At 50.0% G+C, this 63,861-nt stretch overlaps 1 protein-coding gene across 1 annotated transcript; it reads right to left on the bottom strand.

The window, feature by feature from the left end:
• Nucleotides 1-11,981: 11,981 nt before the first annotated feature.
• On the bottom strand, nt 11,982-51,497 carry PGBD5 (piggyBac transposable element derived 5). The gene is made up of 6 exons (XM_008058807.2): nt 51,072-51,497; nt 44,496-44,630; nt 27,431-27,611; nt 22,077-22,274; nt 15,829-15,934; nt 11,982-14,176 (listed from the first exon to the last, which is right to left on the bottom strand). Exons 1-6 carry the CDS (start codon nt 51,483-51,485, stop codon nt 13,981-13,983), a joined length of 1,230 nt encoding a protein of 409 aa, XP_008056998.1. The 5' UTR covers nt 51,486-51,497; the 3' UTR covers nt 11,982-13,980.
• Between the last annotated feature and the right edge of the window lie 12,364 nt (nt 51,498-63,861).

Below are 63,861 nucleotides of genomic sequence, written 5' to 3'. Positions count from 1 at the left end.
TGGGCAACAGAGTGAGACCCCAACTCAAAAAAAAAAAAAAGACGAAATAAGCACTTGAAGATGAGACATGACTTATCATGACTGGTAAGTTTGCGGGAAATGCACTCCAGTGTCAATAAATACATTTGTGAGCCAGGCTCCGTGGCTCAGCCTGTAATCCCGCGCCTTGGGAGGGCGAGGTGAGTGGATGGCCTGAGCCCGCCGGTTGGAGACCCGCCTGGGCAACTTGGCGAGACCTTATCTCTACTAAAAAAATGCAAAAATCAGCCAGGCATGGTGGTGCTCACCTGTAGTCCCAGCTACTCCTGAACCCAGGAGGTTGAAGCTGCGGTGAGCTGTGAATATTGCCACTGCACTCCAGCCTGGGCAACAGAGTGAGACCCCAACTCAAAAAAAAAAAAAAGACGAAATAAGCACTTGAAGATGAGACATGACTTATCATGACTGGTAAGTTTGCGGGAAATGCACTCCAGTGTCAATAAATACATTTGTGAGCCAGGCTCCGTGGCTCAGCCTGTAATCCCGCGCCTTGGGAGGGCGAGGTGAGTGGATGGCCTGAGCCCGCCGGTTGGAGACCCGCCTGGGCAACTTGGCGAGACCTCATCGCTACAACAAATCAAAAAATTAGCTGGGCGTGGTAGCACACGCCTGTAGTTCCAGCTACTTGGAAGGCGGAGGCGGAAGGATCGCCGGAGCCCAGCAGGTCGAGGCTGCGGTGGCCAGAAGTGGCCCTTGCACTCCAGTGTGCGCGACCGAGTGAGACTCCAGCTCAAAAAAATTAAATAAATAAATTTGTGGCAAGGTGTATTTTGCTGAGCTCTGCCAGCAGCAGCGCAGACATCTCACTCTGGAGGTCATGCCTCTTTCTGAGACTTCACCCTGAGCTCCCTGGCATCTTCATGTTGGACGTAACAGGGTCCAGGGTGGGGGCGCAGCCCGTCCGGGGAGACCACCGCCCGGCTGCAGACGCAAAGGCATGGGCTGGGCGAGCGCACCGGAGGCTCATCAGGCGTGCTCTGCTGCCCTCTGCTGGGCACACGTGGGAAAGGCTTCATCTCACAGGAGGCGAACAGATTCTCAACAAAGTGGCGGGGTGAAGACCGGGTTCGCGACATGCTCCTTTTTTGATCAATACTGTTAAAATCAGACAGAAGGCAGTATGTCTAATTTCTCTTTTTTTTGAGTCGGAGTCTCACTCCGTCACCCAGACTGGAGTGCAGCAGCCTCGACCTGCTGGCCTCCGGCGATCCTTCCGCCTCAGCCTTCCGAGTAGCTGGAACTACAGGCGCGCTACCACGCCCGGCTGATTTTTTGAATTATTGTAGAGATGAGGTTTTGCCAAGTTGCCCAGGCGGGTCTCCAACCCGTGGGCTCAGGCCATCCACTCACCTCAGCCTCCCAAGGTGCGGGATTACAGGCTGAGCCACCGAGCCCCGCTAGTATGTCTAATTTCTTACTGCTGAAATTTTATTTTAAAAATATCTATCTTGGGTGCCTGAATGAAACGTAATTGTACACCTAACCCTTAACTGTACCCCACAAAGCTATAATAAAAAATATTTTTAAAATAATAATAATAATAATACTAACGTGTCTATTTCTGCAGCAGTCCCAGGCTGTTTTGGTGACTGTAGCCTTATAATAAAGTTAAAAACCTGAAAAAGAAAAAAAGAAAAAATTGCATGTGGATTTGCTAATAAATTTAAAATGTGATGATATGAATATATTCCAATAAATGATTTAATGATGATAAAACAAATATCTATTTTATCCCCTACACTTATCTCTACTTTCATGCTCCAGTGGAAGACTGTGGTAAAATTAGTTATCATTGTGGGTCCATCTGTAATATTTTTTACTCACTTTCTTATTGCCAGCAACCAGGAATTTTTTTAAGACGCAGACTTAAGTTTTCTAAATATAAACACTTTCTCAGCTACCAAACCTTGGCCAGCTCTGATCCAGTTCACCAGTAGGCTGGACAACAGTCATTCTGTCCTTTGTAGATTATGATGTTCTGTATGTCATCCCTTTAAGGAATGGGACCATTGGCTGTTTCCTAATGAAAAATATAGATAAATGATTATTATTTAGGGTTTGTAACCCTGTTGCTAGTACTTTGTGTTACGTCCTGCTAAGGATCGCAAGACTCAACCTGGATCCCTGGAGGACTGGATTGCTTTAGGCTGATTCTGTTTCATAGCTTGCAAAAAGTGACTTACAGTCAAAAGACGTTAAAACATTGAGCACCCCCCAAAAAAAAAATCAGACCGAGCGACCCAAACTTTTCTACTCTCCTGGGTCCTTCTTCATCCCTACCAGGACAACAATCTTGGATTTTAATTTTTATTAAAATTTTTAAAACTAAAATGACTTTAAACCGTTGTGTAATGTACGTACACAGTCTCAGGGACTCCTGGATGTTACAATATTCCATCCCGTGAACTCCACGAATTCACTTATTCGTGCAGGTCACGAGTCTTAGTTTTGGAGTTGGGTCCCTCCTCCTGGTTCTGCTTTGCTGGATGGTGGACATGAATGAAAAGCCGCTGACCTCAGGCTACTCCAAGGTGGACGCTGCTAAGGGCTGGGGTAAGTGGGGGAGGAGTTGCTCAGAGGACAGCTCTCACCCCATCTTGTTCTAGTTCTTGGGAGGCCGGAAAAATGCAGTCTCGCTGGGAAGTGCTTGGCATAGAAAAGCCTGTGTCTGGCTACCTCTGGTTTCTCCAGGGTCCAGAGTCCCCTCCCTCCAGATGGGTCACTATTCCTTTAAGCAGAATTTACTTATTTTTAGAGTTGAGGTCCTGCTCTGTGGCCCATTGCCCACTGCAGCCTTGAACTTCTGGGCTCGAGCCATCCTCCTGCCTCAGCCTCCTGAGTAGCTGGAAGCAGAAATGTGTAATGTGTGTAGACTTCATATTCCTTTGGTCTGTACCATCAGCGTGGATAACTGGGGCAGAATGACCAGGCTCCAAATTAGCCAGTGTCACACGGGCTTGCTCCGAGAAGAGTCTACCCATTTTGTGGGACAACATTCACACCCGACCTCTCTGTGCCACGGAGGTCTCCTGTAGCAATTTCTTTTAAAGTATTCTGTCCCAGGGACAGGATGGGATTCATCCCCAGTAGCCCTATTTGTGGTTGAGAAAACAGATCATCATCCCTGGATAAGTTTTCACTTACTGTTACTGCTCTGGCCACATGAGGTATTTGTGTTTGCGTCTCGCTCACTCCTCGACCGTCCTTGATGGCAAAGACTGCCCTGCTGACACCCCGGCACTCAGCACAGCGCCTGGAGACCGAGAAGCACTCCACACGAGTTTTTCAAATGAGTGCCTTTTAGTGCCGCTGCCCTCTGTGGGGTTTACTCACAGGCCAGAACTCGGCTGCTGGTTGTCTGTGTGTTCCTGTGAGTGTCCGGAAGGCCAACACACCACGAGGAGGTGTGAGCCCAGTTCGGTAAGTGTGGCACCAAAGTCTGGTCCCTAAAATCAGTAAGCTCAACCCCATCACCCCATTTACCGAGAAACGGTCTCCTGTCGCCGCCTTGTTGAAGGGTCTTCTCTTTCTGGGTGCCTCTGCTTTGGATGTCTTGGCCATAAAAGGCTACATCCTTACCCTACTGCTGTTGCCAGGGAGGGTCCTTGAGGCCCGTGCGAACCCGAGGCTCTGGGACCTGCATGCCAGGAACAGGCTGGGGGGCAGGGACGCACGGCAGCCCCTCTGCGTCCAGAGGGAACATGCATTCTCCCACGCTCACCAAAGCAACGTGGGGGCATCTCTGCAGAGAGGAGGCAGGGGTCTAGAGATATGGAAAGGAAAACGGAGGGAAGCGACTTTATAAAACAAATGGTCACGTCAGGGAGAAACAAAAGTAAAGGTAAATGTGGTGCTTACTAAAAAGTTTGGTAAGAAAAGATTGGACATCACTGAATTTTTTTTTTTTTGAGTTGGAGTCTCACTCAGTTGCCCAGACTGGAGGGCAGTGGCCGCTCCCGGCCACCGCAGCCTCGACCTGCTGGGCTCTGGCGATCCTTCCGCCTCAGCCTTCAAGGAGCCGGAACTACAGGCACGTGCTACCATGCCCGGCTGATTTTTTGATTTTTTGTAGAGATGAGGGCTCACCAAGTTGCCCAGGCGGGTCTCGAACCTGTGGGCTCAGGCCATCCACTCACCTCAGCCTCCCAAAGTGCTGGGATGACAGACTGAGCCACCGAGCCCGGCCCAGAAAAACTTAAAGCCTTCTTATAAAGTGCTGCAAAGATATTTCAATTCCTCCTTTTGGTTAAAAAGCACAGCCGTCCCCCCAAACTTTCTGTCATCTTATAACAGTGTATTTTTAACAAAAAAAGCCGGCAGGTGGGATCCGTCGTCTCATTTTATATAGTGTCAGTGAAAACAAATGCCATTACATGGCGACTCCTTAGGATACGGCCCCCCAACCAAGGTCACGTCCTTTCCATTTGCTTTTTGAATCGCAATCATGATAGCCCCTCAGTGGGCTGACACGTGCTGAGGAAGCCACATCTGCTAGAGCCACCCCTCATGCCAGAACCTCTGAGGGGGAGGACGGCTGAGGCCTGCGGAGCAGGGGAACGCCAGCAGCCACGAAAGGCACTGACAGTGGGGGTGAGACGAGACGGGAAGGGGGTTGGAGAAGGACCCCCCGGGGCCCCTTGGACCGCCCCAGCCACGGTGGCACGCTTGAGGAAGCTGCAGGGTCAGCACGTACCTGAGCCCCCAGGGGGCTCTCATCTGTCCTCCTCCGTGTAGTTGCAGAGAGCCCTGGGGTGGATGTCCCAGGCTTAGCCCCACCTCCGCCATATTCCCTTCGGGGAGGCGACGCCAGGATGCTTCCACGAGCTTCCTTTCCCATTCCCTCCTCCCGCATCAGCCTCCTCCCAAAGAAAAACCACCAGAGAGAAGCCAACGGAACATACTTGACTGTCTTTCAAAGTTGCTGGCCGTAAACAAACTTGTTGAAGAAATAAAGACCACATGGCAAGATAGCCGAATCTTTGGGAGTTTTCTGGTGGTTGCTTTTTGGCCATGCTTCACATCTGATAACATTTGAATTTGATAGAATTCAGCTCGCGGCGTACAAAATTTATAAAAACTTATTGCAAATGTGCCTTGGTGTAAAAATCAAAGTCTTCTCAAAACGGTATGCTTCCTGTCACCAAGGAGGGGTGTCGTTGTGTGACCCTTGCGCCGTTCTTAATAAAGACCAAAATATTCTTACCTGGAAACTGGAAGGGAAAATGAGGAAAAACAAGGCGATGGAATGGTGGAAATGACGTTTCCAAACCTAAGAGCAACCTTTCCAGGTTCTAGGACGCAGATTTGTCGCGGATGACTGCTTCCGGAAGCAGGAGCAAGTGGACACCTCCGTCGGAGGAAGAGCTCGGAGGGTGAGCCCCATCCCCTCCCCAGAGTGTGATTCCTTTCTCATCTCAGCTGGCATCTTCTTCCCTTCCTTGGTCAAGATCAACACCGCCAACAGACTGGGGACAGGGTCACCCCTGCACACGGTGAGCCAGCAACCCCTGGGAGCTCCCTGCAGGGTGAGCTGCTCTGCGGGACACACGCAGTAAAGGCAGAGGCCCCCTGCTGAGGTGACCATGCCAGGGCTGAGCAGCTCTCTGAAGGCAGGAAACTGCTCTCCAGCGCTGCCCGTCGGGCCCTGGAAGCCACTCAGATTAGTCTGACCACATCCAGAAAGGGGACAGGAAAACCAGAGGCATGTCCCGCCCGTGTTCATTAAGCGAGCCACCCCGTGCTTTGGACTGCTCCTCCTTCACCTGCTTTCTGTGTGAACCCACCATCCCAGCCCTCCTGGGCCCTAACTGGTCAACGTCTCTTGTTGTCGGTGAGAGCCAGGACCGGATGTGGTATGATTGCTAAGGACCTCGCAGAGCCTGGTTGCACTTTGGACTCTGTCTTTTCCACATGTATATTTTAACTCAGTGGACACGGCACTCCTATTGATGCAGCTAAGGTGAGGAGCTCACAAAGTCACGTGATGCTGAGAGGGCGCAAAGTAGCCAAAAAATGCCTCAGCAATCCTGCAACGCCAGACCTTCAGTTCACACCCAAAAAGTGTATATCAGTGTTCTAGGTACATCTTCCTTTTCTATCGAGTAGAGACCCCCATCCCTTCTTCCCTTCCTGTCTTGCTCTCTACTCACTGGGAGGAAACTCTGAAGGGGGAAGCTAGATGGATTTTTGAAAAGAGGAACGCTTAACATACACTGTTAGTGGGAGTAGGAATTAGTACAATCGCTAAGGAAATCAGTATGGAGGTTTCCCAAAGCACTAAAAGTAGATCTGCAATTTGACTCAGCAATCCCATTAGCAGGTATCTATCCAAAAGAACAGAGGCCATTGTATGAAAAGACACCAGCACTTGCATGTGTATCGCTGCACAACGCACAATCGCAAAGATTGGGATCAACCTAAATGTCCATCAACCAATCGGTGGATATCAAAAGTATGGTATACGAGGACAATTAAGTTCACGAACTCATCCTAGAAAAAGTGCGACATACCTCATTGCTGAATATCACGACAGTCACCTTCGAAAGCTATGCACTGACACCAGTGCCTAGTCCACTTGTCAAAGCAACTCTGGGACTCTCTTTCTGGAATAACCATCAGAGTCGTGGTCGTATTACCCTCGATGTCCTGAATGTCATAAAAATGTCTTCCTCTTGATATTTCCTTTATCTTCAGGTAAAGAAAAAAGCACTGGGGGCCAGATCAGGTGAGCAGGGAGGGTGTTCCAATACAGTTATTTGTTTACTGGCTAAAAACTCCCTCACAGTGCAGTGTGAGCTGGCGCATTGTCGTGATGCAAAAGCTCCTTTGGGACCATTTTTGCACACACCTTTCTCATGCTAAGATTTTCAGTTAGGATTTTCCTGTTTCTCTATCGATGTTTATTTGGTCCGCTATGCTTCTCACAGTCAACAATTTTGATGCACAATTTGATGAATTTTTGCAATGTTTTCATCAGTTCCGCTCATTACTGGCCACCTGACCTCTCTTCACCGGTGACACTACCCCTCAGAAAAAACAGCTAATCCATCTGCACACTGTGGTTTTCATCACGGCATTATCCCCATAAACATGGACCAACATGTCCCTGATCTCACTTCCGCTCTTGCCAAGTTTAACAAGAAATGTAATGTTCGTCTGTTGCCTTCATTCAAGCACCGGCATTCTTGCAACAGCACACAAACACATGCAACAACAATAATGAACGCCACTCAGCAAGACACCGCCCCACGTCGACACAAACACAGCTGTGAGACACTGATATACCAAGGTTTTGAAACCTTACTGAGCTGTCTGTACAGCGCTGCCAATGTAAGCACACGGTGGTGAGTTCACAGACTTAATTATCAGACCAGATGTACATACCATGGGATACTCTGCAGCCATAAAAAAGAATGAACTCATGTCTTTTGCAGCGACTTGGATGGAACTGGAGAATTCTCCTAAGTGACCTTATGTGGGAACAGAAAGCCAAGCACCGCCTGTTCTCACTGCAAAGTGGGAGCTAGACTGAGGATCTGCAAAGACAGAGAGAAGGGTGTCACGGACACTGGAGACTCAGAAGGGGAGGAGGGTAAGGGCTGGAGGGACAAAGAAGTCACCTGCGGGGTTCAGTGTGCACAGGTGGGGATGGTGGACGCACTTGAAGCCCCGACTTCCTCACAATTATACAGTGTATCTATGTAACCCCAAACTATCTGCAGCTCCTAAAGCTATTGAAATCAAATAATTAACAAATAACACAAATGTGAAAAAAATTTTTTTTCTAAAAGACAGCAAAGTCTAGAGAAAGAACCAATCAAAAAGCTAAAACTCTCATCTACTTACTTGATTTTTCTTTCTACTACGAAGTGTGCCAAGTCTGTGGCTCTTTCTCTCTGAGGAAGGTGGAACCCTAGAGAAGTCACAGGACACAAGGAAACCCTCACATCGACTGTCGGGCGAGAGAAGGAGGCTGGTACCGTATTTTCTTGGAAAAAAGTATAGGCCACTGAAGACATGAAAGAAATGAAAATTCCGTGACCTCACATGAGCATTTGTGAGCAAAGTCTTTCAGCTTCGGTACAGCCGCTTTGATCGCTGGGACCACATCTTTCTTGTCACACTGGGGCGTGCTTCTCAAATACACACACGTCTAACGGCCCTCTGGGCCAGCTGTTGCAAGTCCTGGTCAGAGTCCTGGCTGTGGCCCCCTGGGAAGGTGTCAAGGCTCTTTTTCCCAAGGACACCGAGCCAAGTGCATCTGACGCTACCAGGGGCGGGGCTCCCACCGCAACGGGCGGTGCTGCCGGCCCCGGCTCCCCTACCCTGGCCTCGGCCCGTCCCAAAGGGTTTCCTTCAGGTGGATTCTCAGCCCTGCCCTGTGCCCACGACCAACCTGAACCACAGTATCCTTGAAGGAACACACCACACTTTTTTGCCCAAGTGGTGGCTTAGCACCCACAGGCCCTGGCATGGAGGGAGTGAGTCACAACCCACGCCTTCTTCTAAGTTGCCCACAGCTCTCGGAGTGTCACTTCTCCATGCACAGAGGGGGGGGGCGGACAAGTGCCAGGTCCCAGGGCAAGCCCGAGGCGTCAATGAAGCAACCGTGTAGACGGATGGTAAGCAACACAACACCAGAACACAAATACTCTCTGCACAGCTGACTGTCACCCTACAGTCAGGCATCGATAAAGACTGGCCAAAAGAGTGCACAAGAGAACAGAAAGACATGTGCCAGAAGGAAGATGCACGGCCCGGGTGCTGGCCCTTGGTGGCGGGGAGAGGAGCTCGGCTTCTCTGGGGGGCTCAGCCTCGCCCTCGGCCCCTGCCGGCTGCCTAAGGTGGCAAAATGGCCTTCTCACCTCAGGGAGCTGGGATTTCACACCCGGACACCCACCACAAACACTCCTCCGCCAACTTCCCAGAGATCTTCCATGGAAGGAGAGGTCCTCCCACTCTGTTTTCATCTCCAAATACGTTTTAGAAAGTCCAACCACACATCTGATGGGAGTCTCCTCTTCCAGAAGACCCAGACACGGTCATGTGCTTCCCCCATGGGACACAAAGAAACACAAGTGATTCACCCCGTGCAGCCAACGTCAGTGCTGCCAGGTCACCCCTAGACAGAAAGCAGAGCTGGGAAAGTGTACCTTGACTGTAGATAAATGGGGTTTGGACCAGGCACCAAGTGCGAGGGACAGACAGATGGGTGGAGGGTGGGCATCAGCGGGCAGGCACCCGGCCAAAGGGTAGCGCCCGGCCAAAGGGTAGCTGAGACATCCTTACTTTCTGCTATTTTATGGCAATAGCTCTAAGGGTTGCTTTGGTTTCTGATATTCTTTTATTTCTTACTGGGAGAGAATGACACACATAGAAAGAAGGTTTAGAAGTACTTTAAAAGATGAGACACACAGAGGAGCCACACCGGAAAAAAGACTAAATAGTGGAGTCAAAAGTAAGATGTCCCAGCAATACTCCTCTAGCTATCAGGAAGACAGCCAAGGCTACACTGATTGTCAGCAGAGAGGTCTTTACAGACAGGACTCTTTCTGAAGCAGGCTGCAGAGGCTCCTGGTAGGGAAGGCATACTGGGGGGTCCTTTCTTTGGTCACTACATTGCAATTTTGGGGGGAGTTCTTGGGTCCTCAAACTACATAAGGCCAAGGCTTTCTACACCCAAGACTTTTGACAAGCCCTTGCCTAAGGAAGCAGGACAGAGCCAGAGACAAAAAGCAGTGTGTGGGTGAAGTCTTGAGGAAGTCAAACTGTGGCATTCTGGAGAATGGTCACTCTGGCCCAGATCCCCGGACATTCTGTGGTGAGACCCCATGACTGAACCCTCCCTGGCCCTCCCTACTGCTACAGACTGGGCCATGGGTGAGGAGAAGTTGCAGCTCCAGCTCAGGGCCTGCTGTGGCCTAGGACCTCAAGATCCCGGCTCACTACCAGGTAAACTTTGGCTTCATTTGTTGTCAATCCCCCCAAAACACCCACCTCAATCTAGGAAAAGAACAGAGCTTAGAGGAAGGGTGGCACCGCAGAGCTCCCAGTGATCTTTTGCAATACTTGGATCCGAAGAGAGGCTTGGCTGTGGAAAGAGGAAGGTGCCCTTGGAAGGCATGGCACCCAGGAATACAGTTCCCCATCCCCTTGATGAACCTGCGGAGCCAGCGCCTGTGGTGGCCTCCTGCAGCGGGCAGCCTGGGAGGTGAGAAACCCTCTCTCCTCACTCCGGCTTCCCGGGAAGCCCCTGTGGCTCTCCCATGGCCAGTCCTCCAGTTACTGGGGGGCGACGACTGTCTGTGCCCACCTCGCAGGCGCGAGGAGTAACAAGGGGGCAGAGGGGCCACTCTGAGTCACCCGGGCATGGGCCCACTGGCCACCATTGCCGGACCTCTCAAATATGGTGACCATGACCAGCACAGCGAGCCGTGCGGTGGAGGCCATGAGTCGGGAGGTGAGCACGGCACCCAGGGCCGCCTCTCTCCCTCATGCACATACGGCGGCCGTGCTCTCGCTCCATCTCTGGGTCCTGTGGGAGACGTCTTCTGCCGTGAGTGTAGCCTGGAGAATGACCAGGGCCCGAGGAGCTGCGGTCCTCACGGCCATCACAGCCTGCCCAGCCTCCTCCCTGCTTGATGCTTGGCGAGTCCTCGCCGTCAGCTGCGGAGGCCGGGTCCCTGGGGAGGAGGACAGGGAGGCCATACCCAAGGGATTCAGAACCCTCCAGGCCCTGTCTGGGGCCTGCGATCTATTGCCTCCTGCATGCTGTAGCGTTAATTTAATGTTGGTGGCCAGACCTTGCCTGCTTTGGTCAGTTAACTAGATGTCTCTGTCCAGAATGCCCAGACACTGCGAATGCCCCACGTGACTCGCTGGGCTTTGGAAGATGTCCCTGGCATAATGTTCCATGGACACAGGAAGACAGTGTTCAGAGCTGAGGCTCTCTGGGGGCAGAGTGTGGGGAAAGAGACAATGCAAGTCGGACACGGAGCCCGAAGGAGGAGGCAGCAAACACAGAAGCTCCCTCAGTTAAGCTCCTTTCAGCTCAGAAGGACCTCGCCTGATTCTCAACACAACTGCTGTCATAGAACGGCCTCGTCCATCGTGTAGCACTCTTTGCTGGTTGCATTCCCACTGGTGTGGTCTAATGGGGGCTTTCCTTGGAGAACTCAGGATGCTTTTGCTGGTGTTTTGTTTGGCCTAGGGGTTGGGAAGCTCATTGTTCTGTCTTTCTTTTCCAGATGCCACAGCAAAGACTCTTAAAGGGGATTCGTTTGGAAGAGGCAGGACCTGAGCAGAAAGGGGTCTCACTGGCCACAAGATGTGGACGTGCCCGCCAGCCCCGTATGCTCAGCCAGGGTCATGCTGGTCCTTCTCTCATGAGAACCACCCACCGGGCCTATTCCTGGTCCCCCGGGGGTGGCCAGCTACTGAGCCAATAAAGTGCCAACCTGAGGGCTGAGGAACCCAGGGAGATACTGAAGCCAGATGGATTTCAGGGTCACTGTAAAAAAAAAAAAAATCACTCCAGACCACGTCCTTAAGACAAGGCCCAGGTCCCCAGAGTTCTCTCCATCAGTGCCCCAGGCATTCTGTCGTTACAGAAGAAGAAAAACTCTTCCCAACGACATACCTGAGTGGTCCTTGAAGCCTCCTTTAGACCCCGCTGAATGGCCATCTTTTTCCATCATTTATCAGAAAACAGGGGGCTACCATTTTAGAGGCGGAGAACCACTATTGTGTAATTACTCTCTTACTTGAAACTGCATGGCACCCACCACCCTGTGGGAATAGCATCTCTTCCTGCTAATTTGGAATGACACCTGACACAAACTATTAGACATTAGAACCACCAGGCTGGAAAGCAGGCCGCACAGTTCCTTCAGTGACCCAGGACCCACAAATACAATTATACTCATTGAAACGCAGCATCGATATGTATTTCTATTAGTCAAAACTGAACAGAATTTATTTTATAAACTGCTCGGTGGTTTGAGATACCAAGAACAGTTCAGATCATATATACCAGATTATATAACAAGAAATCAAATCTTAAAAAGAATAGCCTGTATTTTTGTTCCCTGACCTTTCAGACAAATTTACGTATTAACAAAGAATCAACATCTAAATAGACTTTTATTTTTATTTTACTTGTTTGGACAGAAAAGAAAATTCATCAGCTCTCATTAGCATCTCCCTAAGAGTTGGAAATAGTAAACTCAGAAATAGTGGACCTTGTAGAAAAGCATCACAAATTAAAAATATATTTCTCCATGTGGTAAAAGTGCTTTAAATCCAATCAAAGGGCACGGCGAAGGTGTTTGGAAACACAATCTAAGATGTGACCTACAATCCGTGGCATTGAGTCAAGACCACAGGTCGAGGGCGCCATCCCAAGCTGGAAGACAGCAATGACGTGGGCCCGAGCATGCTGGCAGCAACACTTCATTCATGAGTGTGGACAAGGAAGAGCGCCCCAAAGCCTGAGTAGAGTAGGTTCTGCCTTTGTAAAAATGAGGTGGTTACATAAATGGGGTTGAAGGGGAATTGGAGAATTCCAGAAATTACCTGTCCCTTGTCTGTGGTGACAGTTGGACCAGTCCGCCACTCTGGTGCTAAGGGTTCCCACGGAGACACATAAACCCTGGCTCAGAAAGAGCCTCAGACCCTTCTGGGGGATAAATGGAGCTCTCACTGCCAGCTGCTGGTCATGCTGTCTTCCCAGTCTGAGAAAGCTCCCCAGCGCTCGTACCCAATCACACCCAGCACAAGCTGTTACCACAGCCCAGTCTCGGGGTTTTCCCACAGTCAACCGTGCCATTCCGAGGGACCACCCCGAGGACGGCAAGCACTGCCAGGGTCACTACACACAGAGGAGACACAATAAGCAAGTGGTCATCCATGGGGATTTTGTTGTGTGTTTCAGCAATGCTACATATTTTTCAAAACAAGTAATTCTGCCAACGATGACGTCTGTGGCGAAGCCGAGGGCTGCAGGCTCCCCGTGGTCCTCAGTGGAGTACCACCACACGTGTTCTGGAAGCCAGCTGCCCTTCCTGCCCCTGCCACAGGCCAGAACACAGAACTGGGATCATGCAAGGAGCCTTGATGGGACCAAGGTGGGAGTGGAGGAGGAGGAGGGGACATCTACTTTTTACATTAGGTTTTAAGCAACAGTAAGAAAATAACCTGAAGATATATTTAAAAATAAAAAATAGCATCACCCTTCAACTGCCATTCTTTTGGCGTTTCCTTTCTCCCCGGCCCACCAGCCAAGCAGAGGACATGAGCGGGGATGCTTCACTTAGTCATCAGAACAGCAACTGCCCCGTTTGGTCACCACACACCCGGGATGTGCTGCTTCTTCCAAGAGACTTGTCTGAAGCTGCTTGCGTGAGGCAGACGCTGGAAAACCCTGGCATCCCCACACACCTGAGTCATCCTAATCGTGCAGAGCCTGTCTGCTTACATCCCCAGCTGTAAACTTAAACCCACATCCCCTATCTCTTTGGATCTTGATGAAGTGAGCATGTCAGAACACACGACGGCTTGTCCTATGGCAGGTGCCTTCCGTTGTCGTCACCTGTGCTAAGAGTCAAGGCTGCCTTCAGGTCCCACAATGTCACAAGATAATCTGCCCTTGAGACTCAGGTGTGTCATCGCAAGCCTGTGGAGCACTCGCTGCACGGAGGGGTCACCACTTCCCGGGGAAAACGTGCTCTTCCAGGAATGAGAAGTGGGACAGCAGCCATCATCTGACCAAGTCCCTCTTCACCCCTCCAGAGGTCTGTGCCTTTCTCCCAGGCAGCAGGCCACACACCAGGACATGTCCCATGTCCACGTCTCTGACCTGGCAGGTAGGTGCATCAGGCTCTTCTCCTCTCACCCCTCCCTGGACCTGGACCCCACCTGAGCCTGGGTTAGTTGCTCCTGGTATCAGTGGGTGGGCGAAGCATCCTCCAAGCCCAGCAGCTCCCTGACGAGTCTCTCACCGAACTGTGCCCGGCTGTACCTCCTCACGTGGTAGGCGTCTGACATTTTGTACAGGATGTAGGCATTGTTGATGGCGATACTGATGGCAAACCAGAATACCTGCTGCCAGGTCTTGTTGGGTTTATGAGAAATGAAGTACCTGAGGACAGAGGAGTGAGAAGTGCTGATTGATGGCTGAGGGAGACCCAGGAGAGACGCGCCCAAGGCCTAACTCATCACAGCCAGGGAGACCTGCAGACTCTCCCCTGGAGATGTGGGAGGGTAGGGTTGGGCAGGAATCAGGCTAGGGGGAGCTCTAGCTTGGGGCTTTATCACAGTGAGCTTTGTCGAAGACAAAGGAAACAAAAGCAACTCCTTTCAAAGAATGGGGCATGTGACTGGGTTACTGAGGGAAGACACTGAGAACCAGGTACCAGCATTCCCCATGTGGCTCACTGGCTGTGCCAGCCCCTGCAGCTCCCTGCTTTGCTCCTCACCCCTCTTCAGGCTGTGCCCCACAGGACCCATCAGCCCCTGCAGCTCCCTGCTTGTTCCTCACCCCTCTCCAGGCTGTGCTCTGTACACACAGAGCTGCTTTCCCTTCCCAAAAATCATGCTCTTCCTCAGCTTCAGGACCCACAATGTGTTCTCTCATTCTCGAGCACATTGTCACCACCCCACCTTTCCTTGAGATTGAGATATGAAGGTCACTCTCAGGGAAGCTCACCTGGATCCCAAAATGGACCCTGAGGCTGCTGCTCCTAGGAGAACCCGACTTAGGACTCACTTGCATACTGTGTCCTTTCTCTGTGTATTTGTCTCTGCATCCTGACTATAAAGTATAAAGTATTTGACCATGACCCTCAAATAGGCTCCAAATACCCAGCACAGAACAGGCACCCACAAACATCTACTACATCAATCCCAGCATCTTTGTAACAACCTCCTGGAACTTAGCAAGGTACAGAAGACAGATTTGTTCAGTGAAGTCCTAATGACTACCTTTCACATGTGGGCTGAATTTTCCAGAGAGAACCAGGTCCTTGTTTTTCCTTCTTCACCATGAAAAGGGCCAGACAATGTGGGTTACCCTCAAAGAAGACTGAGTGGAAATGCCAGTTTTGAGTTAGTCCGACCTTGTTCTTAATTGTGAGGCCCAATACTAGAGATTTAATAGTCAAACACAGGTTCAACAGCAATCACGTCTTGAGTACCCATTATGATGGCTATAACAACACTTGGCCAGGGGACAGCATCATGGGTGCATGTATGTCCGCACACCTGTACACTGTCCATGTTATGTGTATACTACACCTATCTCATGTGTATTTAACATGAGACCACACCTGGTGATCTTAATAGGCATTCCTATTGGAGAAAACTAAGAATCCAGTACTGGAACCCACATGACTCAGGGTAAAAAGACCTGGGCTGATGTCTAGTATGTCACTGGCATGGATGAGAACAGTCTGAATAGAGAAACTGGGCAAGTGACGTCAAGAGTTAGGTTCTGAGCTGACTCTCAGAGGCTACATGTCTTAGAAAGAGCAGCTTTGGGCAAAGGGAACATTAAGCTTGAGGGAGGTGAGTGGAGGAGGCAGGTGACCTTGACAGAGGTCTCCCAGAAGGGAAGCCAAGTGTGCACAGGCCCAGTCTGAAAGTCCAAGACAAAGGCTCAGGATTTTAACCCCAAAAGTCTTCATCCTTCCATTCTTAAGTTGGGAAGCTAATGGTCATCTGCCAGCTTTTCTATTCTGTGATAGTGCCACTACGAGAACACTTCTGTGGATGGGCATCAGCGCATTCACTCACTTGCTGTACTTGTCGTCATATCTGCAGATGTAGCTGAGGTGAGCAGCAAACGCCTCCACAGCCAAGGGGCAGGGGATCTCCCCACTCTTCCTCTTGATGATGACTCCTGCAGGTTAGAGAGAAGACCAACCCCCTTCCTGAACCATGTCCTCCAAAGACCAGTTTACAAGTGTGCCAACTTCATTTAGCATGGTTGCCCCTGGCTTAGAATAATGAGCAAAGGAGGAAGAAGTGGGAGGGGGAGATGGAAAAGAATCAACTCCGGTCACCAAAACGCTTCAAGGAGTTGAGGAAAACATCAAAGTCAGGTGAGTACAAAGATATGTGTTGTCTGAGACACAGCCCCATCGTGGGGCATTGTAGGGCAAAAGGGGAGACACAGGACTCAACTCTTCCCTTCCTCCCCCTACTCCCCTTTGCACAGGCTGGAGATGAGGACAGTGGCTGCTGGGAAGAAGAAGAGGTGGCTGAGACTAGGGAGCAACATAGTGTCATTTCTATCTGCACTAACTGAAGCAAAAGGGTGTTGGTAATCAATGTCATCCTACAGCACAACATAACACTAGAACTTACTCTTTCTATCTAGCTGTAAAATTTTGTATTCTTAAAAAAAGTATCTCCTAACAATATTTGAGATGATGGCTATGCTAACTACCCTATTCACCACTATACATTATATACAGAGGATGCTAAAAAAAAGTATATACATTTTAAGAAAGGAAAAACTCTTAAAATCGTAATACTCAATATATACCAATAACAAAAGATAAATTCAAGTCACGTTTGACTTCTGCAGTTACAAGAGGTGCTCGAAATGGTTACAAAGTGTTCAGACACTTCTGATTACAGTTCAGACACTTCTGATTACAGTGAACTGAAAGTAACACATAGAGGAGCATCTCTTAAAATGTAAATACTTTTTTTGGCACCCCTTGTACATTGAAATATCACTATGTACCCCAAGGATATGCATAATTATTATTTGACAATTTAAAACAATCAAAAGGGTAGAATTAGAGGCTTAGAAGAACCAAGTGACTACCCTCTCTCATCCTTTCTCTCTGTGCCTACCCCTCCCCGTCCCTACCTCTGTTCAGTCATGCCTCCCAGAACTTCAGGGACTCTATGTCCTCAAGTACCTTTTCCTCTACAAAGCACAAGAGCAATGCAATCCAGGGGCACCACCTAGGTCAGGGCAAGGTTCATAAATCCCACTAGCAGGGTCTGAGAAGAAAAAGGGGATCGTGTAGCCCTCCTAACCCTTCTGCCCAGCTGCTGCTGGACAGCCACCATGGATGACACCACAGATGACATGGAAAGAAGGGTGAGAGACTTGTCCCCATCCAGATAGCCTAGTGTATCCACACAAGATTGGGTTCACCCACCATTTCCTCTGACCCCTCTTCGCTGGCAGCATGAGAGGATTGTGGGCACAGTGTCATTTTGTGTGTGTATTTTTCTTAAGGATCTAGCTCACAGGATTGTGAAATTTTAGGAATACTTAAATGGACAACGTCAAAACTGTTAAAACAGCATGTCCCTTGCAGGCCCACAAGGAGACCCTGCAGCCAGCTCCCTCTCACCCCAATTCTCACAACTTTCTGAGCTGGGTGAGGAGATCAGGGTGGCACAGATCTATGTACGTAGACTGAGCTGGGATCTATCTTTCTTTTTTCCCCCAGAAATAGTGGCATCTCACACTGAAGACACACCTGGAGAGCTTGTGAGAAATGTAGCTGCCAGGGCCTGCCCTCAGAGATACTGATACCCAGAGTGAGGGCCAGGCAACACATTTCAAGTTCTCTAAGGGCCAGAGGACCATGGTGTTCAGATCCAGAGCTTCCTCCTGGACAGAAGGTTGACAGAAGGTTCTGGGCTCCTTTACCTGCTCATGATTCCTGCCCCTCTTTCTATCCCAGAAAATGATCCAGCAGGCACAGAGCTCGCCAAGGCTCAGCTATCCAGGCGCTCGAGAAGGGCCAACTCTCTCCCACACCATTCCTGAGGATTCCTGTCTCAGTCTCTCATCTCAGCCACCCTACCTAAGACCAAGTGGCAAGCATCCTGCTTCCCGCCTAGGGTCCAGGCGGGCGGCCCCTGCAGGATCCCATCTCCAGTTCCGATCTATTTCGAGAACTCCAGGAGTCCACTCACTCTGAGCCATCAGTGTTTCCAGTGAGTCAAGGGCAGCTTTCTAAGAATCTCAGTGTTTCCATGTCCCTGTGGCTCCCTACAGCTTACAGTGTTTGGCCTCCTGGTTTTAGGGTCATTGGGGGCAAAGGCTCCTGGACTGCAACTGTCCCCAAACCTAGCCATGGCGACTTTCTTAATTTACTTTTCATCCTTTTTCACAATCTTAACTCTAACATGAAGTTTCAGCTCTACAGAGCTGCTTCAACACCCAGTTCTTTCTCTTTGAGCATGTCCTCAAGTTTATGAAAGACAGCAACTCCCCGCCCCCCATGATATTTTGGATTGGGAGACACTATTCCAGCTGGAAAAGGTACGGTGGCTGTCCTACAACCTCTCTTTCTGAGCTTTAAACATGGGGAATCTTAACAAGAAGTCATCTGATATTGATCATCCTTGCTGACTTCATGACTGAGAATGACATGCACGTTGTCCCCAGGTTCAACATATGCGTGTAGACGCCGCATACTCAGAGTTACATAGGTCAACTCACCCTTGCGGTTGAACAATGACAAAGAGTTGAGCCCCACCTGATTCCACATACCAAGATAAATCTGAAGTGGATTACGGCAAAGAATACAAAAATCACACCATAAAACAGCCAGGTGAACTTATACTCATCTGGCCTTGGAATGTGAGAGATTTTCAAAGCCCATGAGCAGAGAAGAGATCTGCTAATGTAGAAATGAAAACTCTTCATATGTTTAAAAAAAAAAGCTAAATAAAAACAAAAAAATACAGAAAAAAATGTAGTGTAGACGGAAAATTTGCTTTCAATTTATTGAGAAAAGGGCAAATATCTCAAAAGGAAAATAATAAAGAACACAAGGAAACCATTTGAAATCAGCCAATAAACACATGAAGATAAATAGTCATCCTCACCAACAGTTGCAGCAATTTATATTTAAAACTTCAGAGCATTTTCTCCGTCAGACACATTTTAAAAGGACAAAAAAGTATGTTGCTAAAGGTAGGGGAACATTGGTTCCCTGGTGACCCATTGCAATGGGGTCTTACAGTTCATACCTATAATCCCAGCACTTTGGGAGGCTGAGGCAGAAGAATTGCTTGAGCCCAGGAGTTCGTGACCAGCCCGGGTAACATAGGGATATCCAGTCTCTACAAACAATAAAAAAAATGTAGCCAGGCATGGTGGTGCACACCTGTAGTCCCAGCTACTCAGGAGGCTGAGGGAGAAAGACTGCTTGAGCCCTGAGGTTGAGACTGCGGTGAGCCCCAATTGCACGCCACTGTACTCCAACCTGGGCAACAGAGTGAGACCCCGACTCAAAAAGAACCAAAAAACAAAAACCACAAAGTACAGCCCTGCAGCAACATGTCACCAAACACCTTAAAAGTGTTCCTACCTCTGGGCCCAGCACTTCCACTGTTATATTTATCTTAAAGAAATGATCAAAGATGTCCTCAAAGGTTTACATATGAAGACTTTTGCCACATCATGGTTTATGTCATGAAAAAATGTATCATTAATAGGGGGAGTAGGCAAGGAAATTGGGGACATCTAAAAAAAGGGAATACTAGGTAGCTTCTTTAAAATCGTGTTTTTGAAATACACTAAAAAGAAAACTATCTCCATAAAAAAATAAAAGTAACTCTAAGAAGCGAACTAGAAAAAGGATTTCCAGCAGAGAGAAGCAGCTGTGAACCTCACCTTCCCGGGCTGTCTCCTGCCTCTTTCCAGCTGCGTCCAGACCCGTGCTTCTTCACCCCCAGGCATTCCCCGGGGGCTATCCCCTGAGGTGTTCACTGAGTGAGCAGGACTGCACCTGAGAGTGATTTCCAGAGGCACCAGGGGAGGGGACCCGGGTCCCTGGAGCGGGGGAGTCAGTCCCCAGTGGCCACACGCAGTGGTCATACTCCTTGGAATTTTTAAGGGCGTCTGGGATTCAGCACTTTATGACATAAAATGGAATACTTTGGAGCTGGAAACGGTGACCACATTAAACACAGGACTTCAGCCGACTTAAAAGCCAGCCCTGCCAGCCTTCTCCCTCTCCATCGTCAACCTCCTTCCTTGTTCCCTTGGGGTCTGCTTTAAGAGTCACAGCCCTCAAGACTGGGATTTTCGCATTTGGCATCTCACACCCTAGCCAACGCTTCTTTCCAACCCTCCAGATGGCTTCGCTTCGTCATCTCACTCCACTAAGCCCAGAGGAATGCCATGTCCTGCTGTGGGATGCCTTTCCAGAGGCCACCACTTAACACAATTTGGTGGGGAGCAGCTCTTGACCCCAAATGCCCAAACCCACGCCCTGGAAACTCACTGCTCCGCACGAGACCCTAGCCACTAGAGTCTGGAGGGCAACCCAGACCTGGCCTTCAATTCCGGTCTTTGCTGTTGCTGCTTCTTTCTGTAGAGACAGAGTCTCAATATGTTGCCCAGGTTGGCCTCAAGCTCCTGGCCTCAAGCAATCCTCCCGCCTTGGCCTCCTAGGGCACAGGGACTACTGGTGTGAGCCACCATGCCCAGCTCACACCTTTCTTCTGATGGCTCTGGACATGGTGCTGGAGAGTGCTGGCTTCCCACAGCCCTGTACATCCAGGGGGTGGTGGCACCCATCCACTGGATCTCCACTGAGGTGAAATGCGACATAGGTGTGGGGGATGGGAGTAAATGAACATCACACAGGGCACATGCACACACACACCACACACCACAGAAACACAAAGCCCACAGGCAGCACACGCACACTACACACACGCAGCATATACACACCACACAAACATGCACACCACAGAAACACAAAGCACCCATGTAGCACACGCACACCACACACGCACACACACACCACAGAAACACAAAGCACACAAGTAGCACACACACACCACACACACCATGAAAACACAACCACATATGCAGCACTTGCACACCACAGAAACACACACACCACACACATTAAACATACACATACCGCACACAGCATATACATACCATACCACAGAAATGCATACACCACATACACTACAGAAACATGTAACATACACACCCTATATACACAAACATACACACCCACACCCAATATACACACCACACAAGTAACAGACATAAACACACATACACACACTACACCCCAGAAATAGATACACCATACACACTACAGCAGTATACATACCAGATCACACAAGCGTACACACCACACACTCCTATACACCATACACAAAATATACATACACATACATACACTCCACCACAGAAATATAAACACCACGCCACACAAACATACACACTACACAAACATATACACACACCGATACACAACACACAACACCCACGCACAATCGAACTCCTTGGCAGTGTTTCCACAAAAGCCAAGGGAGCTGGGCGTGATGTGGTGAGGCCGGAAGTCCCAGCACACTGAGGCTGAGGTAGAAGCCTTGCTTGGGCCCAGGAGGCTGAGGATGCAGTGAGCCATCATCGTGCTACTGCACTCCAACCTGGGAGACAGAGTCAGACTCTGTCTCTGAAAAAAAAAAATCCAAGTGAAGAAGTCAGATGTCTTCATGTAAAGGCTGGCAAGAGATTGCTCCTCTACGTGATACAATGTAAAGATTTGTGTCAAGTGCCCCTTTGTCCTTTCGATTTTCTCTTCAGCAGCTTAATAAAGTTTTTACTATAGGTTGCTTTAAATACAGACTCTTGCTAAGTCTCTGTTATGAATGGATTTTCCATCCCAAAGAAAATTAACGAAGAGATCAAGGGAACTGCCAAACCCAGCAATGCGGGTGCTTAACCTCCAAGGAAGACATGGAGAGAGAGGAAGAGACTTTCCGCAGAATCTCAGATGATGGAGGGAAATGACATTCCAATGCAGCCCAGGATCCCAGCCCGTGTCTGAGCTGGGGGCTGCCAGAGGCAGCCCGCCTCCCCTGCAGACCCAGCAGCTCCCTCCTCGCCACCTCAGGCTAGCACAGCCCAGAAACTGATGATCACCGAAGAGAGCCCGACCCCAGAGTGGACTGTGCATTTACCCCACCGTTTGTCTCAGTCAAGCCTGTCCAGACCCTCTGCCAGCCCCAGCCCGCGGATCTGCACCCACCTTGCTGCATGGGGGAGTAGGCGTTGGTCAGGAAGCGGAAGTGACCTTTGTTGTACCAGCAGATCAGGGACATGTTCCCCTTCATCTTGATCTGGTGCTGACCCCGGGCTGGGGGGGTGGCTGGGTTGGTCAGCATGGACGGAGGGAGACCGGTGCAGTCACTCTTCCTGGCGCTCAGCAGGCCGCAGCAGTAAATCTCTGCGGGTAGAGGAACACAGGATCGCACACACCCCATGTGGGACAGGCCAGCGACTCCCCGCACCCTGGGCATCCCCAAGGGAAGGAGGGGATGGCCCCTTCTGAGGCTGGCACTTGGGAGACGACCCCTCCAGAAGACCCCTAGAGGAGTCTGCTAAAGTTTTGGGGTCTTTTATCCCTCTGCTGTGTCCCCTAGTGACAATTTCCCAGGTCCTTTTGTAAGAATGTTAAATATTATTATATGTGGCATGTGCTACGTATGATACATAACATGTTAAGATCACATGGAGAGCCATCATACATATAAGCATCGGGCCAATGGTAGCAACAGGAGCTGTCGTTGGTGCTGGCACAGCACTAAGCCCTTGTTACCCACTGAGGACTCGCTAAATTCCACACTGGACTCAAGGCCTTTCCGGCCCACTCACTTCACAGGCCTGCCCCATCCTGCTGGGCCAGGGCATGGGGCCATCAAGCACTCACCTTGTCCTTAGCAGCCTACAGGGGCCGTGAAGACCCTGGAGACAGTCTCATCCTTCACGCTCCTCTCAGTTTACTGGGGGGCGATAGTACTATCTGTCAGTCGAACACGTGGCACCCTCCATGCGTACATGTCCCTTGCCACTGTATCCCTCCCCCCACAGCATCCCACCCGGCATCAGAAGAAGCACCCCACCCCCTATTGTCGGCTCCCTCTTCCCGATCCCTTCCTGGGGCAGCCCCCTCCTGGCAGTCAGATATGGCCAACTTGAATCTTTTTTTTTTTTTTTTGAGTTGGAGTCTCACTCTGTTGCCCAGACTGGAGTGCAGTGGCCGCTCCTGGCCACTGCAGCCTCAACCTGCTGTGCTCCGGCGATCCTTCCACTTCAGCCTTCCGAGTAGCTGGAACTACAGGCGTGCGCTACTACGCCCGGCTAATTTTTAAAAATTTATTGTAGAGATGAGGTTTCACCAAGTTGCCCAGGCAGGTCTCAAACCGAAAGGAAGAAGCCTTTTTGAAAAACAGGGAGCTTACACGCAAAGGTAAGGGTGCTTTTCTTTCTTTTTTTTTTTTCTTGTTGAAAATACACATTTATTATAGAAAATATAGCAGGCAAAAAGAAGTACACAGAAGACAACTATAATTCCACTAGTTAGAAATAACTATTATTTCTTTGGGTGCTTGTATTTTCAACTCTTTTTGTAGACTGTACACACATACCTATACTGTTTCGCGAACTTTTTTTTCACTGAATAGATTATGATTAGTTACCCGTGCTATCACCACAGCATTTTTTCTTGAAGGTCTTCTGGGTCTCTTCTACCTGGAGACCTCATGCTTTTAACAGACCTTTATTCTATCTGTGGAAAGAGCTATTCTGGCTGCAGGTACTGCCAAGAAAGTAGGAATACGATGAGGCCTCAAGTTAAGTGATGAACTGCTTTATTTTGATTAACATTCTTGTTATTTTGAGAGGATTTAGAAGCACTCTGAGCTTCAGGATATTTGGTCACCACCCATTATTATTTCTGAGAAGTAGCAAACTTCAAATATTGATTTTAAAGGGATTAGTCATTTGATGCCTGTGTGTAGGTATCAGGGAAGACATCTAAGCAAATTCAGAATCTTAGGTCCTGTCTCCATAGGCCTAGTGTGAAGGACGGTCATTGGTGCAAGTGGACCTTGGTGTGTTTGGTACTGGCATCAGGTTGCAGAGTCAGAATCTTAAAGAGCTGTAAGGGAAGTGAGGTGCCCTCCAGCTCAGTGTTCTGCCAAAGGCAGGAACGTCTTCTGCGGTGGCCCCAACAGCAGGTGGCAGCCTCGCCTCTGCTGAATTCTGTTTCCATTCACAATCCATCTCACAGCCAAACAGCTCCAGAGATCGGGAACTTATTGCTTCTATTAAGATAAATTCTGCTCTGGGTAAGGCTTTTAAGTCACCCGCCTGGGGCTCCATCTGCACTACCAGCCAGAGAATGGCAATAGCAGTGACAGTGGTATCATCCCACCAAGAAGAAAATGGGCGAACGTAAAATGAAGTGGTGGCCATGCAAGTGCTTGTAGTTTTGAAGGAGCAGAAGACGGCGTACCGTCAAGTGACGAATGCGAAGATGTTACAGAAAAAGACGAGAGAATAAATTTTGTGGCGCGTCCTCAAGCAACAGGACCACAAGGAGCAAGTAATACAAGAGAACCAACTGCTTCACTCTGTGTTTTACGAATGAATTAGTGGACAGTGCAGTAAAAAAAACAAATTGTTATGCGGATTAAAAAACATGGAAAAAGCATTGATCACACAAATCCATTTGACACAAGTTGAGCAACAGGAATGTTTAGCTTTTACCACAGTTATTCTAAATATGGGAATAATTCAAGTGCCAGGTTTGCACTGGTCAACAGCTTTCCATAGTAAAAATACTCTTCTCTTCAGAAACATTCAGTAGAGAAAGGTTTACGCAAATCTTCTGGGAGCTTCATTTGAAGACACTGCATCAAGGGATGGGATGATCAGAACTCATATTCAAAAGACCCATCATTATTTGGAATACATCGATTCAAAGTTTTCATAATATTTCATATCAGATAAGGCAATTTCTGTTGATGGGCCTGTTGTTCGATTTGAAGGGCGAATATCATTGAGAACATACAAGCCAAATAAGTCCACCAAACGGGGCATATGCATATACACCCGATGAAAAAAACAGGGCATCTTTTTTCAATACTTTCCTACCACAGCAGCATAGCATCTGAAAACACCATTCGACCTGATCTTCCAGTAAGCACCAGAATTTTGTTACATTTATGTAAGAAGTTGTTGAAAATAGTTCCCAATACAGCAGGATACCACATGTTTACTGACAGATATAACACGAGTATTGTCCTAGCAGAAGAACTACTAAAGATGAAATGTCATCTTTTTGGTGTAATCAAAGTCAACCGAAAGGGAATACCAGCACAGATCAAAAAGCCAACGTTTTTTTTTTTTACCAACAACAACGACAGCAACAACAAAAATATGGCAGAGTATAGGAAAAATAATCTTATGTTTCTTGTGTGGAAGGACAAAAGAGTCGTTACAATTCTCAGGACTTGGAATAATGTAGGAATGAAATCGACCACAAGGATATTCCGTGGTGGAAATATTCTATCAGTCAAAAAGCTTGAAATGATTCTAAATTATGCTGCAAATATGAGTGGTGTGAATCAATGTGCTTATACATATTGTTTTTTGCAAAAATCTATAAAACAGTGGAGGAAATTTCTAGGGACTGGAAAGATTCATTATTCACTCCTACATACTGTATTGAGCATCAAAAAAAACCCCACAAAAAACAATGAAAAACCTATGTCCTGTCCTATGTGAAATCTGTCTAGGTTCTGACCGATCATTTGAGAAGTGTCTTTCAGGAATCACGAGTGTGTCCTTCCACACAGACTGCAAACAACAGACTGGACAATAAATTACATATTATCATGTCGGTGGAAGAAAATGAGCCTGCATTGTCTGCTCGAGTAGAAAAATACCAGATGGAGCATGTCAAACAAATTACCATTGCACATGTATCAGTGAAGCGGCAATGCTGTCAGTGACTGTTTCACACGTTACCACGTTAGAAACCTATAAGATGCTTAATTTTGATTTTTTTGTCCTAGTTCCTCAATGCCCCATATTTGGTTATAAGCCAAATATCATGACAATACAAATAGTTGGTTACAACGCTATACTACTTGATATGAAGTGATTCGTTTTTCACTATTTAACTAAAAAATACGGTCAGGTTGCTGGTAGGTGATCCACAAGATGTCTTAAAAGCGGGCTAATCATTTTAGATGCTTCTAAAAATAGGCAACGCGGTCTCTGCATCTATTACCTGAACTTCTCTTGAAAAACCTCCAAATTCCATAGCTAGTCATTTTCTCCCAGCACGAAGATGCTCTTCCCATCCTCCTCCTAATTCCCCGGGCCAGGGAGTGTCCCCTCTCCTCAGGGTCACAGAGCAGCAGGCCCAGCTCCCTGGGAAGCAGCCCTGATGGCCCAGCACAGTCCCTCGACATCCCCGCGATGCCATCCCTCAGACGCATGGCGTCGACCCCACCCCCACCACACACGCTCGGTCCGGGTGGAAGGTGTGAGGTGGGGAGTGGGCTCTGTAACATGTACGTGACCAGGGGCTGTGCTGCTCCACACACGGCGCCCAACGAGGCCCTGCACCAACGGTCCTGGTTCTCACGTGCACTCAAACACAGAGCCCCTGCTGTTCTTCCAAAGCAGATGGCTAATAAGCATTAGGGCCCAGTTTTTCTCACTTTCCTTTCAGGCCTCTCTCCACACTCAAGTCTTTCAATAGATAACTATGGAGTCCTGTTGGCCCCAGGGTTTTTCAGGGGAGCAGGGTCCAGCCTAGGCCCTCAAGGAGCACAGAGCCTGGGGCCACTCCCGCATGGAATCCGAATGCCCCATGCTGCCAGCTGTCTGCTCCTGTGGCTTTCGAGGGCCTAGTTTGAAGGCCAGATGTCTCATCTATTGCTGAGCAAAAGAGCTGCAGTGCTAGGGGCCGCTGCAGTGGAACAGGCATTTTCTGTGCTGCTCCTGAGTGGGCCAGGTACCAGTCCCCACACATGGGCAATGCCAGGCGATGTGGCTTGCCATTGGGCACCTGCCTGATTCAGAGCTTCTTTCTCTGTCTGCCACGGCCATGGAAGGCCTGTCCAGTCTTTGCAATGAACCAGGCATCTTGGCTCCCAGGAAACCTAAGACTTTTCCTAAGTCCACCATGTTGTTCCCTGTCTTTACGTAATTCTCATCTGTTACCTGGGAAGGGTCCACATCATAAACGGTAGGTGAGTTCGGGGGACTGCCTAGTAGAGCCTTATCAGGGCCTGCGCCTAGGGGACACAGGCTTTTGACGACCAAGGCTTTACAACGAAGGACACACAACGAAATGTCCTAGAGATGGGGTACAGCTTTGTGCTGACACATGCGCCAGACTGTGTGCTCTTGACTCATACCCCTTGAGGTCTCCAGGGTCCAAGCATGTAGGTGGCGGGGATACACCTGTTCCCTCAAGGCTGGGATCCTTGCCCAGCACACTGCGCCCTGCGCTGGCCGCCACAGATCCGCACTCTGCCCAGACCCCGTCCCACCATGTCCCTGCCAGCTCCTCCCCTGACAGACCTTGCTTCTCAAACTCTTCGAACAGGGTCAGGCTGGTGATGCTGGGTCCCGTGAAGATGATGTAGTTTTTGCCCGCCGCGTTCCGGCACAGGCTCCTGGCCACCATGCCATGCAGCTGGGGCTTGTTCTTCAGAGTGTCCAGACCATCTGGGCCTCCGCCTTCCTTCAGGTGGACATAAATCTTTGACAGAAACAAAAAGAGGTCAGCACTCTCACAGCAGGGTCAGCTAGGAGCCCGGAAGTTCGGGAAGCACAGGTCTTCATTAGGCTGGACGCTTGCGGAAAAGCCACCCCATCCTCGCCTCCACTCACAGAGGCTCCAGGTCATCCCCACGGCCATCCCTCGGCCCGGGCGGCAAGTGACTCAGTCCTAGACGTCTCTGGGAAGGTCAAGATCGAGAAGTAAAAGGCCAAACAGTTAAAGGCAATAAACTGGGAGTCTAGACTGACACACCCTCCCCAGTTCTGAAATGCGAGTGTTTTCAGTTTACCATCAACAACATGAAAGGCTATCTTGCCTGATAGGAATACACTTATCTGTGCACTTTCTGTCTGAATTCATCTTTTTAACTGACCAAGCATGTTTGCGAGGACCATGGCATTTGTTCTTTACAGTTATCCCCACAAGGCAGGTCCAAGAGGACGATTCATCACCTCATGGTGCAGAGAAGACAGGGTAAAGGGTTAAAGATTCCTCTCAGGACCCATGGCCAGACTTAGCCATTTGATTATTAAATGATTTAATTAATTTAAAAAAATCACAGAGATGAGGTCTCACTATGTTGCCCAGGCTGGTCTTGAACTCCCGAGCTCAAGCAATTGTCCTGCCTCAGCCTCCTAAAGTGCTGGGATCATAAGTGTGAACCACCACACCTGGCCTATTAGCAATTTTAAACTCTATTCTGTGCTGCTTCTGTGAACATCACCCAAGGGGCAGATGCAGGAAAGCGGTGGATTTACGAGCACGATGTTCTCCAGGCTGACGGAGTCATGGAGGACGAACCTTCTGGTACCGACTAACATCCTCCTTTAGGGAGGAGCTCTTTTCATGGAATGCTCTGGGTACCTTTGCTGGCCTGTGCTTGTCTCTACACCCAAGGAACACCCTGAACCTTGTAGGGCTGCGAGGTGAGCCTTAATCATCCCAGAGGCACGGAATTGTGGAGTGAGGTCTGCTCTAGGCAAAACGCCAACCACGCCCCCACTGAGGAACTCCAAGAGGGACCACATGCAGGACCCAGCACACCCACCTGAACACCTGTCTGTAGTCAAACGACTTTGGGGGATCGCTCACAGAACATGGGCGACGGGTGTTCTTGAGAAAGATGAAAGCGAGTGGATGGAGGTGTGATTCCAGAGCAGCTCGCCTTCACAGGACGGGTCCTACCCCATATGCTCTCGTGGGACATCCTCAGGGAGAACCCTGCTCCCTCGTGGACTTGATGAGGCTGAATGTTTTTGAAAACAGCCCAACAGTTCTCCAGTGCCTCATTTGGGGTCTCTAAGCTTTTACCAAACGTTGCCTCAATCTCCAGAAGGAATCTCTTTGATGGAGATTAGGACATCAAGAAGCCAGCGGGCTCTGCCATGGGTCATGTGTACCCTGGCTGAGTGAGCACAGCCTCTCAGAACTTACCTTCTTTCCCGTAGCAAAGCCCAATTCTGTGGCCACTCCCTTGGGTTTCTGCACCTACGGCCGCCCTGGCTCACACCCTCCCCTCCCATGGATATCCTACCCGAGTGCTCTCAGCAGAAACATGCTGGGCACTGTGTGCACCCCACCGTCCACCACAGGGGTCATCAGTTCTGTCCCACAGGTTACTCGAAGGAAAATCCTCCGTCCAAACCCAGGATTTCATGGGAAGTGTGGTGTTGGGACCTCTTAGGTGGTTTCCAACGGACTCCCTGAGAGATGGCACGTTCAGCCTGAGGTGGGAAAAATGGAATTGAATGCAAAATCAAGCAACCATGTTTAAAAAATTAACTGCATCTAGTACAAGATACAAGAAATATGACTTAGCAAAATATCTTTTTTAATTTTTATTGTTTGAGTTGGAGTCTTACTCCATCGCCCAGGCTGGAGTGCAGTGGCATGCTCCCGACCACCGCAGCCTCGACCTGCTGGGATCCGGGGATCCTTCCAACTCAGCCTTCCGAGTAACCAGAACTACAGGTATGCAGTACCACGCCTGGCTAATTTTTTAAATTTTTATTGTAGAGATGACCGGGTGGGTCTCGAACCCACAGGCTCAGGCAATCCACTTGCCTTAGCCTCCCAAAGTGCTGGGATTGCAGGCTGAGCCACTGAGCCCGGCCTTAGCAAGCTATCTTTAGAAAACGTGCTGTTGGATGACATAAGTCATCACTTATGTGACTGGCCAAGAAGCCAATGGGGTTTCGGCCTTCCTCAAAGTATTTCTACGTTAACATGCACAGCCATGTATGCTGCATCTGATGTTTCTCTATAGACATCTGCACTCAGATTTAAAAACACTGTCTTGCTTTTTTAAATAAATTACTGCATGATCTATTATTAACACAATCTTAGGGGCCTAAAACCACACCCGAGGGGGGTGCTCACAGGTCTGCAGGCTGGACCCTGCGCAGGGCAGGGTGGGCTTTCCTGCTCAGGGTAACACAGGGCTTAAGTCAAAGTGCTGGCTGGTGCACCGCCATCTGGTGCCTGGGGCCCCTTCCAGGATCACCCATGCTGTTTTCTGTGCTCGCAGGACCGAGGGCCCCGTGTCCCTGCTGGTTGTCAGCCAGGGATGGATCTTGGCTCCTGGAGGCGACCTGCATTCCTTCCATCCTCAAAGCCAGCAGCGGAGGCCCATCCTAAGGTGCCGTGCCTCGTGTGCTTGCCATCGCTTTTCTGCCAGGAAGAGCCACACTCCTTCAAGGACTCGGCCGGGTAGGTCAAGACCACCAGGACAATTTCCCTTCAACTGATTTAGGACCATAATACATTTGTGAGATCAAAATCTCTTCCCGGGAATGCCAATGTCCGTGTTGGAAGGATGACCAGGAGACTGTGCGTGCTGGGGACAGGCGTCTTCGAGTTCTGTCTCCCCAGGCTGGGGCGTGCTGCCACCACAGCAGGTGCTTTTACGCATGTGAGGATCTCCACAACCAGAGCTGGGAAATGGAATGCACCCCCATCTCACTAAAACTGGCAGAGGGGAGACGACGCCCATCTTATTCCCTAGGAAAGAGGCTGGTGCCAGTGAACTTTCACATCACCAACAGCAAACACCGCCTTCCCTGCCCAAACACGCAGTGTCAGGGAGGACTTGGGGAAGTGAGCAGTGTGCTCATTAGGTACAAACACGTATCATTTTCCACAGGGAACTTCTGCGGTATGAATCAGAAACCTTAAAGTATAGCCACTATGGGAAATAACACAGAAGTTCCTCAAACAATTAAAAATAGAACCACCACAGGATCCAGCCATCCCACTTCTGGGTACGTATACAAAAGAAATGGAATCTGCCTGTGGAAGAGAGGACTGCATGCCCGTGTTCACGGCAGCACTCCTCACAGCAGCCGAGGGATGGGATCAACCCAAGTGGCCCCCAAGGATGAACGGGCAGAGGAGGCCTGGCGTGCGTACACAACAAAGTACCCTTCGGCCTTAAGAAAGGCGTCTTGTGCTTGCAAGAGCGTAGATAAGCCTGGAGGACCTCAAGCCAAGTGGAACAAAAGCCGGGCACAGAAAAGCAAACATGATCTCGCCGATCTCTGTATCTAAGAAAGCTGAACTCATAGAAGTAAAGCATAGAACAGTGGTTACCCGGGGCTGGCGGTCAGGCTGGTGTGGAGGAGATATGGGTCAAAGGATACAAAACTGCAATGAGATAGGGAGAATAAGTTCGAGAGACCTAGTATACAACGCGGTGACCATAGGTAACGATGGATTGTATTCTTGAAGATTGCCAGAAGAGTAGACTTTACGCGTTTTCGTGACCAAAAAAAAAGATAAGCATGTGATGTAATCTATATTAGCTTGATTTGTAGCTGCTTCACAAGGCATACATATTCAAAATCATGTAGTACATGATAAATATATACAATTATCTGTCAATTAAAAAATAAAATTTCTTAAGACCTTAAAAATATGCATTCTATTTCACTCATGAGTTCTACTTTTAGGCATCCAACCCAAGGTAACAGCAGAAATGAACCAAAGGATTTATATATAACACCATGTCCTTCTCAGAGTTTTTCATAGTAGCAAAAAAATTAGCAACGACCTGATTATCTCACATGAAGAGGAGATCGGTTAAAATGATATATGCAGTTATAATGGAACATGGCACACTTTAAAAAAATTATCATGTAGGAAAATATTTAATAATACAGAAAATGTTCACAAGATCCTTGTAAGCATCAAATGGGCATACAGGTGTGTGTTTATACAGACCCATTAACTGTATGTCTGTATAATAAAGTATTTACTGGAATTATAGATATTATGGACTTTTTATGTTTTTGATGCTAAACACATAGCACATTTAATCGAAAAAGACACACTGAATATAATTGTACATAGGAATTTCTCGATCAGGACCACCTACTCGTAGGTGTATCTGGAACCTGCAGCATGTGTGGGGATCTGAAGAAGTAGGTGGAAGGGATACTGAGTTTAGTACACGCCTGGCGATGATGTCAACTCAGAGAATCAGGGCAGACTCTCACTCTCTTGGGATTAACATGTCTCCCCAAAAGCCAGCGATGTGCAGCTGAGAGCTTCCGGCCCTCAAGGGGACACACAATGTGCTGTAGGACCATTTCGGCGGGACTCAGCCTCCTCTGTCCACACAGGCAGCTCTGCACACTGGCATTTCCCCAGACTCCACCCAGCCTCTTCTCAAGAGCATCACAAGAGAAGGGGAGCGGCACTGAGCCTAGGGTTTTCCACGTTCTCACCGGGAAATCTGAGAGAATGCGGTGGCCAAAAAGTGGCACCAATGAGAGTCCAAAGACAGGCCCAAATTTGTGGCACTCCTTACAATAAAATAATGAGGTTTTTTTAAGTATTTTAATATAAGATATTAAAATACATCTATATAAGTAACATCTTTTAGATGGTAAGCTTAAGAGTCCCAGCGGAGGGACATGAATTAGAAACCCTGTTGTCAGGGCAGTCAAAATCTGGCCGAGGAAACATGGCCTGATGGTCACCCAGGCCCAGTACCCCTGGTCTTGGTTTGCTTTGACGGAACAGCCTCACCTGGTCTAAGACGGCAGTATGTCTTCCTCAGCTGGACGAGGAACCTCCAATGACATCTTTCTCCAACCATGCATCACTGCTACAAAATGCTGGAGATACACCCAGATGTGCCAACAACTGTGTCCAGATTTCAGAGACCATCCTAGAGAATCCTGCCAGTAACCTGAGAAATGGTAGCACCACTGGGAGCCCACACATGTATTCATGCACTGTGCTGGGTGCTTTCTGTAAGAGCTCCCAAAACATGTGTGGTTGCTTGCTGGTGTGATTTTTTTTTTTTTTAATTAGGGGTCTGTCACCCAGGCTGAAGTCCAGTGGCACGATCCCAGCTCACTGTAGCCTCGACTTTCTGGACTCAGGCAATCCTTCTGTCTCAGCCTCCTGAGTAGCTGGTACTATGGGTGTGTACCACCATACCTGCTAATTTTTCTGATTTTTTTTTTTGGTAGAGATAAGGTCTTGCTATGTTGTCCAGACTGGTCTCAAACTCCTGGGTTCAAGCAATCCTCCCACCTTGGCCTCCCAAAGTGCTGGGATTACAGGCGAGTCATCACACCTGGCCACCAGTGTGCTTTTTAAAGTTAGATTTCTCCCTAGACACATACAGAGAGTACACCACCACACTGAAACAGTTCTAGCAACTTGCAGAGACACAAACCATCTTCTATCAAGGGGCAAAATGGAGCGTGCTGTAGAACTTTTCTGAGGTACATGCTTGTTTGACAAGTATCTTTAGAGCAGGGAGATGTACCTTTTGATTGACAAGTTTTTTACTTTTCCTAAAAAAGTTTCTCTTGCTCTTATTTTGAAATACATAGATTTAGAAAAGTAGAAAGGAAAGCTATTAATACATGGTGTTAAACTTTGCTCTAGAATGTTATTACTAATGTTACATATTTTATACTTACGTAACAACAGCAAGAGTCTCAGGAAATACAGATTATAGCAGTAATACCTTAAGGGACACTTCCAACACATGTTGCCTATCTTGGCCCTTCCCCTGAGACGTCCCCAGGTTTTGAGAGGTGGCACCTGGTTCATCCCTTCCCCAATGTCTCAAGAACACCAGGGCCAGAGGGAGTGACTGACGGACTCCAAGGTCATCAAGACGCTCCTGCCGATTTCTCCACTAAGCTGCTGCTGGGGTCTGGGTGACTTCCTACCTCTATAAAGTAAAGAACTGGAGAAAACTTTGCTCAGTTATACTTGTCTGACCATTGCCCCTACTTTTCTTTCGGAACAGAAAAGAGCCAGGCTTCCCGAGTGCAGGTGCAGAGTGCTATCTGGGGACATGGACATTATGTGCCAGGGACTGACAATCCTCTGTGTGTCAGCTGTGCAGAGAGCCAGGGAGGGGGAAACACAGTCGTGGGGAAACAGCTCAAGAGTACACGGCTGGCATCCCTGAAAAGACACGGAAGAGAGCAGGGAGGTGTGTGCCGAGGCCACCTGGGACAGCCACTCACGAGAGCCGAAATGTAAGTGATGTTCACCCACCACGAGAAGAACTCCACGGAGCAAGGGAGGGTGAGTGTCAGGCGGGGCAGGCGTAGGCTCTTCCGTTTACGGACTTGTGGGGTTTGGAGCAGGTTTCTTAACCACCCTGAGCCTTGGTTTCCATGAGGATGATAACACTTGTCTACACCACGCAAGCCATTATCTTTAAGTGGAAGTTGTGCACCAAAATACAGAAAACCTCTATGACTGCGTGTCCAAGGTGGTTGCCTGTAGACACATAGGGCTGTTTTCATTGACATTTAAATGAACTAAAATGAAAAATTCAGCTCCTTGGCCACACTGGGCACACTGCGAGCAGCCCCCTATCACCCGAGGCTAGCGGCTGCCGTCGTAGGGAGCGCAAGTATGACCCGTCTCCATCATCTGCAGCGCTGTGCCATCCCCGTCCCCGAGCTGGGGTTTCCAGCAGTCTCTAAGCCACAACGAAGAGCTCATACGCCAAGTCTGTTTGGGACCCCTCCCCCGCCAGCTGTACCCTCCGCACTACGGGCCTGCGAGAGCCTTGCTCATCCCAAAGCTCAAACCTGAGAAGGCTTTTTCAAAACAACGGGCTGAAGGAGGGTTGCGTGTCTGCACCACGCAGGCTCTCGTACGCGCCCTTGCCAGTGTGGCTGCAGACTCCAGGCTTCTCGGGGACACAGCCAAGGTTTCATCTCAGCCAGACAGTGCCAAGTGCCCTTGTCCGGGCACTCACTACATACTCTGTTGTCATCTTGGAAGTCCTACGTGGTGGGAGCTGTGGGCAGATGAGCCCTACTCAAAATACAGAGGAGGAAGGTAGTTCTTGGCTACTTGCTTGAGGGCACACAGAGAGGTCTATGTCTGCACCCTAGCCAAGTCTATCCTGCAACACAACCACATCTAGTCTGGACTCAGCATTCTCTTCACTGTACATTCGGACAAACAGACAAATGTCCTGCCCTGCCCCACTTCTGATTCCACAAACATAATGCACTCCAGCCAATTAATTCCATCTGACTCATACTTCAAGAGCTAATTCAGTTAGTTATAAGTCAGGAGCAAAGTATTTCCTTTGCTTAGTGTATAAAAAAACATTTAAAGTCAAATAAGGAAAAAAAACCTTTAGGGCAGCACCTTCCTTAAATTCTTAATTTCTTTCTTTTTTTGAGTCAGGGTCTCGCTCCAAGCTGGAGTGCAGTGGCACACTCACTGCAGCCTCAACCTCCTGGGCCCAGTCAATCTTTCTGCCTCAGCATCCCAAGCAGCTGCTACAATACCAGACGTGTGCTATAATACCTGGCTAATTTTCTGACTTCTTTGTAGAGACGAGATCTCGCTATGTTGCCCAAGCTGGTGTTGAGCTTCTGGGCTCAAGCAATCCTCCTGCCTCAGCCTCCCAAAGAGCAGGATTACAGGTATGAACCACTGCACCTGGCAAAATTCTTGATTTCAACATAAAAATAATGTCTCCACATAACAGAAATTATTGAAAATGAATGCCAGAACACTAACTTACCAGGACTCAAGTTGGATAAGAAATTATCTATATTTTTGTCTATTGGGAAAGTTGGGAAAAGTTCTCTCCTTGGGGAAACAACATAGCCTAGTACTTAGGAGGGTGGCGTCTGGGGTCAGGATGGCTGGGTTTGATCCCAGGTCTACAGCTTTATAGACAGGACTTGAGGCAAGGTAGTCAATCTCTGTGCCTCAGCTTCTTCCCTGAGAAACAGGGGCAGTAACACCGCTTGCCTCATCAGGCTTTTGTGAAGAGAAAATGAGCCATGCATGTGAATGCTTACACTCAGAGCCTGGCATGCAGCAAGCGCTCTGTAAGCATTACTCAATCTCTCCTGAACCCCAAAGAATTGGCCTGAGATCCCCACATGAGATTGAAGGGAGGGAGGGGCTTCCAGGTCAGCTGGCCACATGGGGCACACAGACGGTCCCTGGGGCTCTGCCTGGACACGTTCGGTGACGCACGTGGCAGGCCGGGACCAGGGTCCTTCTGCGTGGGAGTTTCCATCTCGACTCCGGCTTCTGAAGCCCATCCACCTCCAAGTATGTCGACTCAAGCCATGAACCCGGAGCCCGCCCCCACGGAGCAGGCTTGTCGTCCAGAACTCTCCTGCCTCTCCTCCCCCCGACAGCCCCCAGCCCTCGGAACACGGTCTGTCTTTTCTGCTTCCCTCAGAGCCCCACTCAGAGCCCCGCCGAGGCATCTGCTCCTCCACCAGCCCCGTTTGGGGCCCATCCATCTGTCAACACCCCTCGCCGAGAACACTGGGTCTCACGCTGCGAGGCAGGCGCCCAACTCAACACGTTCCCACCAGACAAATCTGTTCTTTCAGACTATGACCTTTTAAAAAAATTAGTGTACACTTTTCTTTTTCCCCTAAAGCATCTCCGGGCTCCATTCATCACCGAAGGTCCGTAGAAGATTAACAAACTGAGAGTCAATTTCCCCCACTGGACTCTTCGTCTTTTTGACACCGCAGAGCCTGAACAGCGGTCTCTCCAGGAACAGCCTCCTTTTCACCCACAGAAAGGTCATGGGTCTCCAGGAAAAGCAACCTCAATGTCTGGGACTAAGGAACTGCAATCCTCCATTATGTGACTTTCCCCTGGCACGGAGGTTTACCTGTATTCCTTTTCTGCTCACGGGAGAGCCTGCAGAAGAGGGGAGCCTTGGCCGGCTCCCTTGCTCACAGCTCTCATCTAGATGAGGGCAAAGGGCTGGAAGGTATGGTGGGATGGGTTTGGTTCTTAACAGGCCTACGGCGCAGGACAAGTACAGAGGTCCCCAGCTTAACAATGACTCGACTTCTGAGGGTATGAAAGTGATAGGCACTCAGTAGAAATGCTACTTCAAATTCTGCATTTTGATCTTCTCCCGGACTGCCAATATGCAGTATCATCCTCTCCTGAGACACTGGGCAGCGGCAGTGGCCACGGCTCTTATCGGCCACACTATCCCGAAGGTGAACGGCTGTTTGAAATCCAACACTTTATTGCAAGATAGTCTTGGGTTAGCTGATTCTGCCTGGGCGAGCGTTCTGAGCACGGGTAAGGTGGGCGGGGCTACGCTGCCAGATAGCTCAGAGGAATTCAGTGCATTTTTGACTTACAGTCTTTTCACCCTACGACAGGTTAATTGGGGCGTGATCCCCTTGTAAGTCGGGGAGCATCTGCACACTCTCTTGAACGTGCCACACACAGCTAATCCAGGAGTAGCAGAGAGAATGCCAGAGGGAATGCCAAAGAGGAGGTGTCAGCGATAGCCTCGTGCCGGGAACCCAAGGAGTGAGGTGTCACTTCCTAGACACTTGCACTGGTACAATCTCGTCTTCACCACTGGCACTAAAACCTGGAGTCGAGAAGCCCAAGGCGTGAGACTGCTGAAGTGTACGCCAGGGTGGGTCACTTGAGGGAGCAGCGGGGAATTTCCCTGCTGTAGGAACAGCTCAAGTCTCTTGACATGGACGCCTCAAAGGGGAGCCCCAGAAACACTCTTCACGTATGGAGGACCTATGACGGGGTCTCCACAGAGCGAGACCCCATCACTGAAAGAAGGAAAAAACAAAGAAGAGCAACACACTTCTCAGAGGGACGTGTAACACCGCACAGCTGTGTCTTCGTGTGTGGTCTGTGGCAAGAGCTAAGTGGTACTGGCTCACGGCTACATCCATGTGGGCATGACCCAACCCCATGGGCCGGCAGGGCTGGACATCCTGTTGCCTTCCTAAGGGAACTCCTGGTGACAGCACATGAGCCGAGCAGAGGGCCACGGGGTGGAAAACCAGTCCTTTGCCCGCCGCCTACCGACCTAGAGACTTGGGGTGAACTACTCTGTGTCTGGGCACTTTGGTTTTCTCATACATGAAATAAGGGCCACAGGCAGTAGCTCCCACCTATAATCCCAGCACTTCGGAAGGCTGAAGAGGGAGGATCTCTTGAGGCCGTGAGTGCCAGACCAGCCCTGGCAAAATAACAAGACCCCATCTCTACAAAAAATGTTTACAAATTAGCCAGGTGTGGTGGCGTGTGCCTGTAGTCCCAGCTACTTGGGAGGCCAAGGCAGGAGGATCACTTAAGTCCAGGAGGGCAAGGCTGCAATGAGCTATGATTGCCCTACTGCACTTCAGCCTGGACCACAGAGCGAGACCCTATCACTGAAAGGAGAAAAGAAAAAGAGCAACTCACAACTCAGAAGGATACAGAACATTGCATAGACGTGTCTGGGTGTGTGGCCTGTGGCAAGAGCTAAGTGGTACTGGTCCACAGCTACTTTCTCCATTGACACACGATACCCGGTGCTGTATTTGCCTCTGGGGGCCTCTCTTAGCCCACCAGGTGCCCTCGACAGCTAATGATGTTCTCACATGCCTCTAGTCCTGCACGTGTCACACTGTGCTGATGCATATTTTCAGGGCACGTGTCTCTCCTGCTGGAGGCCCGGAGGGCTCCGTTTACCTCTGGGTCTTAGGTGCCAAGCATGATGTGGACTCCAGCAAAGTATGGTTCACTAAAAAAGATGCACTTAGATTTTTGTTTGTGCAGGTCTTATTTTCTTGATATTCTGTAAACTCCTTGAAAATAGGGACGAGTCTCAGACTCCAATTCTTGAAAAAAAAAAAGAGAGAGAGACAGACAGACTGCAGGCTATAGAAAAGCAACACTGAGGAGGCCCTTCTGGTTCAAAATTCTGGGTGGCCAAAAGTGAACCCAACATGCAAACAGGCCCGCGTAAAATCAGGGGGCCAGGGGAAACCCATCTGCAGTTGCCAGGGGTCTCTGGAGACACAGAAGCAATGGTGTGTAAATAAACATATGTATGATCTATGGCGGACGGGACAGGGGAGACAGAGACAGAGGTATTTAAGGGATTGGCTCACACAGTTATAAAGACTGGCAAGCCCAGGCCAGCAGGCAGGAGGCCCAGAGATGACTGCAGCTCAAGCCCGGAGGCCACCAGCTTCCTCAGGGTATATCGATCGCTTCCTTAAGGCCTTCAACTGATTAGATGAGGCCACCCACTTAAAGAGGTTAATCTGCTTCATTCAAAATCTACGTGATGAAACAGGAATCTCTTCTAAAGAAAAGAACGGCCCAGCAACATCTAGCCTACGGTCTGACGAAGCAGTTAGGTGCTGTGCTCCAGCCATGGTGACACAAGAAATTAACCATCACACCCTCCAAGACCTGCTGAAATCAGGAGGTAAAACCAGAAAGTCAGGTCAGGCGGGAAGTGAACAACGAGCATTCACAGGCATCCCATACCCCACAGAAACGCCTGGCCACAGACTGGCTCACAGATGCTGCAAGTGACCGCAAGTGCTGTCCCTGTGTGAAACACAGACGGTGATGGCGTCATGGGCCGGGAAGCAGTATGCTGTCCCAGTCACTTGTCTGCCCTACCTGGGAGCCCCTCGGGGACAGCAGTGGGAGTGGCTGGAGACCGTGGCCCACCTGACCTGGGAAGCGAGACGCTCTTCAGGCCAGACGCAGCGTAGCGCATTAAACTCGACCAAGGCCCGGGGCAGCCCCTCCTCTGAACTCCCATGGCACCGACTGCATTTACAGAAAGTGCTTTTGCTCACGGGAAATTAATCTTTTCTAGGTGTTAAAGTTTTATCCTCAGTTAAGAGATCTAACCCTGTCTGCTGGGAAGATGAAAAAGTTCTAGAGCTGGGTGGTAATGGTGGCCACACAACAGGGTGAATGTACTTTAAGTCGTTGAACTGTACGCTCACCAGTGTGAAAACAGAAAACTGGGCCAGGCTCGGTGGCTCAGCCTGCAATCCCAGCACTTTGGGAGACCGAGGCGAGTGGATTGCCTGAGCCCGTGGGTTCGCGACCAGCCTAGGCAACGTGGTGAGACCTCGTCTCTACGATATATCAAAAAATTAGCCAGGTGTGGTAGCGCATGCCTGTAGTTCTGGCTGCTTGGAAGACTGAGGCGGAAGGATCGCTGGAGCCCAGCAAATTGATGCTGGGGTCGCCACCGCACTCCAGCCTGGGTGACGGAGTGAGACTCCAACTCAAAAAAAACAAAACAAAACAGAAAACTGCATGTCATGTGTATTTTACCACCAAAGAGGCAAAGGCTATGTTCCTTGAGGACAGGACCAAAAGCTATGTTCCTTGAGGATAGGACCTTTCATTTCCACAGGGCATAATACACATGGTATTCCTCTATTCCTCATAGTGAAGTTGGTCAGAGTACCAAAGACCCAAGGCCCCAGCCCTCGATGGGGTCCTCACTTCAGAGAACAATGTGAACAGTTCACTGCTGTTTCCAGAGGCCTCAAGCACGCAGGCGAGCATCTTTACACATCAATTCGTTTTCGAGTGCTTGGTGCAGTTGAAGCACCAAGATAAACATTTAGGATCCACAGACTTTTAAGGTAAACAGTTCTGCAGGATAGCCCAACAATGCCACACAGGAGATGAGGCCTGCCACTCTGAACCAGGGCCCCTTTTAAGAGATTGCTGACTGAGGGGAAAGGATTGCCAGAGTCCAGCAGGTCGACGCTGGGGTGGCCATGAGTGTGCCACTGTACTCCAGCCTGGGCGACGGAGTGAGACTCCGACTCAAAAAAAAAAAAAGAGAAAGAGAGAGATTGCTGGTCTGGGTATGGCAGCTCATGCCTGTTAATCTCAGCATTTAGGGAGGCCGAGGTGAGTGGATCGCCTGAGCCGAGGAGTTGGAGACCAGCCTGCACAACACAGCTAGACCCCATCTCTACAAAAAACATCAAAGCATTAGCCAGGCATGGTGGCACACACCTGTAGTCCCAGCTACTCAGGAGGTTAACGCAGGAGGATTACTTGAACCCAGGAGTTAGAGGCTGCAGGACACTGTGATTGTGCCACTGTACATCCCGTCTGGACAAGAGTAAGACCCCAACTCAGATAAAAAAATAAAAAAGAAGAGAGAGAGAGATTGGTTGACTGCTGGAAGAAAACCTGGAAGAGAGATGTGAGGTCAGTTAAGACAGGACCACTTGACAGAATGAGATGGCACTTCTGGATGGTCTGTCGCGCTCTGCAGCTCCCAAGCCATGTCTGCTTTCCTTCTGCTTATTCCCTTCTCCTTGAAACTTTTTTACTCTTGCATTCTCAAAAGTGATGGGTATTAACCCCTTAATCTTTAGAATGATAGTTAATTTACATGCTTCCTCCCACTCTGTCCCTCCACACACCTCCCTATGTTCTTTCAGTGAAGTCACTTTATCCACTTCCATCTCACCCTAAGATTTCCCTTCAAATGCATTTGCGAGCCCCGAACCTATAAGGACATGGCACTATAAGGGGGCTCTTCTCAACACCATTACCCTTCCTGCGGTCTCTGTCCCTCTGTTAGGCTGCCCCCTTCTTGCCCAGATGCCCATGCAGGGATGAACTCACCACTTCCAAGATGCCGAGGGACAAGCCGGCTACTCTGAGCTCCTGTTGAACTTTCCCAATGACCCCTTCTGGGATCACTGCCGATCTGGAGTTTTCTTTTCTCACCCCTTGATCTAGAATCTTCCAGGTAGAGCTTATCCTCCCCCCAGCTCTGCCTCACGAGAACGCAGTGGGGCCGGTCAAGAGCTTGGGGTCTTGGCAGGATGCAACTACGACACTGATGCAAGCCCTGGTCCCTCCTGAAACACCCCCGTGTATCCACTGGCCCTTCAGGAGAGCGTCTCTGTTCTCGACACAGGGTAACTGCTGAAAGTCATCTGGTTGGTTGTGCAGGCCCCAACTGGGAGGCCCTTGGTCAATTACGGTACATTGTCAAACCATCACAAAACCCACATGGCATATGATAAACTCTCACCAGGCTCCTGGGTTTTCAAAACTCAGGTGATTGAGCCTGAGCACTTTCTCATGGCCAGGCAGATAAGCCAGAGGAGAACCACACGCCTGTCCCCCTCACCTCCTCATGGGCCACGGCTGTCCATGTCCCACGGGCCAGCCTCAGAAATGGAACAGGGAGGGCAGACAGTGCCACCCGTGGGCAGCACAGCAGGAGAAAGGGCCCTTGGCACAGGCTGCCGGCCACTGGGCTTCTCCAGTGAAAGCCATTTTGTGAGAAACCACAATTCAGAAAACGTTCTTGTGTGTACCACTCCACTATCTAACATCGCCAAGAAGAGAGTCACAGGCTCTTGCACGAGAAGGGAACTCACCGGTTACCTGATCCCACCCCTTCAGTTTCCAGATAAGGACACCAAAGTCCCGAGCAATAACTGGAATGGCTGAGTCCACACAGGAGGGTGGTGGCAAGAGCGGGGACTGCTGATGTCCTTGGGGTCCAAGGAGGGCAGGGGCAGCTCGGGGCCCCAGGAGGGGTGGCACCAAGGCTGGCTCTGTGCTGACCAGCTGACTGGCACCTGAGCTGCCTCTCGCGAGCGATGGGCATAGCCATGGCCCACTCTCCACTCTCACCAGGCTGAGGGGAGACTTGGGAACTGCAGGTGTGAAAGCTCTTACGGTGTAAGGTATGTCTGCCCCCCAGCTGCACCTGCCCAGGCTGCTGGCTTTCAAAAGCCACTAAGCCAGGATCGGCACCTGGAGAACTAAGACAAGAGACAAGACACTAGATAGGCAATCATCTCCAGTCCAGGGTCACCTGGCTCCATGCAGATGTCCCCTTCTGCTTTGTGTCTGCCCTGGGCACCTGCCACTGGACCTAGGAACAGAGATAGACTGGGGAGCTCTCGCCTCAGCCCTGTCGTGGGAAGACCTGTGACCCAAGGCTAACGACTCTCTTCCCACAGTGCATCTGAGCTGCTCCTGGCAAGGCGGGAGTGAGGCTGCCTTTGACTGGGACCTGCCAGCTTCCATGGGACCCCCTCAAAACAAGCCCTTATGCTGCTGCAAAGCCTCCTAGAATCAGAGTTTCAGACATAAAGAGAAACCGCAAGGTACCGATTCAAACTTCTTATATTTTATATATAGGAAAGAACCTACATTGAGAGAGAGGAGTGTTTCCTTGCCAGGTAATGGGCATGATTCCTAGCTACTACTCATCAGCTTTAGAGGGAAAAGGAAATCGTACCAGATGCACATAGAACCCATCTGCAAACATGTGCTCAGAAGTCACACAGGTGATCTCTAGATGTCAGGGCCATGTTTGCATCTCTCACTGCCGGGTACAGCGCTAGCAGATAGCAGGGACTCAGTGATATTTGCTGAAAGAATGAATGAACATCCCTGGGAGGGCTTATAGAAAATGAACCTCACACACCTGTACTCCCTGGAGGACATCCCTGAAGAGGACATCACAGAAGTGACAGAAGCCACTGGAGAATGCAGAGGACAGGGACCCAGAAGTGAGCAAATCTCGCCCAGGGATAAGTCTTTTCAACAACTCTCCAAAGCCTGTGCAAATGCAGAGCCCCAGGGGTCCAGCTGGAGACCCTGGCCCCCATGCAGCCTGACAGTCCCCCGGGGCCTGCAGAAGGAGGCTGGGACCATGCTTCCGAGGGAAGACGCTTTCCTGTGCACACTCCCCACTCCCCGCCATGGCTCTGGAGCAGAAGAGGTGAGATGCCCAGCTGAATCTTCCTGCAAACCTCTCTCTAGCCCAGGAAAACGAGGACGCGCAGAAACCCTGTGCCTCGGGCCCCGGGGCTACAATCAAGCCGAGGAAGTGAGTATGGGGTCAGCTGTCACCACAGGGTCTGCCTGCCTGTCCCAGGAGGGAAGGCGCCACAGAGCAGCAGATACGAGAAGCCAGCCTACACAGACAGACATTGCCTCGGTGCCACACTGTGGTTTTCACCTGCCCCCACCTGTGTGCACCCCACCGTTCCCGGCAGCTCAACATGTGAAGCTTTTCCTGGGGGAGAGCTCAGTCCCTTCTTCTAAGACACGTGCCCATGTCGGCCAGGCCAGCTCATGGGGCTGGTGACTCAGGCTAATTTCACCAGCGGGTGGGGGATGGCCTGCGAAGAAGGAATCCTGGAGCCTGAAAGGTGCCGAAGACACCTGGAGGGAGTGGGGAGGGTCTCAAAGCCACAAGTCCACAAGTCTTGAGGGACTGCCTCCAGGGAGATGGCAGTCACCTCTTACGGATCTTGTGACCCACCGTTTGGGTGATGCCTCTGGCCAATACCGCTAGGGCCCGAGTTTTGATGAGTCATTTACCCAGATGCACTGGAGTTGAGAGGAAGGACGTGCAGAGGGCAGAGCCAGGCATGGCAAGGACTGACCCTGCAGCCCCAGAGGGGAGGGAGCACCCCAGCCCGACCTCACCTGGAGCACCTGCGGGAATCTGGCACACAGGGAAGACAATAAGTGAGCAAGCTCTTGGTTCCCAGATGAGGCTCCCCCGGTCTTTCCTGGCCCTTGCTGGCCCAGGCTCACCTGGATGATGAAGCCCGTGGAAGAACACTGTCTGACCCAGAGGCTGAATTTCCGCTTTTTCCTCTTCCGCAGCTCCCGTTCCGTGCAAGTGGCGATAAACACGGGGTCCTCATCGATCAGGGGTTCATGTAGCACCTACCAGGAGGGAAACAGCAGAGGCTCTCATGGAAGGCAGCGTGAGCTCGCAGGCGCATCAGATTGGAGCAAGTCCAGTCTCTGCCTTTGAGAAGCTGTGTGACTGTGACTATGCTACTTTACCTCTCTGATCCTGACTCTCCTTATCTATTAAGGGTAATAGCAGTGTCTATACTAGTGCTCTAGGAAGGATTCAGTAAGAAACTGTAAGCAAATTACTTAGCTCAGGCCCTGACATATGGTGGATATTCTGTCAGTGGAAATCTTTGCTGTTATTATTATTGCCTAAGGTGCCCTGTCCAATTCTCACGTGGTAGAGGGATCTTTGGCAGGGGTTGTTTGACCTCAGGCTGGACACGCCTGGTGGTAAGCACCCACTTCTCTTCAAGGAAGCTTCTTCCCCGGATGGACAGCTCCATCGGCTAAAAGGTTATTTCCCTCACTGACTCAAAATTTACCTAACTTAAGCCCACTGATCTGACTTCTGCCCCATGAGAAACAAAGAAAGAAAATTACTATTGTTTTAGATTTTCAAGACAGTGCTCATGTTGGTTCACAACCTCCTTTCTCCAGGCTGAACACTTTCTTTTTAAAAACTGTTCATCAGCTGACCCAGTTTCCTGCTGCCTCATTGCAACATGCAGCCTCTGGCTCTCCTGGAGGTTGTCATGTCCTTTCTGAACAGGTCCCCAAGGCAATATTTACACTGAATTCGTTTTATTTCAACCTCTTGATAGCATCGTGACATGACTTTTTCAATGACAGGACTAATAAAGAAAGGTTCCAAGGGGTGGTCAAAGATTCATTTCTTCAAGCTAACGCGTTCTTGGAAGACTACGGGGTAAATTTTAGGAATGTGCTACACTTCCCTCCCTAATCCTACCTCAAGCTTATTATGGATTAGAGTGAGTATCTATAGTAAATAGAGTGAGTATAGGCAGTAATACAGTTCCAAGGACTCTATGTGATGCTCTAGATCAGGGGCTGGCAAACTACAGCCTTGTTTGGCCCACCACCTGCTTTGTAAATAAAGTTTTATTGGAACACCACCATGTTCATCCATTTACATATCGTCTATGGCTGCTTTGGGGCTACAACAGCAGAACTGACAAGACAACAGAGTCTATCCAACCCACCAAGTCTAAATTACCATCTGGCTATTTGCAAAAAAAGTTTTAACAAACTACAGTTAAAACTTTCAAGTTATGAACTTTCAAACCTTCAAGTTATGAACTTTCAAAGATGTGAAACATGTATTCGCATGTTCTATCATGTATGTTAGTTCATGTGACTGGTGAACACTGTCATGTGCGTGCATCCTTTATAAGTGGTTTCACTTTTGTGTACTTAACTGTACACGAATGTATATTTGTTTTTTATGTATTATTTATGTGAAAAGTATTATAAACCCATGACAGTAGAGTACTATGTAGCAGACTGTGTCAGTCAGGTACCTAGGCTAACTTTGTTGGACTTACGAACAAATTGGACTTATGAAGGCACTCTCGGAATGGAACTTGTTTGTATGTAGGAGACTTACTGCAAGCACCTAGGGATCTTGCTCAAATATGGACTCTGATTTAGCAGGTTTAGGGCAGGCTGAGACCGCCTTCCCAACAGGTTTCCAGGTGGTATCAGCACACAGTCTTCCAAAGACAGAATGGAAGATGATATGTACCCCCTGTGATGTGGACGGCATGTTTCCACTTTTCTATTAATGCTACCTTGAGGTACTTTTTTTTTGAGTAGGAATCTCACTCTGTCACCCAGGCTGGAGGGTAGTGACACATTCCCAGTCACCGCAGCCTAGACCGGCTGGTCTCAGTCAATCCTTCCACCTCAGCGTTCCAAGTAGCCGGAACCACAGACACACGCCACCATGCTCGGCTAATTTTTTTATTTATTGTAGAGATAAGGTCTCACCAAGTTGCCCAGGCTGGCCTTGAACCTGCAGGCTCAGGCAATCCTGTCATCTCAGCCTCCCAAAGAGCTGGGATTACAGATGTGAGCCGCCAGGCCCAGCCCTGAAGTCCTTTTTTAAAGAGTCAAAGCCCGTGTTGCTCAGCCTCAGCTGTGCATACTCACTCCCCTGGCGTTTTCACTGTGGGAGACATGGGGACAGGATGCCTGGTCTCTCTGCCCTGTGCTCAGGAAAGGAGAGTTAGGGGGCTGGCCTGGCGGCGGCACTCCCACAGCACCAGCATCTCCATAGCCCTCATGTCTGGCTTCCCGCCCTTGCTGGTCTTTGTGGCTCGTGACATGTTCACAGCCCCACTGGAACTACTCGGGTGAGACGCGTAAGTCCCACATGCAGCAGGGTTGAGGGCCGATGGGGATGGGAGAGGCGGCACAAGGAAGGTCTACCGAAGATGTGCCCCTCTTCCTCTTGAGGTCACAGTCACCCAGACCCACCCTTGCTCCCCTCTTCAGAGAGAAAGCGCAGCTCTGCTCCACTGCAAGGAACATTCATCAGCTGCAAAAGGGCCAGCAAGAACACCTGGCCCTCAGTGAAGTTCTCCTTTTCTGTCATCATGAAGTGAATTATGAATGGGTCCTCATACAGCACACAGAGCAGGACCCTAGGGCTCCAAAAAATGACAACTGCCTGGAAGCCACGTTCTTCCCCTCCAGGTTGCTGGGCATCTTCCTGTTCCACAGCTGCATCTCCTGAGTCCCCGTCTGTGGCTAAGGAGTTCACCTTGGGGTATGCCAGGTGGTGGGTCCAGGAGGGAAAAGACAAAAACATCCACTTATTTGCATAATCCCTCCCTGAAAATACGCACCTAATTCATCTGACTCCAGATCTGGGGAAACACAGTGTCTCCCCATTTTGTATCTGTGTAGAAACACACACACACACACACACCTCACCATGGCTTTGGGTACTGTTTGGCCCTGGGAGTCCTCTGAGGACTCTGCAAAGCTAACAGAGCAAAGGTCTCGTTTGCTGGATGGAGCTCATAAGTGCAGGACCGGGGGTGCGTGTGGGCTGAGCCCAGAGGAGGGCAGGTTGTATGTTCGGGGTGGAGTCCGGCGGGGGGGGTGTGCAGAGCGGTCCTGGGAATCTGGAGCAAATTCGCCCACACACCTCGGCCAGGGAGATGCGAAGAGATCTGTTCCAACTGGGGTCAACAAGCAGAAACGAAGACTCTCCATGGAAACCCTGCAGCTGTGGGCATCCAGTGGCAACCCACAGCCAAGTCCCTGCCTCTCCTCAAGTGAGCGCTCACAGCAGAGAGGATTCCCACCAGGGAATGCTGAGGCCCACCAGGAAACCCCTGGAGCTCTTCTCAGACCAGAGACCAGAACCAGAACCTCTTCCTTCTCCTAGAGGCAGATGTGTCCTCCTATTAAGATCATAAGGGCAGGAACCAGGCACCCAGATGACTTTGGCAGCCCGGAGATAACATCCCTCCAGGCCATGGGAAGGCGTGGCCCAGCCCACCTATAAGGCCAGCCCAGTTCCTCCAGACTGGCAAGCTTCTGGGGGGGGGGGGTGGTGGACCTGCCTGGGTCCCAGGACCCGTGAAGGACATACTAGACATACCATACCCTGTAGTCAGGACATCACCTCTTTTGGGTTATTCTGGTCCCACCTCCTGACACAGCGCTGATGCCACGGCCTCTGGGACTCCACCAGCTTCTCTTCCCCTAGCTTCCTGCTTGTGTGGCCAAGTGGGAGGCAGGGAGGTGCCGGAGGGCAGGAAAGCCAGGGGAGGGGACCCATGACGCCCCCCTTCCTGTCCAGAGTCTCACCCCGGGGTAGAGCCTCCTCGGCTCCCGGGCAGCTCCTTCCCTTCCTCCCCTGGCCCAGGAGGGGCGCAGGTTTCCCACGGCTGCTGTCCAGGTGCTCCACCACCCCCAGGTGCCCCACCACCCTCCTGGTTGCCCTTAACCTGGGCCACACCCCTGGCCACAGCCCCTGTGCTAAATTCTCTTTAACTGCCCTTCTAAACGGAGCATGCGTTTGTTTCCTGCTGGAATCTAACCAACAGGGAAGGGTACCGAGTAGAAAACCTAACTTTGCAAACGCACAGGTAAAATAAAAGTGAAATACCAAGTCTGAAGAAGAAGGGAGGACAAGGGAAAATACAACCCAGCAGTGCCTGCGGGCTCTTCCCCACCGAGCCTCATCTTGGCCTCATCCCCTGGAAGCAAACAAAAGGCCGAGTCGCAGAATACAATGCTCATCTCTCTAAGTTCCCCTGGTCCTGGCACCGCCCCCAGCATCGCCCATCCAAGCCACAGAACCAAAGACGGGGCAGACTCCTCGCACACCTGCCTACCCGCAGAGCTGCATCCAGCCACTGCCCACCAGCGTGGTTCAGGAGCACTGCGGAGCCTCCTCTCAGCACACCCGTGCCCAGGGACTATAAGGGGAGAGTCTGCAAAACTCAGAACTCCTAGTGGATGCTGCGGAGTGCCACAGAGGCATGGCAATCACCCTGGATCTGCATCACAGACACCAAACTCTGCAGTTCCAGGATGCACAGAAGGCTCGGGGTGGGTATACCGTTGGCACTCAACCAATGTGAGTATCACCACAGACAAGGCTTGCCTAGTCTTGGAGCTGGAAGGATGTTCAGCAGCCCTGTTTTGTGAGTGCTGAATATCAACCATCCAAAATGCTGGGTGTTTGTTCTGAGTTTTGAGTCGGGGTCTCACTCTGTCACCCAGGCTGGAGTGCGGTGGCATGATCACAGCTCACCACAGCCTCAACCTCCTGAGCTCAGGCGAACCTCCCACCTCAGGCTCCCTAACAGCTGGGACTACAGGTGTGTGCCACCATACTCAGCAAATTTTTTAATTTTTTGTAGAGATGAGGTCTCACTATGTTGCCCAGGCTGGTCTCGAACTTCTGGGCTCAAGCAATCCTCCTGCCTCGGTCTCCCAAAGTGCTGGGATTACAGACATGAGCCACCATGCCCAACCTGATTCTTGAGAGATACGGAGGCACAGTGAGCCCTGAGGCTTCTGCAACAGCTCTTTAAATGTATGGCCCCAAGAACGGCCAGAATGTGTTTCTTTCTGCTTGCACCCACACATCATGTCTCTGTTTTGGTTCATTTTCAACCAAGCAAGTATTCGGTGAAAGAATAATATATCCAGGCAAGGCCTGTTATAAGGCAGGGCGTGTGTCCCCAAAAGTCTGTACCTTTTGTAGTAAGCTAAGTGACACTAGTAAATGAAAAACAGTGACGGTTGACTGCCCTGAAAATAATGGGGGAATTCAGCAAGCAGGGCATCCACAGGGGAACACGGGCCTTACGCAGGCCCTGGGGACTGGATGCATTTGCAAAGCAGAGAAGGGAGGAAAAGCTTTCCAGGACCAGAAAGCATGTGGCCAACACCTGGAAATCATCATGAGTTTGGCGTGCTCAAGAAATGGCAGGGAGAACTATTCAGAGATGGTTTAAAGGCTCCCCCAGGCCTGAAACACCTGAAAGAGGGCAATGTCTTCCCCACAAAACCCTGCAATTTCCGGCTGCTTGGGGAAGAAAGTACGCCATGGAGAACTAAAGATAGCATCTAGAAGAACCTCAAGAAGAACTAGAGGCTTCTTTAGAAGACCCTTGGGAAAAGTAGGCGATGAACAGAGAGATGACGGATTTTTAAACTTTATATAAATGAAAGCAAACTAAACTTCTCTTCACACAGAGACCAAGTCAAAGGGAACTGGACTCACAGGGGCCCAAAACTTCCTCGATTTGGTTAAGAACATCTCTAGAAATTAGCTACCTCTTCGATGGGCCTAGACCCCCAGAATAATTTTGAGGAAGATGACTGGAATTCTGTCTTGGGCCAGGTGCACTTGCTGTAAGTACAGGCAGAGAGGGGTGCAGGAGCTGAGGGCAGACAGGGTCTTCTCCTGGAAGGCTACGGAAGTGGGAGAAGGCATCAGGGAATCATCACAGTGATATCAGGGGCTCCGCCAAACCCTCGCCCTCAGGCCCTGGCTCTGCCTGTGTGGTCAGGGCACAGCAGTCACCCTCCATCATCTGAAGAATGGTTTAAAGTCCAGGCTCACCTCTCGGCCACCTGGGAGAATTCCAGCCCCCTTTTGCTATCAACAGGCGAGGTCCTACTCGGAGAGTGCAACAAAAAAGTGAACATTAACCTGAGCAAAACATAACTTGGGAAGGAAGTGTCAGGAAAGGAGAGGAGAGATGGGGAGAAGAGAGGAGGGAAACCGCATCTAAGACTAAATAAAAGAGGAGATTCCCATGTGCCTGTGGGCTGCAGCCACTCCCCGACGATCGCCCTCCCCCGTGGAACCTGGATTATCTGGCTAGCAGAATGGAGGAGCAGCAGAGAGGGTCTGCAGTGAGCTCCGAGGTCGGGAAGGCGGGAAGGATGCCCCCAAGCCTCGCCACCAGCCAAGGCGCGGCCGAGGAAGCCTGCGGGCCTCTTGCCAGGCTCTTGCCCACCACCGGGCCTCACCTGGGTTTGGGAGGGCCTGAAAGCAGAGTCGAAGCTGCCCTGCAGGGAGTCCAGGAAGGGCTGGACCTTGTAGAGCCCCTGCGTGGTCTGGCTGGAGCGGAAGGCCACCACGTGGAAGTACTTGAGTATCTTCTCGAAGCGGGCCTGGCTCATGACCAGGGCGAGGCTGCGGTTGCTGTAGAAGCCGCCGCTCCAGATGCTGAGGACGGACTCGCAGTGCGAGATGCTGGTGGAGATCATGTAGCCCAGGAACGCCTTCATCTCCGCCAGCGTCACCTCCACCCAGGCCCCGTCGCTCCCAAACCGCTCCTGGAACTTCTTGGCGTACATGTTTGTCTGCACCACCATGTTCTTGAGGACGTTGTCCGGGACAAAGAGCTGGAAGAAGTCCACGGCACTGGCGCTGGGGGGCATCTTGCGGGTGGGACCTGAAACCAGAGACAGGTGGGGCGCTGGTGACAACGGGCACCCCACCCTCCAGGTGTCCCCACAGCTGCCCTCCCTCCACTGGGTATTCCCGGGTCCCACTGGCTTCCGAATGCCCCTGTGCTTCAAAACAGCCAGCCAGCTCTCTGCCCGCTCCAAGCATGGAGGCACTCTCCGTGCCAACACCGAGGGCCAAAGGGCCCTGACCCCCGAGGGCAAGTTGCATCTTCACACCAGACCAGAGGGACGGGTCTCAGGCTCAGGGCTCCCTGCTCTAGACAGCCAGGGCCACACAGTTGTCTGGGGAGCTTCACACACTCAGGGCACAAGCAAAGATGTCAGTAGAAACACACACACACACACAAATGCATATATTTAGAAATATGTAAATATATCCACCCACAAATACATTTCAAAAATCAAAGTACACATAACTTCGAAGAATTATGTGCCAATCTAAGGTACTTCTCTAGTCAGAGGAGAAGAAACCATATATACATTAAATATACATATATATTTAAAGTATAGATATATATAAAAACCAAATGCATAACAAATATATGAATATATTCATAGATTCATAATATGTAATATTCATTATATATAATACATACAAAAGGGGACCCAAAAAACCCCAGAACTTATCAAAATTGCATATTCATTCTTACAAGCTTAAACTTCAGTCACCTTCAAAGTACTCTCCATTTGATGAGACACACTCATCAAGATACTGTTCCACTGCTCAAAACAGTCTTTGAACTCATCCAGTTTGATGCTTCTTAGCGCCTCTGTGATTTTTTGTTTCGCCTCTTCCACTTCAGCAACATGTTTCTCTCTGGGGACTTTTTTCATCGGGGAAACCAAAAAAGGTTGCTCACAGCAAGATCGGGTGACCAGAAAGGGCGGGACACAGAGGTCACGCCATTTCCAGCCAAAAACTGCTGAACACTCAGCGCAGGGTGAGCAGGTGCATTGTCAAGGTGGAAGAACCAGGCGCCTTCCTGCCACAAATGCACCTTCGGGGCATTTCTTCCACAAATCGAGATGTAGCCTCCTCAAGACGCCCAGATAAAGACTTTGGTTGACCGTTTGACCCAGGGGAACAGATTCTAAGTGTACTGTAAGGGACCTGCTCTCCAAAAGATAATTCTGTTTGGGGGTGGTCCATATATATATACTCTCTCATAAAAAGAAGGCATTCCAACCCTCTACCCCCAGGTAGAGGCGCACGGCCCAATCTGCTGCTTCCCGCCCTGTCACACATGGGCGCTGCCCTGCTGCTGCACACCTGCTCCAAGAAGCCCGCGGCAGCCTGCTTTTTCTGCACACAGGCAGATGCAAGTTCTTCAGATCTGGCACATCCATGAAATACCGATCCAGAGAGAAAAGGACACAGGAAGGGAAGAGAGGAGATTGGACCCATGGAATTTTTTTTTTTTTTGAGTTAGGGTCTTACTCTGTCACCCAGGCTGGAGTGCAGTAACACACTCCTGGCTCACCACAGCCTCGACCTCCTAGGATCAGGCAATCCTTCCACCTCAGCCTCCCAAGGAGCTGGGACTACAGGTGCATCCCACCCAGCATAGCTAATTTTTAAATTTTTTTTGTAGAGACAAGGTCTTGCTATGCTACCCAGGCTGGTCTTGAACTCCTGGCCTCCAGCGATCTTCCTGCCTCGGCCTCCCAAAGTGCTGGGATTACAGGAGTGAGCTACTGTGCCCAATTGGCTCACAAAACTTTTAACATCAGGGCTTGGTTATGGTTTTCTGACTTTCATTTTCTTATAAGTTGAGGTGATTTTGTAAACATGTTTTCACTATTTGGGGCCTAAAAAATTCTGTCCAGCAAAGAGAGCAATTTTTATTAAGTATTCCCTACGTGGTAACTTTAAATTTATTAGCAAATAAATCTGAAGGGGCTGGTGTAGAAAATTTCACCAGTGGAACAGAACCTCACAATTTTTGACTCATACAGTCCTTTGAATGAATACATGTGTATGTATATATGTGTATATGTGTATATACATACAAATATAGTCATGCAGCTCAAAATAATGTTTTAGTCAATGACAAACCACAGACAGTGGCAGTCCCATAAAATTATAATGAGACACAGTGTTTTAACTGTATCTTTTCCATATTTAGACATACAAAGACTGACAATGTGTAACAGTGGCCTACAGTATGCAGTGTAGTCACATGCCATACAGGTCTGTAGCCTAAAAGCAACAGGCTATTTCATCCAGCCTACGTGAGTAGCAGGCTAGACCATCTAGCTTTTGGCAAGTACGCTCTACGATATTCACATCACAATAAAACTGCCTATCCACTCTCCCCTGTGCTCAAGCAATCATTGTCAATGACAAAGGAAATACTGAAGTTGTGACTGTATTAAATTAATGCTAATAATTGGGATATTTTATTTTTGGTTGCTTGGGTAACTTTAGCCCTTAATGACCAAGCATATGTGGCTTGTTTTTGTTTTTTCTTTTTCCTTTTTGGGTACAGCTGTAAAACATTTGGATATAGGAAATGTTGTGTTATTCTTGCAGCCTTGATATTCAGGGTGGAGTGTAAAATATAAACTTGTGTGAGATTTCAAAGATTAAGATTATTTCGATAACATCATTTACAGATTAAAAAGATGTGGCCATCACAAGTCTGTTGGGGTGGGAACTGCTGCATAAAATAACTAACTTGGAATAAATATTTTGCATCAAAAATAAAAAATAATAAAATTGCCTATCAAGGCATTTCTTAGAATGCCTCTTTGTTGCTAAGTGACACATGACTCATGTGTGTGTGTGTGTGTGTGTGTGTGTGTGTGTACACACATACATATTTTTAAAAACCTATGGCTTACAATTCCATGTAGTAACTTACGGTAACCTGAAAGTACAAGGGAGATTTATAGGAGACAAGCTTTGCTTCCACTGTGTCCAGACAGCAATTTCTAATAAAAGCTATTCTCATTCTTCAGATTTTAACCACCATTCTCCCCAACCTTCCTGTACTACTAATTTAGACGGTTTCTGAAAAACAAGTTTTCCACAGCAAAACTAAGACAGATAACGTGCACAAGACAGCCCAGGTTTTAGAATCAGATTGACAGATTTGGAGAGCCAACACTATAAATTTACTTCGAGCTAACCGTGCAAGCTTAGATAAATTTCTTCATCTCTCCCAACTCTAGTCTTCTTGTAAAATAGACACAGAAACACCTACTGTGAAAGGTTATCACACAGAGTAAAATAAATGAAGACACAAACGCACTCAGCACAGTGCCTAGCCCAAGCGAGCTACCTAACACTTGGTAACTTTTACTGAGATATTATCAACAGAAGTTCCTTGACACTGGGCTAGGGACTTTCTAAGGCACGCTCTAACTGTCCTCATTTCACAGAAGCAGAGGCCTGGAGAGAGAAGTGACCACCACATTCACTTTCACCAACCATTTCTTCAGGCACCAAATAGGTCTGGAGGAGGATTCCACATGAGTAGCCTGAAGCTACTTGATGAAAATCACTCTACTCCAGCACAGTCCTGCAGCCTCAGGTGGGTGGAGCCAAAAAGCATTCAAGGATGGTGCTCAAAGGGGAAGAAAACCCAGCATCTTAATTGCTACATCATGCTGACTGTGCAGAATGGAATTTTCTCTTCCCAAGGTTATATTTGAAGTGATTTTGCCTCCTAGGTCATTGCACAATGAACTCACAAGGCAGTCCTTGGCCTGGTCAACGCCTTCATGAAGAAATGGGGATGTGGCCAGCTCCCTCATATCTGTTTAGTTTTGATTTACAAGCATCCACTTTTAGTTGCTGTGATTACTGTATTCGTGAAGTCTTGACACAGGTCAGTCATTGAGGAGGAAGGGAGGGAGGGAAGAAAGGAAGCCAATTCAGGAGACCCAACTCCATCAACAAGTTAGTAATATGGCATTTCACAGCATGGCCCTGGGGCGGGCAGCATCCCCAGCGGAGACAAGACTCCCACGGGTTTATCTTGTTATGGAGAGCTTTTCCAGATACTGCCCACGCGCACAGCATTCCCGCAAGGCATCATCTTAGCAGCTGAGAAAAATGGGAGCTCAGAGGGGCCATTTAGATGCCATCGGCTCTAAATGACTCTCACAGTCAGGGTGACCTGTGGGTCTACCTTGGCCCAAGGCCAGTCCAAGGGCGCCTGCTGCAGGTGTTAGCAGCATTCCTCCCCATCCTGTCTGGACAGCAGGGTCGCGGCTCTCCCACGCGCAGTGCGGTCTTCCCATCACCTCCTGCAAGCACCACCTCTCTCCTACTCTGCAAAGCTCCCCTGCCATGGCAGGTAACGGGGGATGAAGACACACAGCTTAGATAAGTCCGAAGGGGAGCCTGTATGGCAAAAAAAAATGCAAGCCGGGCTCAGTGGCTCAGCCTGTCATCCCGCGCCTTTGGGAGGCTGAGGTGAGTGGATTGCCTGAGCCCGCGGGTTCGAGACCCGCCTGGGCAGCGAGACCTCATCTCTACAATAAATCAAAAAATCAGCCGGGCGTGGTAGCGCATGCCTGTAATTCCGGCTACTGGGAAGGCTGAGGCGGAAGGATCGCCAGAGCCCAGCAGGTCGAGGCTACCGGCCACCGCACTCCAGTCTGCGTGATAGAGTGAGACTCCAACTCAAAAAAAAAAAAAAAATGCAAAGGCAGCCTGGAACTGGGGATATAAAGCGGCCAGGTCTCAGAGGAAAAGTGGCGAGGTCTCCGAGGAGGAAGAGAAGATTTGACCTGGTGTGTCTCTGGATGGGGTTCCAAGCACTGACAGTACATTGCAGGCAAAACCTCACACTGTCATCCCCCTCCTTCCCCATCAGGTCACCACATCAAAGCCTACGTCCCAACACCTACCTGTCTCTCAGCTCAGGGGATCTCCCACTGCCTCAGACCCAGGGCAGCCTTTCCTGTGGCCCACTAACACTGAATCCCCCCAAAGGGATCCCCTTCCTAGCCACTCAGGAGAGAGGAAACAGAACCCGCTCCTCAGCAGTGACTCAAAAAGCCGACGTTCCATTTAGAAAGGGAAAGGCGACACAAGGGCAGGCCAGGGAAACCGCTTGTTCAGCGGACACTGGCGCGCTACAGTGATCCCGGAACAGAAAGGAGTAAGACCCGATACTCTCGCCCCAGGAGTCGACTGTGTAATAAAAGAAGCAGGTGACAGGTGAGGACTCAGGCTCAGCTAAGATCGGTGCCAACAAGAGGGACCCTGACTCCAGACCTCAGGGGAGGCAGGACCTGGGAGACTCCTAGACGGCTTGTCTGAGATGAGTTTTACAGTGTGACTGGTGAAAAGTCATCGGCCCAGTTCATGACTTGCAGGGTGTCTCAGGCAATGAGAACATCTCATGCCAAGGCTCCGGAGCCAGAGAGAATGCCCTGTGTTTAGTGCTGCCAAGGCAACAGCGGGGCCTGGGGTCAGGATGCTGTCACCGGGCTTGGACTTGCCCGAGAGTGTGAGGAGCCAGTGAAGAACTGAGCTCAGCATGACACTGCCTGTGCCACTTCAGCGGGGTCTCGGCCGCACACAGGGTGCGGGGAGGACTGGCAGTTGCTCCTGAAGTCAGGTGAGACGCGACAGGGAGTTGACTGTGAGGTGGCCACACCAACTTCCTCTGCCAGCCCCTCCAACTCCGGTGCTGCACTCCGTTTCCCTACAGGTATGCGCAGCACAGGGAGTGGATAACAGGGTGGCTGAGGTGAGCCAGTCACCTCCCACCACAGTGGTGACCACTTTGGGCTGGATGACAGACAGCCGCGGGGACAAGCACACACACAACCCGCCCTGACCCCAACTACGATGTGAAGGTGGAGGTCAAGATGCCACGCTCTCTCCATGTCCTCAAAGCCTGTGTCACAGCATGGCAACACTTACACCTGTACACAGGATGGATGAGGGACAACAAAGAGGGGAGAGAGGCCTGGCCCACCCAGGACAAGAGGCGTCTTTTCTGGTTTCCGTGGGAAGGGCTGGGTCTCTGTGGCAACGGTCCCGGTGCTAATGCCTGGTGACAAAGTTTGGTCAGCCAGGAACACCCGTGTGTTCGGGGGAGACTGAGTGGGAAGGTGGGAAACGAAGTGGGAGACAGTCCTGCTGTACTCGGTTAGCCTGGCCAGTGGGCGCAAATTCGGCTCCATCCTAGGATGCCCATGGGATCCAAAAAGCCAACGGTATGGGCCTGGGGGTCCCAGGTGGGAGCCTGTATGAGAATTCAGGATGCTTTTCTCTTAATAGATGGGCAGGACGAGGGAGGAGTGTGTTACAGATGACCTCAGAGTCACGAAGCCTGGCACACTCTGCTCTGGATCCTGCTGTGTTCAATTCCTTCCCTCCTCCCCCCACCCTTGAACTGGGGCAAACCACTTGGGAACCTCTCTTGGCCTTTCCTTGGCTATGACTTTGGGCAGGACCAGAACCCCTCTGCATCTCCGCTTCCTTGTCTATCAAATGGAAGAACCACCACGGAGGGAGTGACAGTCACATGACCTCACTCACACACCGGTGAAGCCGCAGGTCCTGGTCTCGGGTGTGCGGGTTCTGGTGGACCACTCCCGCTCTCTCCCGTCACTCAACCCAGGACTCGGCCATGGGCCTGGAGGCCGGCTGAGCTCCCAGCAGGTGACACTGACCCCACCCACACCCCATCGAGAAGAGGAGGGTGGCTTTTCGTGCTTTTCCAGCGGCAGCCTTTCAGAGACTCGGTACTCATTTCAGGGCATGGGAATGGTGTCCTGTATACACTGGTACTTTGCAGCACCAACTGTTAGCAGTTGTGTGAGACAGATAAGGATCAACTGAGATCGTAAATGAAGGGTTTAAAAGAAGGGGATCATTTATCTCTAGACTAAATCCCACAGGTATAAAAACATAGCCAGAATATCCTGCATCGCCACCTGCGTCTCCTCTCATTGGAGACATTGAAAACTGCATTCCATAAAAGCGTGATGTAGAAAACAGCCGATTCTATTGCGCTCAGTGCCAGCTGCAGCTGGTCCTCATCTTCAGCTCAAATCATCTCCATTTCTCTGGCATCCTTGTTTCCTTCCCCACTTAGCTGATTTGCAGGACCAGCCTGTGGTCTATTTGGGAAACACCTGGGGCCAAGTCACGCCCATACAATTCAACCACTCAGACACCAAGTGCCTCCAAGACTTCTTCCCTCGTTTATCCTTTTTGTCCAGACCAGTAACAAACCTGACTGTCAGCTGGATCAGGGGTCTTCCCACAGGGGCTGGCGCCCTTGGTGAGAGTCCTGGTCATCCTTCTGCCACCCCCGGGGTGTGGCATCCCTCATCTGGGTAGCCAGGTGAGATAACTAGTACCTTGACACACTGGACAACTGTATGGGGCACGGAGGTCTGACCTGCAGTGCTTGCCAATCTACCACAATTATGTTCAGATTGCTGTAAACCCTCTAAACGATATCTTCCAACAGAGAACACCCGAAGCTGCTGACCACTCTCTAGAGCCCTCAGAAAACATGCAGAAGGGTGGGGCATGTCCTCAGCCAGGGGAGTGAGGACAAGTTGGTGGCCCAAACTCTACCCGCATGCAGCCCACTTCTGTGGCTAACCCTGACTTGTAGCTCACCTCAAATAAAATAAGAAAACATGCAAAAACTCTGCCAGAGGACCCCAAGTACAGCTTCAGTTACATAAGGGTATCAGCTGCAGGGCTTTCTTATTAGGAACACACAAGATAAACTGTGTGCATGTGTTTGCATGTGCAAAGTTTTCCTCATGCTATCGCAACACAGTGGCTGGCAAAGACATTGGCAATAAAAAGTAAACCATTTTAGGATCAGGTATCTGAACTAAGACTATTTATGGGAACACTGGACCACAGAATAGCTGCAGGTAGTTCCTCCAGATTAGAAAGCATCTCATCCATTGTGTAATACAGACATTAAACCCATAACCTTGACTATAGGTCATGTGGCAAAGAGGTGCCAAGAAGGGATGACACGTCCCCAAAGCCCAATGTATCCAATATTTGAAGGTGGTTCACCTTCAAAACCATGTGCCAAAAAAAGCACGTGCACTTATAAGAGATAGGCATTCTCACACAAGACATAAAACTTCAGTCTGGGTGCCTGCCACCTACAAATGACCTGCTTTGGGCAAAGGTGGCCCTGATCATCTTGGAGGGCACCAAGTGAGCGGTGGAGCAACTGGAAAATAAAGGTGGGTAGAGTCGCCTCCAGTGTGAGCACTGCACTGTCACATGCCCAGGCCGAAGGCACTCCAATCAAAACCCCCATCGAATGTACCCGCCTCGTACTGTGGGCCCCACCTCTAATTTGAGGAGTGGCATTTGACATTCTACACCATAAGGACAAATGGTTCTCTGGACTTTTTCGGTGAACAGAGGTCAGGCCAAGCATGTTCCTATAGACTGAATGAAGCATTTTTATTCCTTCAACCAGATCAGGGGCTCCATGTAAAATCAAGATAATAACACAAGAAGGTTGTAAACATTGTGCCTAACACAGGGATGGATACACAGCAAATCCTCAAATGTCAGTCAAACACCCATGAACATGAAGCCTCCTTGTGACTTGACTCCCTCAGCAGCAGCAACCTAAAAGGTCAGGAGGTGACAGGGATATTCTGTGACAGTTTGTGAGTCCTGCCATGCCTAAGTGTGTCATGGCTCTCCTCTGCCCATGCTGCTCACGACTGAGCTCATCCATTCTGCCCTTGACCAAGGTTATCATTCTTCTCTCTCTCTTTTTTTTTTTTTGAGTTGGAGTCTCACTCTGTTACCCAGGCTGGAGGGTGGCAGTGGCACGCTCCCGGCCACCGCAGCCTCACCCTGCTGGTCTCTGGCGATCCTTCTGCCTTGGCCTTCCAAGTAGCCGGAACTACAGGCGTGCACTACCACACCCGGCTAATGTTTTTTTTATTTATTGTAGAGACGAGGTCTCGTCAAGTTTCCCAGGTGGGTCTCGAGCCCGCAGGCTCAGGCAATCCTCTTGCCTCGGCCTCCCAAAGTGCTGGGATTACAGGCTGAGCCACCAAGCCCAGCCATCATTCTCTTGACCATGCTCAACCCCACTCCTCTTGACCAAGTTCATCTGTTCTCCTCTTGATGAGCTCAGCTACTCTGCCTTTGACGAAGCTCATCTACTTTGTTCTTGACTGAGTCCATTCACTCTCTCGACCAGGCTCATCACTCTCCTCCTGACCAAGTTAATCTACTCTCCCTTGGCTAAGTTTGTCTACTTTGCCTTTGAGCAAGCTCATCCATTCTGCCTTTGACCAAACTCGTCACTGTTCTCTTGAACAAGCTCATCCACTCTCCTCTTGACCAAGCTTATCACTCTCTTCACCAAGCTCACCCTCTAAGATATTTTGCTACCCAAACCATAGAGTTCACGTCTGCTTACTACTAAGCTAAAACGTGGTACAAGAGACGTGTCCACATGTATGAGAGATGGAGTTACCTGCAGCTGGGGTTGGGAGATGGTGGTAGCTGGGATCGTTTCCAGGTTCTTTATCTGAACCTCTGAAAAGCTGCAGTTTCTCTGGGTCTCACTTCTTTTCTTTTCTTTTCTGTTTTGAGTTGGAGTCTCACTCTACCAGCCAGGCTGGAGTGCAGTGGCACGCTCACAGCCAGCCCCGTGTGGACCTGCTGGGCTCCGGCGATCCCTCCACCTCAGCCTTCCAAGTAGCTAGAACTACAGGTGCGTGCTGCCACACCCAGTTAATTTTTTATTTATTGTAGAGACGAGATCTCCCCAAGTTGTTCAGGCTGGTCTCAAACCCACAGCTCAGGCAATCCACTCGCCTTGGCCTCCCAAAGTGCTGGGATTTCAGGCTGAGCCATCGAGCCCAGCCTCACTTTTTTCCACTGGTAACTTACCTAACTACCTTGCTAAGACTAACTCAATCAGACAATGATATACTTTGAGGAATGTAAATGATTATACAAAAGGCTCACATTATTATTCTGAAATAGATGCTGTCCAGTGAGTTGATATCCTGAACTAGGTAAGCTCCAGCTCCAGGATTCACGAGATGTGTGAGCCTGGCAAGCTACTTAACCTCTCTGAGCCTCAGTCTCCTAGATGGCAAAGCGAAGATAACAATGGCATCCAATTCACAGAGCTGGTGAAAGGATTAAGTGGGATGAGGTGTCTTGCATGGTGCCTGATTTCTAGTAATACCCTATAAACGGTATGTGATCACACCCACGGTAGCGTCTGCTAAACCCTTATCACAGGCTCTTGCCCCTCTTCCTGGGAGCTGAATTACAGATGGCTGTTACAAAACAGCAGCCTTAGCCACCACAGTTTATATTTCAGTTCGACACTGCGTCTATTTTTCACATGAGGCTGTATTTTTAAAGGCTCTGCTTGGGCACCAAGAGAACAGCACGGCAGATGCATTTTTCCCACTTCCGTGGCATCTGACAGTGCGGGGTCCAGTGGTGAGGAAAAGCCCCATTTCAGAGTGACCAGGGTATGTGTGTGCCACCAAGGTAATTCACTACCTTCCTCTGCAACCTCACAGTCGCTTCCTCCCGTTCTTGTTCCAACTACACCTTCTGTGGCTCTTGAGCTGCAATCTAATTTGGATTGCTTTCCATCCACTTGGGATGCTATTTCTCCCTCAGCCTCCTTTCTCAGACCTACCTCCTCTTGTTCATGGGACCTCAGCGGAGGCCACTGATGTCCCCAACCTGCCAAACCGTGTACAGTGGCACACGCCCCTCTACCCCAAGACCATCCTAGTCCTTCCCCCCCAAAAAGCAACAGTAAAGGGGCCATGTCACCAGCCACAGGGGAATCTCAGCAATAGAAGGGATCCTCACGCTTCTAGACTCCAAGAAGGACACCCCAGTTATGTCCTTGACAGGAGAGAAACACTGGTGTACCTGATGGAGGGTCTTCTGCATGTCGGTCGGACTACAACGGACACTCACAGACCAGATTTAATTCTCACAACAGCCAAGCACACAGCTACTGGCCCCCACTTGCAGACGTGGAAGTAGGGGCTCACAGCGGAGAACTCCCAAGGCTACACAAGCTGGTCAAGGAAGGAGCTGGATGTTCTCCTGGTACCACGCCCCATCTCACACACGTGGGACACATATTCCCAGATGCCTGGGTCTTTCCATCTCTGGGGTTGCTTCTCACTTCCCACACGCATGTTGATGTGCAGACCACGCAGGCGGGGGTGAGGAGGAGGCACAGGAGGGGAGGAGAAAAGGCTTTGGGAGACAGAGGAAAAAACCGAACGCTCATCCGTGAAATACAAACGGGCTTGGGAATTTTTCTTCCCAACTGAAATAAATTCTCAGAGAGAAATGTGTGCTGCTGAGGCCCAACGACCCCACCCTCCAATGCAATGGGAGAAGAGGGGAGCCCGCAGAACAAGCCCAAGGCGTCTGGCTGCTAAGTCTGCAGGGATTTTGTCATGTGTGATGAGTCCCTAGGGGGAAGTTACAGGAAGAAGTGGGCACGAGGCCCCACACAAGCAGGATCTGTGTCTGTTCCTGCCTGTGTGTGCAGGGCGCAGGAAAGGTCTGGCCCATAGGAGGCACGGAACATTCACCTTGCTAGGTGCGTGAGTGAATGAAGGAATGAATGAGTGGGGTATTGGCAGTAAACAGGAAGGTGATGAGTCTTCAGGATTTGAGGGCCATCGGCGGTGTCCTCGCAGCACAGAGCTGGTCCACAGCATGCAGGTGCTCAGTAGAAAGCGATGACAGAAAGAGACAGAAGGTAAAGGGAGAGGGTCCATGATGCCTGGGCCAGGCCTGGAGTCCAGGCAGGACCCAGCATGGTGAGGGCGGCAGAATGCATGGGCATGTGCACACGCACGCATGTGCACACATTCAGAGACGGGGCATCTGCCCTTAGCCTGGGCCTCTTCATCCTCCAGACCTTGGATGCAGACGTTTGCTCTGATATACAAATAAGCTTAAATGCACAGTGTGGGGGATATACAGCACAGGGCGGACACTCAAAGTGCTACCATTGGCATAATCCATCTTAGCATTTAAAAATAACACAGGGAGCCCAGAGGCAAAAGCAAACACACCCACACACAAAAGGAAGAGGCACGGACCCCATCCTAACCTCTGGAAGGCTCTGGCCACAGGCCGGGAGGAGGAAAGAGAGTCTTTGGAGAAGCCAGAAGGCTCTTCAAGGCCCCAAAGGGAAGGGTCCAGTTCTTTCCGACTCACATGAAAAGGTGAAGGTCACACGACAATGTGAACCCAGACCGTGGACAGCAGGCCTGAAGATTCCACCAGAGGCAGGAGTCTTATCTAAGAAGCAGTTCTTTGGCGGCAATACCAAGGTCACACATTAGGACAGCAGTGAAAACG

Source organism: Carlito syrichta, unplaced genomic scaffold (assembly GCF_000164805.1).
Source record: "Carlito syrichta isolate Samal-C Ts95f unplaced genomic scaffold, Tarsius_syrichta-2.0.1 Scaffold303636, whole genome shotgun sequence".
Taxonomy (NCBI): Eukaryota; Metazoa; Chordata; class Mammalia; order Primates; family Tarsiidae; genus Carlito; species Carlito syrichta.
Note: the sequence above shows the minus strand (reverse complement) of the source record. Positions and strands in the feature narration are given on the sequence as shown.

Bases quoted from the DNA above. Each gene is read 5' to 3' on its own strand.
- PGBD5 (XM_008058807.2), bottom strand. From the start codon at position 51,485: ATGCCCCCCAGCGCCAGTGCCGTGGACTTCTTCCAGCTCTTTGTCCCG. The intron at 22,275-27,430 runs GTCTGTCAGGGG...CTCTACCCGCAG, and splicing joins CGAAGAGTTTGAGAAGCAAG to AGATTTACTGCTGCGGCCTG. The intron at 14,177-15,828 runs GTGAGTGAATGC...CTCTGTCCTCAG, and splicing joins TATGACGACAAGTACAGCAA to GTACTTCATTTCTCATAAAC.